Raw genomic sequence first — 72089 nt, forward strand, 5'->3', positions numbered from 1 at the left:
TGTACTGTGCATAGGTATATGGGCATGTGTTGGCTGCTACTAGTTATATATGGAGGTAGGTGTTGATCAAGATGGAATCTGTTCCTCTGAGTAAATAGAGATAAAATCCTATGTTCATTTAATTATTCTTGATGTTTCAAGTTCCTGGCCAGGACAGATAGATTTAATCAGAAAAGAGTTTCTGATAAGAAAATCCTTTTAATCAAGAACTGGAATTAAAAGAGAACATACTATTCATAGCAAATGGAGTTTGACATAAACCATGACTCCAGCTTGAGTTGGGATTTTGTAACAGAGAGATTCCAGTGCATGGTAACATATGATTATAGGTTCATTTAAGGTAAACCTTATTACTAATTGGGTGGCCATAGCATGCTATGCTAGGTGTTAACCATGATCTATGAGGTGCATAAAATGATTTAGAGAAATTATTTATGGTAAGAAAGAGTTCTGATTATATTAAGAGTTGATATCATATCTCATTGCCAATTAGTGATGAGCCTAGTAAGTCACACACTTACACAAGTTGTCACCTAATTAAATATGATTTAATTAATTAATTAAAGAGTTTAATTGATTAAATAAATAGGTTTGGTTTGCAATTAAATTGCAAAGTCCCTAGCATGACTTGAAACCAAATATAGATTATTAGATGTATAGTATAAGTTAAATTTATATTTAAAGTATTTAAATATGAACTTAATTAATGAGAAATTAATTTAATAAAGATTAATTAATTAATTTATATTTGATATAAATTGATTAGAAGAAGAAAAATAATTATTTTGGATTAAGAACTCAAAATTAAGACACAGGGGCATTTTGGTCTTTTCACAGGGTGACATGTGGCACCATGAGATGGTGACACATGGCATTACACATAAGCTTGCCAAATGTCTTTTAATCATGTAAGATGATTAAAATTAAGATTAAATATAGGTTTCACACTTGGCACAATGTGATTGGGTCAATTAAACCTAGAATCAATCAGAGGGTGACATGTGGCAAGGGTTTAATGTGTTAACCTAGCTATATAAGCATTGTTATGAAAAGAAAATAACACAACCAGCTGCTGCTCTCATTTGTGCCGCCACTTTGGAGCTCTCCCTCTCTTCTTCTTCATCTCTCACCAATTCCAAGAGATTAGCAAACAATCTCTTGAATTAAAAATACTAGAAATCCTTTCTAGTGTCCTGTTTCAATCTTTAATCTCCTAAAAGGCAGAACTTGATTTTCTAATTAATAAAAAAAGCTTTAAAAACTGTTCAAGGGCTACCATAGGTGTTCTTGGTGTGGACAAGCTAGAGGGACAACATCCGGTCTCCTGAAGACGCATCTCAAAGGCGCAAATACACTGTAGTGCATCAAGAGGTTAGTGTGTTTGTTCTTGATTTAATCTAGGGTTCTAAAATTAATCTAATTAATTTTAAAATCTTAAATGGCAAATACAGATCCAAAAACATATTAAAAGAGTTTTAATATGTTGTTTATCATTGAAATCAAATAGATAAAAATAAATCTTGCATGATGCACGTGACCCTAGGTGAAAATTTTTGAATTCAATGGTATAAACTTATGTTTTTCACGCTTTCGTTCCTTCAATTGGTATCGGAGCCACTTTATTTGCCATTTAGATTTTTGATTATATGATTTAATTGTGTGTTTTAATCATGAGATGATTTATCCATTGCTGGTTGCAATGGATGTGTGGCGGCATGCAAGAGAACACCTTCATGGTGTGCAAGGCTTGTGGCTTCCATGGATGGCTCAAGGTTTGGCTTTTTAATTTGCAATTTTTGTATGATCTAAAAGCTCATCCTATATCTAATTGAATTGTTTAATTAGAATTTCAATCACACAATTAAATTTTGATTCAAATCAGAATTTTAAAAATTGTTTGAATGTGATTCAAATCTGAATTTTTAAAGTTGTTTGAATCATATTTAAATCTGATTTTTTAAAGTTGTTTGAATAATATTCAGATCTGAATTTTTAAAAATTGTTTGAATGTGATTCAAATCTGATTTTTTAAAAATTATTTGAATGTGATTCAAATCTGAATTATTAAGGTTGGTTGAATGTGATTCAAATCTGAATTTTTAAATTTATTTGAATGAGATTCAAATATGAATTTTTAAATTTATTTGAATCATATTCAAATCTGGATTTTTAAGTTGAATATGAGATATTCAATTTAATTTAAATATGTATGTTTTATTTAATTGTTAAATTGTGATATGCATGATGGATGATCATGGACTATAAAAGACCAATGTGATTGGATTTATTTCTTTTATATTTCTTTGGGATTGTAAATTAATTAATTAATTTTAATTTATTTTGGGCATGTATTATTAAGTTTGTAATAATTTTTGGGTTGCAATTTCATTTATTTAAGTTCTTGTAAATTCGCCTTGGTATGCCAAGGATTACTATATAATATTGGATTGCAAGAAGTTCAAGAAGGTCAAGAGCATTGGTGGGACCAGTGGGAGGAATTCAAGATCAAGTGTTGATTATGTACTCCTTCAGCAACTCTTGTAAAATGAATGAATGAAATGCACCTAGGAATGCCCTGATTCAATTCTTGGTGGCTCAGAATTGAATCCCTTAGAAAGTCCATGATCATAGCATATTTACTGCTTATCCATGAATGCATGAGATATATGGGAATGTATGCAATTATATGATATATGCATGCTAAATAGATAATGTGCAAAGTGAGACCTTAATAGTAATTAGGATGACCATAAAATCTTCCAAACAAATAATTAAGTTGGAAATGCTATAATTAAAGTAATTATAACATGGGCCCTCTATTGGGGCAATTATTTTAAGAAATTTTAAATAGTTGCATAAGATGCAATTAATTTAAGAGATTTTCTTAAGAATAATTGTTAAGCATGAGATGTTGTAAATATGTAAATGGTTTGGTGGCCAATAGTGGATGCACCTGAGGACATTAAAATTATTTGCATAATTACTGGCTCAATGGGATCAACTTAACTAATGCAAGATAAGTCAATAATGGATGTACCTAAGATTTTGAGCATTAGGGGCTAAGTAAAGGATTGAACCTCACATGAGATGTGATGGGCAAGGAGTTGCTCACTTATAGTTTATTGTAATTCCAATAATGGATGTACCTGAGGATGATCAATAGAATTATAAGAATTCAATCACCCACTAGAAATCCATCCAACTAGGATTTCCGTTTTCTACTTTGGAAGTGTAGGATTTGCTAAGTTAGTGGGAGGACCAATTTGATTAAAAGACCATAATCATTTTGGTTAATTACATGATATATTTACTAATTAATCTAGTTATTTTTGCAGTTAATTTTCTGATAATAATGAGCACAGAACAACCACCACCATCCAATATTGTTGTAAGCATACTTGATCGTAATAGGTTGACTAGACCTAATCTTTCTGATTGGCTGAGAAATTTAAAACTTGTCCTGAACCTTGAACATATAAGATATGTTCTAGATTCAAATTGTTCCTAGTCCCTTACCTCCAGAGGCCACTCAAGAGGAACATGAAACTTTGGACAAGTGGAAGGAGCATGATATGAGAGCTAAGTGTTACATGCTTACTTCCATGAGTAATGAGTTACAGAAGCAGCATGAGAACATGCAGAGTGCGAGTGAGATCCTCCTTCACCTACAAGAGTTGTATGGTGACACAGTAGGAATACTAGGTATGAGATATCTAGGCATCTGTTCCGCATGAGGATGTCTGAGGGACAGAATATTGGGGATCATGCCAAAAAGATGATTCAGCTGATTGAGCAGTTGGAACATCTTGACTTCAACATGGATTTCCAACTACAGACGGATTTGATCCTTCAGTCCCTTCCTGAGTCTTTTGGGAATTTTGTGACAAATTGCCATATGACTAAACAGGAATGCACCTTAGCTGGTTTACTCAACATGCTGGTTATTGCCCAAAAGAATATACCGGGCAATAAAGGAAAAGAGGTAGCTTTGATTGCATCTTCTTCAGCTGGAAAGTCCAACAAGAAGAAGGGCAATAAGAAAAAGAAACCTCAGATCCTTGTTCCTTCCAAGAAAATAGCTAAACAAAAAGGGAAGACTAAAGCTGATGGAGGCAAAGGAAAGTGTTTCCACTGCCAGAAGGATGGGCACTGGAAAAGGAACTGCCCATAGTATCTTGCTTCTCTGAAGGACAAGAAGGATAAACCTTCGGAAGGTATGTCCATATCTTGTTATTTAGATTCTGATGATACTCATAGTTCATTTACAGCTTGGATTTTAGATACTGGTGCCAGTTCTCACATTTCTAATAATATGCAGGAACTAGCAAATAGTAGCAGCTTGCGTTCTCAAGATGTTAGAGTCCGGATTGTCAATGGTTCAACTGTTGAAGCTTTAGCCATAGGATCTAAATCTTTTTACATATTTGGACATGTTTTGTGTTTAGATAATATTTTATATGTACCTGATGCTTTTAAGAACATCATTTCTATATCTAGTTTGACTAGAAATGGCTATGAATTTCAATTCATAGATGATGTTTGCAATATTTATTTTGGAAATAAATATGTTGGTTCGTGTTATATGAATGAAGGTCTTTATTATTTAGAAAATAATGACAAACACAAAATGAATGCAAGTGATCTAAATGAATGCAATACCATGGTGAAAACCAACTCAAGTTCAAAACATATTTGGCAGTTAAGGTTATGTCATGCTGCAGAAGATAGGATTGCAAAACTGGAGAAAATGGGGATTCTATCCTCATTAGGCTCTGAGCCTACTCTAACTTGTGAATCTTGCCTTTAGGGTAAAATGACTAAATCAACCTTTGTTGGACAAGGGCTAAGGGCTGAAAATATTTTGGAGCTAACACATAGTGATGTATGTGGTCCATTTAAGGAAATGGCTAGAGGTGGTTTTCATTACTTTATTACCTTTACTGATGATAAATCAAGGTTTGGGTATTTGTATTTGATGAAATACAAACATGAATCTTTTGAAAAGTTCAAAGAATTTAAATCTGAAGTAGAAAATCAAACAGGAAAGAGTATTAAAACTCTTCGATCAGATCGTGGAGGTGAATATTTGAGTACTGAATTTGATGAATACTTGAGAGAGCATGGCATTGTTTCTAAGCTGACTCCTCCAGGAACGCCACAGCTGAATGGTGTATCTGAAAGGAGAAATCGTACCCTATTGGATATGGTACATAGTATGATGAGCTATACAGATATGCCAATCTCCTTTTGGGGATTTGCATTAGAATCAGCTTTGTATATTCTGAATAGGATTCCATCAAAATTAGTTTCTTCCACACCTTATGAGATATGGAATGGAAGAAAACTAAGTCTTAAGCATGTTAAGATTTGGGGTTGTCTAGCTTATATCAAAAAGCTGAACACTGATAAATTAAAAACCAGATCAGAAAAGGGTCAATTTGTTGGATATCCAAAAGATAGTTTTGGATATTATTTTTATTTGCCTACATCACAAAAGGTTGTGGTGAGTAGAGATGCCACATTTCTTAAACAACAGTTTGTTTAAGAAGGAGGCAAAGGAAGGTAAATAGAGTTGGAATTAGAGAATTTTGACCAACCAATAGATCAGATGGATATAGATCCATCTAGTCAACTTACACCCATTGATGAAACATCTACAACTGTTCCTCATAGAACAACCAGGGTATCTCACCCACCAGTGAGATATGGTTTCCTTCCTGAAGAAGAACAAGAGTTATCTACTCATGAAGAAGTAGATCATGGAGATGATCCACTTACCTATGAAGAAGCTATATCAGATATAGACTCTTCAAAATGGATTGATGCTATGAAATTTGAAATTGATTCCATGTATAAGAATCAAGTTTGGGATCTTGTTGACCCACCGGAAGGTATTGTACCTATAGGGAACAAATGGGTTTTCAAGAAGAAAATTGGTTCTGATGGAAAGTTAGAGACCTATAAGGCAAGCCTAGTAGCGAAAGGGTTTCGCCAAAGGCAAGGAATCGACTATGAGGAGACTTTCTCGCCTGTTGCCGTGCTTAAATCAATTAGGATTCTATTAGCAATAGCTGCATATTATGATTATGAGATTTGGCAGATGGATATCAAAACAGCTTTTCTCAATGGATACATTGAAGAAGACATTTTTATGGAACAACTTAGGGGTTTTGAATCCCAAGATGGTTCCAAGGTATGCAAGCTAAAGTGATCCATTTATGGGTTGAAGCAAGCTTCGAGGAGTTGGAACATCCGTTTTGATGAAGCCATTAAATCCTTTGGTTTCATAAAAAATGAGGATGAGCCATGTGTATATAAGAAGGTTAGTGACAGTGTTATCACTTTTCTTGTCTTATATGTGGATGACATACTGTTGATGGGTAATGACACAGGTATGTGGACAACTATAAAGGTATGATTGTCAAATACATTCTACATGAAAGACTTAGGGGAGGCAACCTATATTCTTGGGATTTGCATCTATAGAGATAGAGTGAAAAGAATAATTGGTTTATCCCAAAGTCTATACTTGGAAAAGGTGTTAAAGATGTTTAACATGATTGATTCCAAGAGAGGATTGTTACCAGTGAGACATGGTATCCATCTTTCTAAGAGATGTCTCCAAAGACACCTGAAGAAAGAGATAAGATGGCCAGGATTCCACATGCTTTGGCTATTGGAAGTTTGATGTATGTAATATTGTGTACTAGGCTGGATATCATATATGCTGTTAGTTTGACTAACAGGTATCAATCCAATCCAGGTTTGGAACACTGGATAGCTGTCAAGAATATCCTTAAGTACTTAAGAAGAACTAAGGATTTATTCTTGATCTATGGAGGTGGAGACTTACAATTGGATGGTTATACTGATTCTGATTTTCAATCAGATATCGATGATAGAAAGTCTACCTCTGGATATGTGTTCATTTGTAATGGAGATGCAATCAGTTGGAAGAGTTCCAAACAGAGCACGACTGCAGATTCCACTACCGAGGCTGAGTATATTGTTGCGTCAGAAGCTACAAAGGAAGCTGTTTGGATAAAAAAGTTCGTGACAGAACTTATAGTAGTTCCTTCCATTGAGTCAGCAGTTCCACTACACCATGATAACAATGGAGCAGTCATACAGGCTAAGGAACCAAGGTCTCACCAGAAAACCAAACATATAGAAAGGCGCTACCACATTATCAGAGAAATAGTTGGACGAGGCGATGTAGCCATGCAGAAAATAGCATCAGCTGAAAATCCAGCTGATCCATTCACTAAGCCTATTTCACAGACTCAGCTAGACCGACATCTTGAGAAGATGGGTCTAAGATATTATAATGAATGGCTCTAGTGCTAGTGGGCGATTGTTAGTAGTATGCCCTATAGCATATCATTTAGTATATATCTTGTACATATTTTATTAATAAAAGGCATTTTCACTTTTCCGTTTACATATTATATTTATGTGTAATAGAAAAGGTCCATTGATATTTTGTTAGAAATTCTATTCTTAAGTTGTTAAGAATATGAGTGACAGTATTTCTAGTACAAAGTATCATAAATAGGTTCACGATCGAGGATAATTCATAATAAGGACATGACTTATCCAGAAAGATTGTATTCATGTTTGTTCCCAAGTTATTTATATGAGATATAAATAAAATGGAATGATGTGTCTCATGCCATATAACAAACATGATAGGCATTTATAAATGATAAGTAGGCCGAACCAGTGACACTTATGACAAGCACATGGAGTTTACTCTTGTCAATGTTTTGTCATAAATTATATCAGTGCATATAATCTTTAGACCTGAGATAGCACAGTTATCTTGTATATAGGTAGTTTGAGTTTGATATTGCTTTTCATACTTGTATTGTGTATGGGTATATGGTCATGTGTTGGCTCCTACTAGTTATATATGGAGGTAGTGTTGATCAAGATGGAATTTATTCCTCTAAGTAAATAGAGATAAAATCCTATGTTCATTTAATTGTTCTTGATGTTTCAAGTTCCTGGCCAGGACAGATAGATTTAATCAGAAAAGAGTTTCTGATGAGAAAATCTTTTTAATCAAGAACTGGAATTAAAAGAGAACATAATATTCATAGCATATAGAGTTTGACATAAACTATGACTCCAACTTGAGTTGGGATTTTATAACAGAGAGATTCCAGTACATGGTAACATATGATTATAGGTTCATTTAAGGTAAACCTTATTACTAATTGGGTAGCCATGGCATGCTATGCTAGGTGTTAACCATGGTCTATGAGGTGCATAAAATAATTTAGAGAAATCATTTATGGTAAGAAAAAGTTCTGATGATATTAAGAGTTGATATCATATCTCATTTCCAATTAGTGATGAGCCTAGTAAGTCACACACATACACAAGTTATCACCTAATTAAATATGATTTAATTAATTAATTAAAGAGTTTAATTGATTAATTAAATAGGTTTGGTTTGCAATTAGATTGCAAAGTCCCTAGCATGACTTGAAACCAAATATAGATTATTGGATGTATAGTATAAGTTAAATTTATATTTAAAGCATTTAAATATGAATTTAATTAATGAGAAATTAATTAATAATGATTAATTAATTAATTTATATTTGATATAAATTGATTAGAAGAAGAGAAATAATTATTTTGGGTTAAAAACTCAAAATTAAGACACAAGGGCATTTTGGTCTTTTCACATGGTGACATGTGGCACCATGAGATGGTGACACATGACATTACACATAAGCTTGCCAAATGTCTTTTAATCATGTAAGATGATTAAAATTAAGATTAAATATAGGTTTGACACTTGGCACAATGTGATTGGGTCAACTAAACTTAGAACCAATTTGAAGGTGACATGTGGCAAGGGTTTAATGTATTAACCTAGCTATATAAGTGTTGTTATGAAAAGAAAATAACACAACCAGCTGCTGCTCTCATTTGTGCCACCACTTTGGAGCTCTCCCTCTCTTCTTCTTCATCTCTCACCAATTCCAAGGGATTAGCAAACAATCTCTTGAATTAAAAATACTATAAATCATTTCTAGTGTCCTGTTTACATCTTTAATCTGCTAAAAGGTAGAACTTGATTTTCTAATTAATATAAAAAGCTTTAGAAGTTGTTCAAGGGCTGCCATAGGTGTTCTTGGTGTGGACAAGCTAGAGGGACAACATCTGGTCTCCTAAAGACGCATCTCAAAGGCGCAAATACACTGCAGTGCATCAAGAGGTTAGTGTGTTTGTTCTTGATTTAATCTAGGATTCTAAAATTAATCTGATTAATTTTAAAATCCTAAATGGCAAATATAGATCCAAAAATATATTAAAAGAGTTTTAATATGTTGTTTATCATTGAAATCAAATAGATAAAAATAAATCTAGCATGATGCATGTGACCCTAGGTGAAAATTTTTGAATTCAATGGTATAAACTTGTATTTTTCACGCTTCCGTTCCTTCATGCTTGACTTGGTTATTACTCGTCTCTCTCATTTGTTGAGGAGACAATGGAGTTAGCTTTATTTTGATTACCATGGTAAGTGCATAGGCTTAGATTCTCCTCTTATTAGAGGTTAGATCTAAGTTTTTTTGTTATGGCCCTTTCGGAAGTTTCATTATTGTGGTGTGTACTATGCACGATGATTCGACCTCCCTGACCATAGGGAGTTAGAATCTGATTTGACCTCCCCGACCATAGGGAGTTAGAATCACTCTGGAGATGGCCCTTTCGGATTAGTCTTGCATAGTTAGTGAGATAAAGAATGATTTTTGAATAGTAAAGAATTTCAATTTTAAATGGGATATATGCATACTTGATTTTGTTGAAATTAATATTTATTTCAATAAATTGCTGGAATTACTTTAATTGTTCAATTGTGATTTGACAAATTGAAATTCTTGATCAATGTTATTTTAACAAATTATTATATTATTGGCAACAATTATTTTGACCTTTGGAATTTTTATAAAGTTCAAGATTTCCAAATTATTTGTTATAATTCTATCAACATATATATGGTATTAGATTTTAAATTATAGTTGTGCACCACTGAGTTCACCACTCAGCGATAGCTTTGTATACTGTCGCAGGTGAAAAGAGCATAGAGCAGTTGAGTAAGCTTCTTTAAAGACACATTCAGATAAGCTCCAGGTATATCATATGTTTACCCATGTAGATAGGTTTTGATGTGTGCATGTAATAATATGTATGTAAATTATTTGAGCAGTTGTATAAAAACTCTTGTAAAATATTTTGGTATTTAATTAAATATAAATTATTATAATGTAAATTTGAGATTTCATTTACCTGTATAATTTTGTAATATTAATTTTTGAGTCTTATAATCAATGAAATGTTTCTTTTATGATGAGGTTGGTTTGAAAATAAATTGATTTGATTATTGAGATTGAATTGTGAGATGAAATGAAGTTTATTAGAGTTGTATTTGAGAAATCATATTGGAAGTGTGTTTCTTTGTAGGTTTTGAAGAACTGTTTTCTCAAAATACAGCCGGCACTCTGCCGAATTTTTAAAAATTTTTATAACACCCGACTTTAATCAATGATTTAAATTTCATGAAAGTTAAGTTAAAATCCCCTTGCAGTATTTAATAGGTTATCGGTAGGCGAAGTACGATAATTCATAAGGTGTACTACGGGATCATGTTACATCTTATGGAGGAATAGGGTGTGACATGTTTAGTGGTATAAGAGCAATGGTTTTAAAGTAAATTTTGAAATGTGAATTTGAAATCTTTTGGTTGGTAAATACAACTGCTCAAATATTTGATACATATAGTAAATTTACATCATAAATATGAACTGCTAGAGAGAAATCTCTTTGTGTTGGTTGTACAGGAAATAGAAAATCTTGTGAAAAGATATGGAAGAGAAGAATGAGACAATAGAATAGTCAGTGATGGCAGAGTACAAGTTGAGGCCCCAGCTCCACAAAGTGTCGAAGGTCCGACTGTACCAGTTTCACCAGTGCAAATTAGTACACAAATGGCTCAGCAAATGGCCACTTTCTTTCAATAAATGGTTGATACACTGTCAGCTCAAGCTCAAGCTCAAGCACAAACCCAACCCCCACAAGGGCAGCATGAAATAGAGAAGAGAGAGAGACTTATGAGTCAGAGCTAAAATAGTAAATTAGGAAAAAGGAAAAACACTGGAGAGCCTAGTGGTTATGGATCTGATAGAGGTGGATCTTCAGGGCAGAGGACACCAAGGTCCAGTCGTCGAACAACTAGAAGTTCATATCCTCCTTGCATCTGCAACTCTTGTGGTAAACTACATGAGGGTATTTGTCATAAAGCCACTGGAGCCTGCTACAATTGCGGTGAACATGGATATTTCGCTAGAGATTGTACTAAAGTACCTCAATCTGCTCTCCGAAGTTTACAGATAGTCAGTAGAGGTCGAGATAGAAATAGAGTTGGTACTCCTCACAACCATAACATTGTGAATCAACACGAACATAGTAGTGAACTAGTCAGAGCGCCCACTATGCACTAAGGAGAAAGAGCAGAAACTTTAGATGTAGCTGCTGGTAAGTTCTTAATTTTGGAGGAAACAATTAGTTATTATTTGATCCCAGCACTACTTATTTGTATGTTAGTGTTAGAATTATATGTTTTGTTGCTATTCCTTTGCAGGGGAATAAATTTTAATGAATTAGTGACTAGTCCTTTAGGATAAAAACTATAATAACAAGTATGATTGACATTAATTTTGGAAAAATTGTTAGCTAAAAGTATTTTCTAACACACCATAAATTATAAAGCTAATTGGCGAGCTTACTGAATGTAAGGCAAGAGGACCTAAAAGTAAGTTGCCGTAATAAAATTGCTCTAGATGAGGGCAAAGATGTTATAGTTAGTAATTATCAATGGATATTGTAATCAGAATAAGTTTAGGATATTAGTGGACTCGAGAAAGATATGATATAGGAAAATTTGATCTATTGGAATGTATCGTAGTAACTATGCAATGTTCTTGATGTTTGTACTATAAGCTGCAGATTACAGTACTGACTTGAGATTATTATGTAGAGCTACGTACTACTCAATAGTACACCAAGATGAGAATAATTGCCAACGGCATCTGTTTTGGTGTAGTTAGGCTAGGACAAAATTTTATGATTAGAAATGAGTTTGGAAATCCTATTTAGAGATTTAAAACTCAAAAGTTAGAATATCGAAAGGTTATAGTTTAGTATGAAAGGAAGTAAGTTATAGAATATTGATAAATAAAAGAGTTGTGAAAGTAAAAATTTGAATAGCTGGTTCAAATGTAACAAAGAAATGTTACGAATATTAGTAAAAATGTTGACTAGAATGGTCAGAGGACCAAATCGAAGTAATATTGAAGTATAGCGAATTTATTAGGAATAATAAGAGGTGCTAAATTTTGACTCGACAGTCGAGTCAAGGAATTGAGTCAAGGAAGAAGATAAGACCGAGAAATGAACTAATTAAAGTTAAGTTATGGAATGGAAAGAGAAGTAAATAGGAAAGTAACTATGAGAATTGGTCAGAACAAAACCTGGAGGGTGTTGTGTCTCTACTCCAAGATGATGCATATCAATGGTGGGACACAGTATCCAGTGAGATGCAGTCAGAGTAGAGACAACTGAGATTTCACAGAAGGCTATTTCTGAGATGGTCGAAAGGCCCGAAGTCAGGGTGACACCACGGGTTTATGCCATGAAGGCTAGAGAGGAGCCGAACGTAGATATTGATGAAACAATACAAAGAAATGAAGAAGCAAAGAAGTAATAGATACATCAGGTAAATTTCAAGGATGAAATTTTTATTTAAAGGGGAAGAATTGTAACGCTCTCACTTTATGTAGTCCATACATTCTGCTGCTCTAATGACATAATGTCTGCTCGGACAAGTTAGGATGTCTAGGACTACACTTCAGTGATAGTGAGAAGGCATAAAGTGATGAAATAAATAATAAGAAAATACAAGAAAAATTAAGGAAAAATAAAAGAGATGGAAATGAAACTAGGTTAAACGAGCCAGCACCGTAGGGCAATTGCTGACCCCAGGATAGCAGGGAACCCTCGGAAATAAATTTTGAGACATAATTAAAGGTCTAATGAGGTGTAATTAACATTCAAAATGTCAAAGAAAAATTAGTAAGTCAGTACAAATAAAAATGAAAATTTAAGAAAATCGACGGGACAAGGATTAAATTGGCGTTACCGAAAAAGTTTGAATTTGACCCGAAGAGGGGTATTTTAGTCATTTGACACCTAAAGTCAACTTTTGACCTAAATGTCCATTAAAAATAAATGGAATTAAACTTTGAAAATCCCATGAAAAATGAAATTATAAATGAAATGCAATTAAAGGAAATATGGGGCTATAATTAGAATTATGAAAGTTTAATTATTTTAACTATTATTTAAATAGTTAGTGGGGTATAAAACCATAAGTGGATAGCATTTTCCACTAAATCATTTCATCTTCTTCACTCCTTCATCACCATTGCCGAATTTGATTTTCTCTCAAAGCCTCCATGGACGTCCCATGTGCAAGCTTCAATCCTCCCCCATTTTCAACCTAAAACTCAAGACTCCCTTCATTAAAAGTGATCCTCACACCATGGGCAGTAGATAGGCAGCAAAAAGAAAGGGATTTGGTGAAGTTTTATCAAGCTCAAAATAAGGTAATTGCTTATTTTCTTAACTTGCTTCATTAAAGTTTATGTTGAGGTTATGGGGAGTATTTTAGATGAAGAAATTTGAAGAAATGGTTGAGTTATGGGATGTTCCATTTTTGTCAGCCATGATTATTGAAGAAACTTGATGTATTTTCACTCGTATTTGATGGGTAATGAGGTTAATTAAAGTGCTTAAATGTATAAGAGCTTGATTACCATGTGTATGTGTGAATTGTACATTAAAAGTGAGGTTAGGAAATCAATATGGGAGATTGAAGTATACGTGTAAATTGGATAGCCTTATGATGTATGGTAGAGTGTTTAAATTCATGAAATAGTTTAGTGAATTATGGTACCAAGGATGGCAGAATATATATGTAATTATTAGTGGGAATTAGATGTGTTAATGAGAGGTATTCATGTGTAGGTATTGTTGAAATTGAATTTTAAAATTTTGAGTTGTAATGATGTATTGTGAATTGTTATATTCTGCCCAAGTTGACCTAAATGTGTTGTGTTGAGTGTTTATAGTTTAGTACCAATTCAGAATTTGGTAGAGAAGTGGACTTATAACAAGGTTAATGTGTATGTGGATTGGTGTTTGAGAGACATGTAAAAGGACAGTATGTGTTTTAGGATATAAATGGACTTCTGTGACTCCAATTGGTATGAGGCTAATTGAAAGTGAAACTAGGCACAAAATGTGCCAACTTTCATGAAGAAAGCCTACCAAAATTCTGTCTAGAAAGTGACATGAAAATTGACCAAATCTGGATTAGTGACTTTGCAAACCTGAAAATTAACTGTTTGAACAGTAGTCAGTATTTTGGCCATAACTCACTAAAAAGAGGTTCAAATGACTTGAAATTTATACCATGGAAAGCTTAGACATAGAGCTACAACTCTTATGAAGATACCAAAGCCCAAAAATGACCAGAACGAAGTCAAAATGCTTGCAAAAGTTGGGTTACAAAAACTGGCTGAATTGACTTTGACCTAAAAATGACCTAAACTTTGCAATATAAGTGCAACTTGACCAGTAATAGTAAAATGACCATAACTTGGTCCATATAACTCAAAATGCTCTGAAACTAGTGCCAAATTTTCACTAAGACATAGGCCTACAATAATGGTATTTTGACTAAAACCCAGAAACTTAGGGAACTAGGTCAATTAACTTAATTAATTTGGCATACCAAATCTGGAAATGGTTCAAATGACCATTAACTCCAGCAAAGTATTTTAAGTATAACTCCCACCAGAAGTCTTCAAACAAAATGAGCCATACCATTCTGGAAAGCTAAGAAATAGATCTTCAACTTTTTTTTAGATCTCTCCCTCACCTTATGAATGTAAGAAGCTCAAATATTGGGTCAAAGCTACTGCCCTAGTTGAACATCTTGTCACTACAAGACCATTGAGTCTAGTCCAATAACTTGACCATAAGTAACTCTACAAGACTTGAAAAATTACAATAAAAAAATTCTTAGTGACCATAAGATATAGGGTAACATATCCTATGAAAAGTAATAGACCTAGATATGGCAGCAACCTACTCAAATAAAATTGGCAAAGTATAATACTAAAACTGTCTAGTAAGGGAACCAAAATTTGGAATTGACCTAGTTATGGTCAATTGACCATAACTTGAGCTATACAACTCCAAATGGAGTGATTTAAAAAGGAAATTAAAGAAGACACAATGAAAAACAATTTAATGAAGAAAAATTTGTTAAATTTACACTATAGCTTGGTCCAATAGACAGTAAACATTGGCCATGAAATCTGAATAATTACAATAAAATGCAATAAGCTTTGAAATGAAATTGGCAACATATATCAACATGGAGGAATGAAAAATGGAACATATTAGGGACATTAAAACTAATTCACCTAGTATGCATTAAAGGTTAACATTATAGGTTGACTAATGAAAGGAATAATATTAATAAAATTTAATTATTGAACCTTTTTATTAGAAACAATTTAAATGAGTACTGAAACACTTTAAATTGTGTTTTTCAGTTAGAAAAGACACTGGGAAGGGAAAAGACCCACTGAGTCAAGGCCAAGAGGCGACTCATCAGAGATTTGTGCACAACTAGTTTTTAATTGATTTTGTTCTGAAAATTTCATATGACTAAATGACGTATTTTTCTTATGTATTATATTTATCAAGTATTGGATTTAATTCAATGATTATTGAAATTATCATAGTATGTATAAATTTAGCTTTGTGAAATGGTATTTCAACAAGTATTAATCATTGTTGTGGATTGAATAAATTATGTTTCGGAAAATTTTGATAGAATATGTTTTGAATTGTGATGGGTAATTTGCATGGAAAAATACAAATTTATGTTTTGAATTGTGATGAGCATAAAAATTATTGGATATTTGAATTAACTTTGAATTGAATTGTATTGTGATTTATGCTCACAAAAAGGACAAAGAGATTGATGATATTATTTTATATCTCAATATAGATACTTGACTCGTTTATTACCCATCTCTCTCATTTTTTGAGGAGACAATGGAGTTAGCTTTGTTTTGATTACCATGGTACATGCACAGGCTTAGATTCTCCTCTTATTAGAGGTTAGATCTGAGTTTTTTCGTTATGGCCCTTATGGAAGTTTCATTATTGTGGTGTGTACTGTACATAATGATTCGACCTCCTCGGCTATAGGGAGTTAGAATCTGATTCGACCTCCCCGACCATAGGGAGTTAGAATCTCTCAGGAGATGGCCCTTTCAGATTAGTCTTGTATAGTTAGTGAGATAAAGAATGATTTTTAAATAGTAAAGAATTTCGATTTCAAATGGGATATATGCATATTTGATTTTATTGAAATTAATATTTATTTTAATAAATTGCTGGAATTACTTTAATTGTTCAATTGTGATTTGACAAATTGAAATTCTTGATCAAGGTTATTTTAACAAATGATTATATTATTGGCAATGATTATTTTGACCTTTGGAATTTTTATGAAGTTCAAGATTTCCAAATTATTTGTTATAATTCTATCAGCATATATATGGTATTAGATTTTAAATTATAGTTGTGCACCACTGAGTTCACCACTTAGCGATAGCTTTGTATGCTGTCGCAGGTGAAAAAAGTATAGAGTAGTTGAGTAAGCTTCTTTGAAGACACATTCAGATAAGCTCCAGATATATCATAGGTATACCAATGTACATAGGTTTTGATGTATGCATGTAATAATATGTATGTAAATTATTTAAGCAGTTGTATAAAAACTCTTGTAAAATATTTTGGTATGTAATTAAATGTAAATTATTGTAATGTAAATTTGAGATTTCATTTACCTGTATAGTTTTATAATATTAGTTTTTTAGTCTTGTAATCAATAAAATGTTTCTTTTATGATGAGGTTGGTTTGAAAATAAATTGATTTGATTATTGAGATTGAATTGTGAGATGAAATGAAGTTTATTGGAGTTGTATATGAGAAATCATATTGGAAGTGTGTTTTTTTGCAGGTTTTGAAAAACTGTTTTCTCAAAATACAACCGGCACTCTGCTGAAATTTTAAAAAATTTTATAATGCTAGATTTTAATCAATGATTTAAATTTCACAAAAGTTAAGTTAAAATCCCTTGTAGTATATTTAATTAGTTATCGGTGGGCGAAGTACGGTAATTCATTAGGTGTACTACAGGATCATGTTACATCTTATGGAGGAATAGGGTGTGATAGTTTTTCTGTTTGGCTATCTTCTTGGAAGATCCTGGAACTTGAGGTTTCTTTTTCTAATTGCCCTTTTTCTTTTTGGACTTTCCAGCAGAAAAAGATGCAATCAAAGCTGCCTCTTTTCCTTTATTGCCCGACATATTCTTTTGGGCAATAACCAGCATGTTGAGTAGACTAGCCAAGGTGCATTCCTATTTAGTCATATGGAAATTTGTCACAAAATTCCCAGAAGACTCAGGAAGGGACTGAAGGATCAAATCCGTTTGTAGTTGGAAATCCATGTTAAAGTCAAGATATTCCAGCTGCTCAATCAGTTGAATCATCTTGTGGACATAATCCCCAACATTCTGTCCCTCAGACATCCTCATGCAGAACAGCTGTCTAGATATCTCATACCTAGCATTCCTGTTGTGCTCACCATACAACTCTTGTAGGTGAAGGAGGATCTTACTCGCACTCTGTATGTTCTCATACTGCTTCTGTAACTCATTACTCATAAAAGCAAGCATGTAACTCTTGGCTCTCATATCATGATCCTTCCACTTATCCAAAGTTTTATGTTCCTCTTGAGTGGCCTCTGAAGGTAAGGAACCAGGTACATTTGAGTCTAGAACATATCATATATGTTCAAGGTTCAGGACAAGTTTCAAATTTCTTAGCCAATCAGATAAATTAGGTCGTATCAATCTATTACGATCAAGTATGCTTGTAATGATATTGGATGGTGGTGGTTGTGGTGTGCTCATTATTATCAGAAAATTAACTGTAAAAAATAACCAGATTAATTAGTAAATGTATCATGTAATTAACCAAAATGATTATGGTTTTTTAATCAAATTGGTCCTCCGACTAACTTAGCAAATCCTACACTTCCAAAGTAGAAAACGGAAATCATAGTTGAATAGATTTCTAGTGGGTGATTGAATTCTCATAATTTTATTGATCATCCTCAGGTACATCCATTATTGGAATTACAATAAACTATAAGTGAGCAACTCCTTGCCCATTACATCTCATGTGAGGTTCAATCCATTACCTAGCCCCTAATGCTCAAAATCTCAGGTACATCCATTATTGACTTATCTTGCATTAGTTAAGTTGATCCCATTGATCCAGTAATTATGCAAATAATTTTAATGTCCTTAGGTACATCAATATTGGCCACCAAACCATTTATATAATTATACCATCTCATGCTTAGCAATTATTCTCAAGAAAATCTCTTAAATTAATTGCATCATGTGCAACTATTTAAAATTTCATAAAATAATTGCCCCAATGGAGGGCTCATGTTAGAATTATTTTAATTATAGTATATCCAACTTAATTATTTGTTTAGAAGATTTTATGGTCGTCCTAATTACTATTATGGTCTCACTTTGCACATTATCCATTTAGCATGCATATATCATATACTTGCATACATTCTCATACATCTCATGCATCCATGAATAAACAGTAAATATGATATGATCATGGACTTTCTAAGGGATTCAATTCTGAGCCACCAAGAATTGAATCAGGACATTCCTAGGTGCATTTCATTCATTTATTTTATAAGAGTTACTAAAGGAGTACATAATTAACACTTGATCTTGAATTCCTCCCACTAGTCCCACCAATGCTCTTGACCTCCTTGATCTTCTTGCAATCCACTATTACATAATAATTCTTGGCATACCAAGGCGAATTTACAAGAACTAAATAAATGAAATTACAACCCAAAATTATTACAACCTTAATAATACATGCCCAAAAATAAATTAAAATAAATTAATTTAAATTACAACCCAACGAAACATAAAAGAAATAAATCCAATCACATTGGTCTTTTATAGTCCATGATCATCCATCATGCATACCACTATTTAACAACTAAATAAAACATACATACTTAAATTAAATTGAATATCTCATATTTAACTTAAAAATCTAGATTTGAATATGATTCAAACAAATTTAGAAATTCAGATTTGAATCACATTCGAACAAATTTAAAAATTCAGATTTGAATCACATTCAAACAAATTCAAAAATTCATATTTGAATCACATTCAAACAATTTTAAAAATTCAGATTTGAATCACATTCAAACAACTTTTAAAATTCAGATTTGAATCACATTCAAACAACTTTAAAAATTCAATTGAATCACATTCAAACAACTTTAAAAATTCATATTTGAATCACATTCAAACAATTTTAAAAAATTCAAATTTGAATCAAAATTTAATTGTGTGATTAAAATTCCAATTAAACAATTTAATTAGACATAAAATGGACATAATTATGAGCATTAGATCATACAACAATTGCACAAATATTGCCCAAAACCATGCGCACCATAAGGGATGAACAAACCTTGCGCATATAATGGTGTTCATCACCAAGCCGCCACCTTTCTTTGCAACCAGCAATGGATCTATCATCTCATGATCATACCACACAATTAAATCATATAATCAACAATCTAAATGGCAAATATAGTGGCTCTGATACCAATTGAAGGAGCGGAAGCATGGAAAACATAAGTTTATATCATTGAATTCAAAAATTTTTCACCTAGGGTCACATGCATCATGCAAGATTTATTTTTATCTATTTGATTTCAATGATAAATAGCATATTAAAACACTTTTAATATATTTTTTTTTGTTCTTTCATCCTTACACTTATATAGCTAGGTCACCACTTAAAACCCTTGCCACATGTCACCCTTTGATTGGTTCTAGGTTTAATTGACCCAATCACATTGTGCCAAGTGTCAAACCTATATTTAATCTTGAAGGAGCGGAAGCGTGAAAAACACAAGTTTATACCATTGAATTCAAAAATTTTCACCTAGGGTCACATGCATCATGCAAGATTTATTTTTATCTATTTGATTTCAATGATAAACAACATACTAAAACTCTTTTAATATGTTTTTGGATCTGTATTTGCCATTTAAGATTTTAGAATTAATCAGATTAATTTTAGAACCCTAGATTAAATAAAAAACAAATACATTAACCTCTTGATGCACTGCAGTGTATTTGTGCCTTTGGGATGTGTCTTTAGGATACCAGATGTTGTCCCTCTAGCTTGTCCACACCAAGTTCACCTATGGCAACCCTTGAACATCTTCTAAAGCTTTTTCTATTAATTAGAAAATCAAGTTTTGCCTTTTAAGAGATTAAAGATGTAAACAGGACACTAGAAATAATTTCTAGTATTTTTAATTCAAGAGATTGTTTGCTAATCTCTTGGAATTGATGAGAGATGAAGAAAAAGAGAGAATGGGAGCTTCAAGAGAGGTGGCACAAAGAGGAGGCAGCAGCTTGTGTTATTTTTCTTTTTATTACAACAATTATATAGCTAGGTCACCACTTAAAACCCTTGCCACATGTCACCTTCTGATTGATTCTAGGTTTAATTGCCCAATCACAACGTGCCAAGTGTGAAACCTATATTTAATCTTAATTTTAATCATCTTACATGATTAAAAGACATTTGGCAAGCTTATGTGTAGTGCCACATGTCACCATCTCATGGTGCCACATGTCACCCTGTGAAATGACCAAAATGCTCCTGTGTCTTAATTTTGAGTTCTCAACCCAAAATAATTACTTCTCTTCTTCTAATCAATTTATACAAAATATAAATTAATTAATTAATCTCTATTAATTAATTTCTCATTAATTAAATTTATATTTAAACACTTTAAATATAAATTTAACTTATACTATACATCCGATAACCTAGATTTGGTTTCAAGCCATGCTAGGGACTTTGCAATCTAATTGCAAACTAAACCTATTTAATTAATCAATTAAACTCTTTAATTAATTAATTAAATCATATTTAATTTGGTGATTACTTGTGTATGTGTGTAACTTACTAGGCTCATCACTAATTGGCAATGAGATATGATATCAACTCTTAATATCATCACAACTCTTTCTTACAATAAATGATTTATCTAAACCATTTTATGCACCTCATAGACCATGGTTAACACCTAGCATAGCATGCCATGGCCACCCAATCAGTAATAAGGTTTACGTTAAATGAACCTATAATCATATATTACCATGCACTAGAATCTCTCTATTACAAAATCCCAATTCAAGCTGGAGTCATGGTTTATGTCAAATCCCATTTCCTATGAATATTATGTTCTCTTTTAATTTCAGTTCTTGATTAAAAAGATTTTCTCATTAGAAACTCTTTTCTAATTAAATCTATCTGTCCTGGCCAGGAACTTGAAACATCAAGAACAATTAAATGAACATAGGATTTTATCTCTATTTACTTAGAGGAACAGATTCCATCTTGATCAACACCTACCTCTACATATAATTAGTGGGAGCCAACACATGTCCATATACCCATACACAATACAAGTGTGAAAGCAGTATGAAACTCAAACCACCTATATACAAGATAACTGTGCTATCTCAGGTCTAAAGATTATATGCACTGATATGATTTATGACAATACATTGACTAGAGTAAACTCCATGTGCTTGTCATAAGTGTCACTGGTTCGGCCTACTTATCATGTATTAGTGCCTATCATGTTTGTTATATGGCATGAGACTCACCATTCCATCTTATTTATATCTCATATAAATAACTTGGAAATAAACATGAATACAATCTTTCTGGATAAGTCATGTCCTTATTATGAAGTATCCTCGATTGTGAACCCATTTACGATACTTTGTGCTAGAGATACTGTCACTCATATTCTTAACAACTTAAGAATAATATTTCTAACAAAATATCAATGGACCTTTTCTTTTACACATAAATATATTATGTAAACAGAAAAGTGAAAATGCTTTTTATTAATAAAATATATACAAGATACATACTAAATTATATGCTCTAGGGCATACTACTAACAAATCTTGACTTTGATCATCTTACATGATTAAAAGACATTTGGCAAGCTTATGTGTAGTGCCATGTGTCACCATCTCATGGTGCCACATGTCACCCTGTGAAATGACCAAAATACCCCTGCGTCTTAATTTTGAGTTCTCAACCCAAAATAATTATTTCTCTTCTTCTAATTAATTTATACAAAATATAAATTAATTAATTAATTTCTCATTAATTAAATTCATATTTAAACACTTTAAATATAAATTTAACTTATACTATACATCCAATAACCTAGATTTGGTTTCAAGCCATGCTAGGGACTTTGCAATCTAATTGCAAACCAAACCTATTTAATTAATCAATTAAACTCTTTAATTAATTAATTAATTAATTAAATCATATTTAATTTGGTGATTACTTGTATATATGTGTGACTTACTAGGCTCATCACTAATTAGCAATGAGACATGATATCAACTCTTAATATCATTAGAACTCTTCCTTACCATAAATGATTTCTCTAAATCATTTTATGCACCTCATAGACCATGGTTAACACATAGCATAGCGTGCCATGACCACCCAATTAGTAATATGGTTTACCTTAAATGAATCTATAATCATATGTTACCATGCACTAGAATATCTCTATTACAAAATCCCAATTTGAGCTGGAGTCATGGTTTATGTCAAATCCCATTTGCTATGAATATTATGTTCTCTTTTAATTCTAGTTCTTGATTAAAAATATTTTATTATCAGAAACTCTTTTCTGATTAAATCTATCTGTCCTGGCCAGGAACTTGAAACATCAAGAACAATTAAATGAACATAGGATTTTATCCCTATTTACTTAGAGGAACTGATTCCATCTTGATCAACACCTACCTCCATATATAACTAGTAGGAGCCAACACATGCCCATATACCCATACACAGTACAAGTATGAAAGCAGAATCAAACTCAAACCACCTATATACAAGATAACTGTGCTATCTCAGGTCTAAAGATTTTGTGCACTGATATAATTTATGACAATGCATTGACAAGAGTAAACTCTATGTGCTTGTCATAAGTGTCACTGGTTGGACCTACTTATCATATATAAGTGCCTATCATGTTTGTTATATGGTATGAGACTCACCATTCCATCTTGTTTACATCTCATATAAAAAACTTAGGAACAAACGTTATTACAATCTTTCTGGATAAGTCATGTTCTTATTGTGTAGTATCCTCTATTGTGAACCAATTTATGATACTTTGTACTAGAAATAATGTTACTCATATTCTTAACAACTTAAGAATAGAATTTCTAACAAACTATCAATGGACCTTTTCTATTACATATAAATATATTATGTAAATGGAAAAGTGAAAATGCCTTTTATTAATAAAACATGTACAAGATACATACTAAATGATATGCTCGAGGGCATATTAATAACAAGTTCCTTATGAGCTTCTATCATAAGTTAAATTTGAATTCATTTCAATTCTATAGGTAAGCAAATCTGTGTGCTAATGATCCATTCTTTCTCAAACCTCATATAATCCTAAGAAGTGAGAACTCAATTTTTTTTTCTCTTATTATCTTTTTTTCTTTCAGTCTATGTAAGACTTTTAAATATCTACTACAACATTTTATTTTTGTGTATAACACTAATCTTTTCTTATTATTATTCTATTTAATATTTTGATTCATGTTTTCTTATTGAATGACTATAGTGGTTGTATTAGAATTACTTATCTAGCCATCGACCATAGATTCATAATTGTTATCTTGCCAACCTTATTTCGAATCTCGGTCTATGTGCCATTTTACACTATCTTGTTTGCTGTTGTTTAAATCATTTCTTACTATTCTATTTGTTTCTTTTTTCATTCCACAACTTAACTTTAATTATTTTGTTCCTCAATCTTATCTTCTTCCTTAACTTGACTGTCAAGTCATGATTTAACACCTCTTACCATCCCTAATAAATCTACTATACTTGAATATTACTTTGATTTGGTCCTCTGACCACTTTAGTCAACACTTTTACTAATATTCGTAACATTTCTTTGTTACATTTGAGCTAATTATTCCAATTTTCATTTACACATTTCTTTTATCTATCAATATTCTATAGCTTATTTTTCACTAGACTTTAGGTGAAAAAGCCATAACAATGCCAAAATAATTATAACCCCATATACGAGATCGGATGACCTTGCCCTATCAATGTTATCTTTAATTTATGACTATACCGAAATCTTTAGTCTTATAACAATTCCTAACGTGTCATAGTTCGGGTTAGATAACTGAGTCAATGACTCTAGCTATCTTATAACTATAACCTTTCGATATTCTAACTTTAGTATTTTAAATCCCTATGTAGGAATTTCAAACTCATTTCTGATAATAAAATTCTATCCTGGAAGAACTCTACCAAAATAGATGCCGTTTGCAATTATTCTAATCTTGATGTACTATCGAGTAGTACGTAGATCTATACAATAATTTCAAGTCAGTACTGTAATCTGCAGCTTACAATACAAACACCAAGAACATTGCATAGTTATTATGATACATCCCAATAGACCAAACTTTCCTATAAACTTTTCCCTTTTCGAATTCACTAATATCCGAAACTTATTCTGATTATAATATCTATTAACAATTATTAGTAGTAATATTTTTGCCCTCATTTAGAGCAATTATACTATTGTAGCTTACTTTAAGGTCCTCTTGTCTTATATTAGGTAGGCTCACTAATTAGCTTTATAATATCTTGTATGCTGGTAAATACTCTTCGCTGACAAACTCTTCCAAAACTAACGTCAATCATACTTATTATCGTAGTTTATATCCTAAAGGACTAGTCACTAATACATCAAAATTTATTCCCATGCAAAGAAATAGCAACATAATATATAATTCTAACACTAACATACAAATAAGATGTGCTAGGATCAAATAATAACTAATTGTTTCTTCCAAAAATTAAGAACTTACCAGCAGCAACATCCAGAGTTTCTACTCTTTTCCTTGGCGCATAGTGGATGCTTTGACTGGTGTGCTACTATATTCGTGTTGATTCACTGTGTTATGGTTGTGAGGAGTACCAACTCTATTTTTATCTCGGCCCTGACCAACTGTTTGTGAACTTCAAAGAGCAGGTCGATGTGTTCTAATACAATCTCTAGCAAAATGTCCAAGCTTTCCACAATTGTAGCAGGCTCTAATGGCCTTGTGATAAATACCCCCGTTTAACTTGCCACATACCTGACAGACACGGATGGGGTAGAAATTTCTGATTCTTTGCAGACTAGTTTTCGATTGCTTCTGCCCTGAAGATCTGCCTCTATCATATCTATGAGTTCGAGGTTCCTCAAATACTTTTCTCTTTCCTACACCACTACTCAGACTCTGACCCATAGGTTTCTCCTTCTTCTCTATTTCATGTTGCCCTTGTGGGGGTTGGGTTTGTACTTGGGCTTGAGCTGATAGACTATGAGCCATTTGTTAAAAGAAGGTGGCCAGTTGTTGGGCCATTTACGCAGTAATTTGTACCGGTGGAACTAGTACAGTCAGGCCTTCGACACTCTGAGGAGCTGAGGCCTCCCCTTGTGCCTCAATTGTAACTAGTTATTCTACTATTTTATCTCCCTCTTCCATTTCTATTCACAAAATCTTCTTTTCCCGGGACAACCTACACAAGGAGATTTCTCTCCATTAATTCATATTTATGATGTAAATGTACTATATGTATCAAACATTTGAGCAGCTCTATTTACTGACAAAATATTTCTAGTTCATAGTTCAAAATTTACTTTAAAACCATTGCTCTGATACCACTAAACATGTCACACCCTACTCCTCCATAAGGCATAATATGATCCCATAGTATACCTAATGGATTACCGGTAGGAAAAGTACAGTAATTTATTAGGTGTACGACGGGATCATGTTATGCCTTATGGAGGAGTAGGGTGTGACATAATTGATATATTACATACAATAGAAGTAGAATTGCATGGACATGATTGAAAATTGGACTTTGAGTTAGGGTTTGGCCTAACTATTAGGGTTTTTGTGGAATTGTTTGGAATTGATCAAATTGAGACTGATTGTTGCTTAATTGAAGTGCTATGAATGATAAATTGTAGTTTGGGAGTAAGGAGGAATGAATATTGGGAGTGCATGTTCTTTGCAGGAAATTTAGACCTATGAGTCCCTTGTACTCTTTGAGTCATAACTGAAGTGGTGTGACTCCAATTGGTATGAGGGCAATTAGAGGTGAAACTAGACCCAAAATATCCCATTTTTTATGGTTAAACCATGCCCAAATTCTGTCCATAAGTTGACCAATTTGCTGGTCCAATCCGGCTTACCAAATTCTGAATCCAGAAAAATGACCAAATGAATAATGCATGTTCATTTGACCATAGCTCCCTCTAGACAGGTCCAAATGACCTAAATTTTATATCATTGGAAAGCTTAGACATAGGAATACAACTTTTATTCAGAACACCAAGCCCAGAAATGGCTCTAACCAAATGAAATTACTGACCCAAGTTAGATGACCAAACTCACCAGAATCAATTCTGCCCAGAATTTCCTGGACATAAGCCTACCCGACCAGTTTTGAAAAAATGGCCATAACATGGTCTATAAAAATTCAAATGCAATGAAACCAATGGAAAAAGTTTTATAAGACATAGGCCTACAATATTGGTCTTTTGACCAAAACCCAGAACCCAAAGGAACTAGGTCAAATGGTTAGAAGAATTAACATATCAAAACTTGGAGTTTGACCAAATCGCAATTGACCCCAGAATAGTTTTTATAGCATATCTTCCACTAGGAAACTCTAATTAGGTTAAGCCATACTGATCTGGAACCCTAAGAAACCGGGTTCCAACTTTGTTTCAGACAGTATCCTCAAATTATGAACATAAGAATCCTGAAATGGAGGTCAAATCTACTGACCTGAACTTGGACCCTGAAGGCACAGGGTACTGAAGTCCAGGCCAATTAAATTGGTATAATTAATTCTATAAATCTTAGAAAATTGTAAGTAAAATTTCTAAATGACCCTAAGACATAGGGCAACAAATTATATGAAGAATGATAGGCGTAAAAGTAACTATAACAGGTCCAATTAAACTGGTAAAAAGTAATGCCAAAATCTACCTAATTAAAGAGACAGAATTAGAAAAAGAACCAGTTATGGTATTTGATCATAACTTGGGCTGCAAAACTCCAAATGAAGTGATTCAAAAAGGGAATTAAATTAGATACATAAGGGAACAACTTTCATGAAGAAAGTTTAGCTAAATTCTCACTTTAGCATAGACCAATGGAACAGTAAACCTAGGACATAAAAACTGAATTTTTGAAAACATTTTTAGGAGGCTTTGGATTGCAATTGGCAATCAATGCCAACAAATTTAGAACCCAAAATGTGGGATCTTAGAGCAATTGGAATTAACACACCTATTATATAGAAAAAATTCAATATTTTGAGTAAATAATAATGTGAATAGTGACCCCAATGATTTAGGAAATAGTAAAATAAATTAGAGAAGCAAATATGATCATTAATATATAATGTGATTAATGAATTTTAATTTTTGAATTTGAGTGGCTCTAACATTTAAAGAAAATTTAAGCTAAATTTAAAATCCATGAAATGTTCATGGATTACTTGAAATATGAATGATAATGATAATTATATAAATAGTATAATGAATAAATGAGTGTATGAATGAGACATTAGTTCTCATTATTGGAGAAGAGAAAATGCTTTGAGTACAATTGTACATGAGAATAATTGTTATGAATTGTGATCAATATGGATAATATAATGAATATATAAATTATGATGAATGCATAATTTATGTAAAATTATTTTTTAGGAAATTTATACTTCTGCTAGTAATAAAAATTGAAACGTTATAAATTATAATTGAAACATAAAATGAAATAATGATACTTATGAACTCTTAATTGTACTATGTGTCCATGTATTACCTAGACACGTGTGTCAGATTAGATAGATTGGCATGCCAATAGGGTATTATTTTAGCAGTATTACATAAGGCTTTATGCCTGTATTCATGGCTTTATGCCCGCACTCATGGCTTTATGTCTGCACTCATGGCTTTTATGCCCGATTATATGTTATCATGGCTTTTTAGCCATAATGACTGCATGTGTGGTTAACGTTCCGCGTCTCATGGTATGACGGCCTGAGGCACCGCGGCGTCCAGTGCCAACGACCCGTTATCCAGTTTAATCAGCCTGTCATAGGTTACCTGGGTAGTGTAAATTATTGAAATTATTTAAAAATATTTGTAATTAAAAACCTTAGAAAGTATTGAATGAAATGAGAAAAAAAAAATTTAGCAATGGAAACATAACTGAATCAAGTAGTATAAATGAAATTTTCAGAATTGTAGAAGCCGAAAATATAATACTTCTAGAATTAATCTGTATATCGAATATTATTACTGAATAAACTCAACACTTCCAAAGAAGGACAAAATTGATTATAAGATAGTTGATATTAGATATATCATACCAAATTTAATTGATACCCGAGGATCTAAATTATACTTTAGAATCATACTTCAGTCTTTCTTATACAAATATATTATTTTCTTGTTATATTATTGCACCACTAAGCAGAAATGCTTAGCGCGATGGATTTGTTTCCTTCGCACAGGTACTGAAGCTAAAACTAAGTGGACATTTGACTGGGATTTTTGGAGTCCAGATCTGCAGAAGTATCAGAAGTGTTCAAGCTGTCACCTCCTCAACAATGCATATAGATAGGGCTTACAAAAGTTATTTTATGTGTTTATAATTAGTTATTAATTGTAATGTAAATTATGATATTGTAATTAATTTGTACATCAAGTAAATTGTGAATTTATGAAATTAGCTTGTAAATCATGTAAATTATGAAGTTTGAGAATTTTGACACATAAATTGAGTATGAATGGATATGTATGCAAATGAGTTACAAAAATTGAATGTGTGATGAGAAGATTATGAAGATAACTGATGAGATTTTATTGTGAAAATATTGTTGAAATTTTAAGTAGGTGAATAGTAAAATATGCCAAATGATAATAGAAAAAGAGGAAACTCCGCTGGTTTTCCATAGAAAAATAACTGATATTAAAATATAACGAGAAAAAATTTTTAAAAGAATAAAATAAGATAAAATAGGGTGCTTCGACACCAAATGTAGAGCACCTTACTCGGCTACACTGCAGACAGGTGAGAGGTGTTACATTTATTGGTATCAGAGCATGGTTTAGGCGTTCCTATGCATCGATAGATTGTGTGCATAACATGCATTGCATTCATATGAGTCAAGATGATTCTAATGCAGATCTATTTTCTTGGGTTATTTTAGGTTAAGGTATGGACTCAGAATCGCAAAGGACAGTAGAGAAAGAAGTAGTAAGCCATATCTCGATTGGGAGTGATGTAGGAAATCAGGGAGATCCTAATCCACCAGTGCAAGAGGTGCCTTTACAACCCCAACAGGCCTTATTTGAGCAAATGACTGAATTCTTTCGATAGATGACTGGGGTTATTCCACCACTGCCTCAGCGAAAACCACCTTTAGGAAAAATTAGGAAGTATGGAGCTATAGATTTTAATGGTACAAAGGAAGATGATTCTTTAGCGGCTGAGTATTGGTTAGAAAGGACTGAAGGAGTCCTACAGCAGCTCCATTGCACACCAGAACAGAGTTTGGAGTATTTAGTTTCATTGCTATAAGAAGTTGCATATCAGTGGTAGGATGTCCTAACCAAGGTAGTGCCACCAGCCGATGTAACTTGGGAATTCTTTCTGATAGAGTTCAGAAAGAAATATATTAGTTGTGTTCATAAAGAGGAATAGAAGAGGAGTGGTGATCAGCAAAAGAGGAAATTTGGACAATCTAGTAATAAGAGGCTAAGAGAACAGTTAAGTCAGACATCTGATCAAAGTAGGAGACCTAGACCCAGGCCTATACCCAGAAGAGGTCAACTAGAAACACTAGTAGTGAGTGCATTAGGACTAGCAAGAAAATGTGGCCATTATAACAAGTGGCATAAAGGTGAATGTAGGGGATTAACTAGAGCCTATTATAGATGTGGGGCCATGGACCATCGTTTAAAAGATTGTCCTAAGAGGAATTTACTTTGGACCCAGACAGAGGTCGTGGAAGGACCAGGTGCAGTAGTAACACCACTTGCAAATGCCGGAGAGGAGCATGGTGCTCTAGATGTGAATTTGAGATAAAGTATCCTTCCTTTATGATATGCCTAAATGTATAATGATAGATTCGAAAAGACAAAATAATATCATATATATAAAAGGAGTAGACAGAGGGAGCAATAGAAAGGTAAAGGAATTATCTCAGATACCTGCACCCGGTAAATTTCGAGGATGAAATTTTTGTTAGAAGGGAAGAATTGTAACACCCTCACTTTAGCTTGTCCGTGCATTCGACTGTTTCGGTAACCAATGTCTGTCCGGACAACTAGAATGACTAGAACTATATGTAAACTAGAGTGAGAAGTCATAAATAATTGAAATAATGGTAAGAAAAAAATTTAGAAAAATTTAAGCAATGAAATACAACAAAGTTAAATGAGCCGGTACCCTAGCGATGGGTGACCTTGACGGGAACTTGCTGTTTTCATAGCTAGAAGCCCTAAACCTGGGAGAAAATTCATAAAATAATTTTTGGGACTCCAGAAAAGAGTCATTGAGGTTTCGATGGCCTTAGAATACCAAGAAAATGCTCAAAGAATTTATTCAATCGGTACAGACAATTTTAGTCTGTTAAGCTAAACGAAGGACATCTAGTCATTTTGCCTTCAGAGATGATTTTTGACTGACTTGTCCATTTAAGTAAGTAAGGTATATAACATAAAATATGAATAAATATTGAAGAAAAATTTATTAAAAATGAGTAATAAAAGAAGAAAGGAAAAGAAAAACAAAAATGAAAGTAAATAGGACTTATGACATATGCATGATGCAATTAAAAAGCCGCAACCAATCACCATTCAATAAGCACTCATAAAACACTTAAAAATAGATAAAATCAAAGAAAATTTCAGACCCTCTACATATGGCCGAACCTCCTTTTCCCAAAGATTCCACCATTTTTAAATGTTCAAGCTTAATTTCCCTTCAATTCATACCATATTTTCCTACACCCCAAACACAAAAATTTGTCAATAGACCTTGAAGAAGAGATTAAAAACAAAAAGAAGTAGAAAAATTGAAGAATTAGAGTTATTGGAATTGGCTACAAGAGGTTAGTGCATTAACCAATCTTCTCTTCTTCTTTAATTTGTAGAAGCATGATAATCTAAGTGTAGATTTTATGAAATTTGAAGAAAACCTTGAATATATGGGAACTTTAAGTTTTTGGCAGCCTAGGGAGGTTTAAGTGTTGGATAATTTTGGTTCATCTAAACTTTATTAGTGAGGATAATTGATATATTACATACAATAGAAGTGGAATTGCATGGACATGATTGAAAATTGGACTTTGAGTTAGGGTTTGACCTATCTATTAGGGTTTTTGTGGAATTGTTTGGAATTGAACAAATTGAGACTGATTGTTGCTTAATTGAAGTGCTATGAATGACAAATTGTAGTTTGGGAGTAAGGAGGAATGAATATTGGGAGTGCATGTTCTTTGCAGGAAATTTGGACCTAAGAGTCCCTTATACTCTTTGAGTCATGACTAAAGTTGTGTGACTCCAATTGGTATGATGCCAATTGGAGGTGAAACTAGACCCAAAATACCCCATTTTTCATGGCAAAACCATGCCCAAATTCTATCCATAAGTTGACCAATTTGCTGGTCTAATCCGGCTTACCGAATTCTGAATATAGAAAAATGACCAAATGAATAGTACATGTTCATTTGGCCATAACTCCCTCTAGACAGGTCCAAATGACCTGAATTTTATATCGTTGGAAAGCTTAGACATAGGAATACAACTTTTATTCACAACACCAGGCCTAGAAATGGCTCTAACGAAATGAAATTACTGACCCAAGTTAGATCACCAAACTCACCAGAATCAATTCTGCCCAGAATTTCCTGGACATAAGCCTACCCGACCAATTTTGGAAAAATGGCCATAACTTGGTCTATAAAAATTCAAATGCAATGAAACCAATGGAAAACATTTTATAAGACATAGGTCTACAATATTGGTCTTTCAACCAAAACCCAAAACCCAAAGGAACTAGGTCAAATGGTTAGAAGAATTTAACACATCAAAACTTAGAGTTTGACCAAATCACAATTGACCCTAGAATAGTTTTTATAGCATATCTTCCACTAGGAAACTCTAATTAGGTTGAGCCATACTGATCTGGAACCCTAAGAAACAGGGCTCCAACTTTATTTTAGACATTATCCTCAAATTATTAACATAAGAACCCTAAAATGGAGGTCAAAGCTACTGACCTGAACTTGGACCCTGAAGGCACAGGGTACTGGAGTCTAGGCTAATTAAATTGGTATAATTAATTCTATAAAACTTGGAAAATTGTAATTAAAATTTTTGAATGACCATAAGACATAGGGTAACAAATTATGTGAAGAATGCTAAGCCTAAAAGTAACTATAACATGTCCAATTAAATTAGTCAACTATAATGCCAAAATCTGCCTAATTAAAGAGACAGAATTAGGAAAAGAACCAGTTATGGTTATTTGATTATAACTTGGGCTATAAAACTCCAAATGGAGTGATTCAAAAAGGGAATTAAATTAGATACATAAGGGAACAATTTTCATGAAAAAGGTTTAGCCAAATTCTCACTTTAGCATTGACCAATGGAACAGTAAACCTAGAACATAAAAACTGAATTTTTGAAAATGTTTTAAGGAGGCTTTGAATTGCAATTGGAAATCAATGCCAACAAATTAGAACCCAAAATGTGGGATCTTAGTGCAATTGGAATTAACACACCTATTATATAGAAAAAAAAGTCAATATTTTGAGTAAATAATAATGTGAATAGTGACCCAATGATTTAGGAAATAGTAAAATAAATTAGAGAAGCTAATATGATCATTAATATATAATGTGATTAATGAATTTTGATTTTTAAATTTGAGTGGCTCTAGGATATATAGAAAATTTAAGCTAAATTTAAAATCCATGAAATAATCATGGATTACTTGAAATATGAATGATAATGATAATTATGTAAATAGTATAATGAATAAATGAGTATATGAATGAGACATTAGTTCTCATTATTGGAGAAGAGAAAATGCTTTGAGTACAATTGTATATGAGAATAATTGTTATGAATTGTGATCAATATGGATAATATAATGAATATATAAATTATGATGAATGCATAATTTATGTAAAATTGTATTTTAGGAAATTTATACTTCTGCTAGTAATAAAAATTGAAACGTTATAAATTATAATTGAAACATATAATGAAATAATGATACTTATAAACTCTTAATGGTACTATGTGCCCATGTATTGCCTAGACACGTGTGTTAGATGAGATAGATTGGCATGCCAATAGGGTATTGTTTTAGCAGTACTGTGTAAGGTTTTATGCCTATATTCATGGCTTTATACCCATACTCATGGCTTTATTCCCGTACTCATGGCTTTATGCCCGCACTCATGGCTTTTATGCCCGATTATATGTTATCATGGCTTTTTATCCATACTGACTGCATACGTGGTTGATGTTCCGCGTCCATGGTTTGACAGCCTGAGGCACCATGGTGTCCAGTGCCAATGACCCGTTATCTAGTTTAGTCAGCCTGTCATAGGTTACCTGGGCAGTGTAAATTATTGAAATTATTTAAGAACATTTGTAATTAAAAACCTTAGAAAGTATTGAATGAAATGAGAAAAAAAAAATAGCAATAGAAACATAACTGAATCAAGTAGTACAAATGAAATTTTCATAATTGTAGGAGCCGGAAATACAAAACTCCTAGAATTAATCTATATATCGAATATTATTACTATATAAACTCAACACTTCCAAAGAGGGACAAAATAGAATATAAGATAGTTGATATTAGAAATATCATACCAAATTTAATTGATACTTGAGGATCTAAATTATACTTTAGAATCATACTTCAGTCTTTCTTATTTGTATATATTATTTTCTTATTATATTCTGCTGTTTCAGTGACCAGTGTCGGTTTGGACAGCTAGAACATCTGGAAAAATATTTAGACTAGAGTGAGGAGTCATAAATAACTCAAATAATAATAATAAAAATTTAGGAAAAATTTTAGAAATAAAATACAACGAAGTTAAACGAGTCGGTGCCCTAGAGATGGGTAACCCAGTGGGAAGTTGCGGTTTTCGCAGCTAGAAGCCCTAAACCTAGGAGGAATAAAATAACTTTTGGGACTCTAGGGAAGAGTCATTGAGGTTTCAATGGCATTAGAATGCCAACAAAATATTTAGAAAAATTTTTCGATCGGTACAGATGATTTTGGCTCAATAAGCCAAACGAAGGGCATTTTGGTCATTTCATCTTCAGAGATGATTTTTGGCCAACTTGTCCAGTTAAGTAAATAATTATTATAACATAAAATATGAATAAAAATTGCTAAAAATTTAATTAAAAATGATTAGAAAAGAAAGAAAAAGAAAAATGAAATATAAGTAGATTAATGACATCATGCATGAGGTAATTAAAATTGCTAACCAATGGGAAACGGACAAGTCTCTTAAACGGGATAAAAAAATAAATAAAAATGAGACAAAATATGAAAAAGAAATCTGCTTCATCTTCCCCAATCAGCTGAATCAAGAGAGAGAGAAAGAGAAAAGGAAAAGAAAAAAAGGAAGGAAGAAGGAGAAGGAGATGAACAGTAGCAGAAACAAGGGTTCAGCAGGGGCAGCATGTTTCTCTTCCGTCCAGTGAGTTTGGCTCAACTTGTACCATTGATTTCTGGATATGTTTGAGGTATGTATGTGTAGAAGTTATGGTTAAAATTTGGTGATTGTTCAATAGTTGGATTTGGAGAGATATATTGTTGAACACAGGCTATCTGCAAGTTGAATTCTGAATTTTGGCTACTAAAATTTGAGAAAAATAAATAGTTAGGATGCTTATAAAATTATCAAATTTGGTACAAATGATATTTGGGATGTTAAGGATGTTGTGTTAAAATTTGGTGAATTTTAGACTTGTGGTTTATGAGATATAAATTATTTTGCATGAGTTATGTGAGTATGACTGATTTTTGCAAAAATTCAGATTTTGAAGGGTTAAATGAATATTTTGATATCTCATGATATATATATGATTTGATGCTAAAATGTTTACTGATATTGTATAGGGATGTCTTGAATATATGGTTAAAATTTGGGATTTATCTGATAGTTAGATCATTATATATAAATTTGAATGCATAAGCTGCCAGATTGGGTATTAATGGTTTGTGGATTTGAGATTTATGATAGGAGTTTAGTCCAATTTAAGGGGAAATGCTGTTGAATTTTTATTGGATATTTATTTTGGGAAAGTGAAGTTATAATTGATTATGATAATTATGGTTCTAGGAGAAATCTTGAAGAATAACAAGCTCAAGTTTTGTTTCAAAAAGGTTAGTGCTAATTCATCCTTAAAACTTTGTATATATATATATATATATATATATATATATATATATATATATATATATATATATATCATGTGGAGTATGAAATAAGGGTAAAATTAAGAGAATTGAAACAAGTTTTGCAAGAATAAATTCTACCAATTTCGGCAGCCATGGTTATCTTAGGGTTGTGATGAATTTCTTTGATTTAAATGAGTGAATAGGCTGCCCTTGATATGAATGTATCACATAAAACATTGATTTATGAGTTTAGTGCAAGAATTTGAAACTTTGGAATTTTAGGGCTAGGGTTTGAAACTCAAATATGAGGGTAGATGCAATTGAACACAAAATGATGTTGTAATGGTCATTTAGTGACCATTTGGTGTCGTTTGAATTGAAAATGGAGTGATTGGTGACATTAACTAATGTAAAGAATTAGACTGCCTTAAGTGTGCATTCTAGACCCTTTGAGTCCAGTGTGCTCTTGGGGTTATAACTCAAGTTATGTAATTTTAATTGGTGTAAGTCTAACTGAAAGTTAAACTAGACATAAAATGCAACAAATTTGGTGAAGGAACCTGTCCCAGAAAACCAAACTAAGTGGCCCTAAAAAAATGACCAAATCCGAGTAGCACCAATTCTACCTGGGCAAAATGACCAAGTGAACAATGTTCATTCATTTGGTCATAACTCAGTGTAGAATGGTTCAATTGACCTGAAATTTATGTCAATAAAAAGCTTAGACAATTTAGAACAACTTTTATGTTGAACACAAACTCTAGTTCTGGACTTAACCAAATGAAATTATTGCCCAAAATTGAACTACCAAATCTGGCAGAATGGTATTCTGCCTAGAATTTCTGGGTAGATACCAATCCGGCCAGCCTTGCTCAAAGTAGCATATCTTGAGCTAGAAAACTCCAAATAGAGTGATTCAAAAAGGGAATTAAAAAAGACACAACAAAGAACAACTTTGATCAAGAACACTTGGCCAAATTCTCACTGTAGAATGGCCTAATGGAACAGTGAACTCTAGCACCCAAAACAGAGATTTTGGAGTTCTAATCTATAGAAGTGTCTGAAGTATTCAAGGTTGTCACCTCCTCAGCAATGCATGTAGATAGGGCCCATATAGGTCATAATTTGTCTGTTGTATAAAATGCTTAGTTATAGTATTGTAATGTAGATTATGAAAATGTAATTAATAGGTATGTAATGTAATTTATGAATTGTATGTTGAAACATAGATTATGGAATTGTAATTAATGTGTAAATCATGTAAATTAATGAAACTTGAGAATTTCTATATATAAATTGTGCATGAATGAAAATGCATGGAAATGGATACGGAATTAAAATATATAAATGATGCATGAAATGATGAGATTTTTATTTTAAAATATTATTGAAAATTTCGAACAGGTGAATAGTGAAACACGTCAAATATTAATAAAATAGGGGATACTCCATTAGTTTCTTCATCAAAAAATAAGTGATATTAAAAGATAATAACATGAAAATAATTAAAGGAATAAAGTAAGATAAGATAGGGTGCTCCGACACTGAGTGTGACATGCCTTGCTCGGCTACACTGTAGTGGTGTGTAACATCCTCACTTTAGCTAGTCCATATGTTCTACTATTCCGGTGATCAATATCAGTCCGGGAAGCTGGAATATCTGGAAATATAATTAGACTAGAGTGAGGAGTTATAAATAAACCAAATAATGATCAGAAAAATTAAGGAAAATTTAATCAATCGGTACACACAATTTTAGCTCGTTAAGCCAAACGGAGGGCATTTTGATCATTTTGTCTTCAAAGATGATTTTTGTCTAACTTGTCCAATTAAGTATATAAATTATATGATATCAAATATGAATAAAAATTGCTAAAAATGAAATTAAAATTGAGTAGTAAAGAGAAGAAAAGAAATAAAAATAATATTGCTTTATTAGGTAAGCATGAGGTCATTTAAAATTTTTGGGCCAATCAAAATGCAATAAAATTTTGTATAATACATTAAAAAGAAAGAAAAGAGGTCAAAACTCTAGAAAAAGCTAGCAGCCACCTTCTACCTCTTCATGCCGAAACCAACACCTCATCTCTCTCCTCCATTACTAAGTCTTCCAAAGCTTAGTTCTTTAGTTTTCTTTAACCAAACCCTATGTTCCCAACACAAAACCTTAATATTTCCTCTTAGTGAAGCTTTTGGTAGCAAAAAGAAGTAATAAAGAAGAGCTTTTACAAGCTTGGGATTGACTCCATTAAAGGTTAGTGTCTAATCTCCTCCCTCTCTTACTCAATTCATGTTTAAGGCCATGAGATAAGTGGAAAATGTAAGAAAAACAGAACAAAATTTATGTGTTTTCATCCCTAAAATTTGGCAGATTAGGGATGGTTAGGGTTTCATGAATTTCCTTAAACCAAAGTGGTATATGAGCTGCCCTTGACATGAGTTGAGTGATTGAACAATTAAATGCAAGTATAATGCATGAATGGAACTTGAAAACTTGGAGACTTGAACAAAATTAGGGTTTGCTCATGTAATGGTATATGAACATTGTAATGGTCAATTAGTGACTATTTGACTATATGTGAGGAGGAATTGAAATGATTTAGGACAATGGAATTAAGGTTAGGCATACTGCCCTTGGTGACCTGCAAGACTGGGTGTGAGTCCAACAGGTTTGGGCATATATAACTGGAGTTGTGTAGGTTCAATTAGTGCAAGGCTAATTGGACATGAAACTAAACAGATAATAGCACAATTTTGGTGAAGAAACCCTACCCAGAAAACCAAACTAAGTTGACCTAAAAACTACCCTAATCCGGGTGACCAATATGCTATCCCTAGAAAATGACCAAATAAATAGTGTTTATTCAAATGGTCATAACTCAGTGTAGAAAAGTTCAATTGACCTGAATTTTTACTAGTAAAAAGCTGAGACATAGCCCTACAACTTTCATGGAGAAAATAAACTCAAATTTTGACCATAACATATCCAAAAACTGACCTGCAATCAGTGTACAAAAATTTCAGAATTGATTCTGCTCAAAAATTCTAGAAAAATTGCAATCCGGCCAGTTATGGTGTTTATCCTATAACTTGAGTTACAAAACTCCAAATGGAGTGATTCAAAAAAAGAAATGTAACTAGACACAATAAGGAACAATTTTGATGGAGAACATTTGGCCAAATTTTCAACCAGAGAGTGGCCTAATGGAAAAGTGAACTCTAGCACTCAAAACTGAAATTTCTGAATTATTCTTCATTGGTTTTAAGCATTGTTTGGCAACTAATGCCAACACTTTTGTAAACCAAAATGTGGTATCTTGGTGAACTTAGGTTCAACAAACTTATTATAAATTAAAAAGTCAACCTTTGAGTGAAATTAGTCAATTGAATAGTGACCTCCACATTATAAAAATAAATAATTGAACCATTAACTGTGTAAAATGCCCTAGTATGCCTAGAATGATTGGTTTGGATAGGTTGGCATGCCAATAGGGTTCCGCTTTAGTAAGCACATGGCACTATGCCATTCTGGGATTTTTTGGCTTTTAGCCATTCTGATATCAGTGTGATACTTGGCCTTGTGCCCAATGTTTACAACAATTTATTAGTTACATTGCACATCGGAGACACAATGTAACCATTGGTGTGATGGCGAGGTACTTGATACCCAAAGTGCGGTTTACCCATTTATCGATCCAATGACTAGTATAGGTTACTCGGCAATCAAAATAAATCTTGCTAAATTTTAATCACATAATACTACAATAATTGCTAGGAACTTAGTCTACATAAAATGTCGATTACACGTGCATATCTATTTTATTCTAGCTATTTTATTTTATATTGGCACCACTAAGCGAAATGCTAGCGCGTCGCCATGTGCAAGCACTAGAGACATAGTGGGGAGTCCGGACCGGTGTGATCGTGATTAGTCGATGCAGATGCAGTCTAGAGTCACTTCATATATGTGCACTTGGTAGGATATTAGGTTTTTGGGTTGTATTTTGTACTTTGCATTTTGTACTAGTTTTTTTATTGTAATTACAAACTCATGAAATCATATGATAATGTAAATATATGAAAATTCATGTTATTGTAATTATCATTATATTTTGTTAAAATGACCAATATGCTATCCCTAGAAAATGACCAAATAAATAGTGTTTATTCAAATGGTCATAACTCAGTGTAGAAAAGTTCAATTGACCTGAATTTTTACTAGTAAAAAGCTGAGACATAGCCCTACAACTTTCATGGAGAAAATAAACTCAAATTTTGACCATAACATATCCAAAAACTGACCTGCAATCAGTGTACAAAAATTTGACTGATTCTGCTCAAAAATTCTAGAAAAATTTCAATACGGAAAGTTATGGTGTTTATCCTATAACTTGAGTTACAAAACTCCAAATGGAGTGATTCAAAAAAAGAAATGTAACTAGACACAATAAGGAACAATTTTGATGGAGAACATTTGGCCAAATTTTCACTGTAGAGTGGCCTAATGGAAAAGTGAACTCTAGCACTCAAAACTGAAATTTCTGAATTATTCTTCATTGGTTTTAAGCATTGTTTGGCAACTAATGCCAACACTTTTGTAAACCAAAATGTGGTATCTTGGTGAACTTAGGTTCAACAAACTTATTATAAATTAAAAAGTCAACCTTTGAGTGAAATTAGTCAATTGAATAGTGACCTCCACATTATAAAAATAAATAATTGAACCATTAACTGTGTAAAATGCCCTAGTATGCCTAGAATGATTGGTTTGGATAGGTTGGCATGCCAATAGGGTTCCGTTTGTAGTACTGCACATGGCACTATGCCATTCTGGGATTTTTTGGCTTTTAGCCATTCTGATATCAGTGTGATACTTGGCCTTGTGCCCAATGTTTACAACAATTTATTAGCTGTTCTGTTGCACATCGGGAGACACAATGTAACCATTGGTGTGATGGCCCGAGGTACTTGATACCCAGTGCCAGTTTACCCATTTATCCAGTCCAGTCGACTAGTATAGGTTACTCGGGCAATCAAAATAAATCTTGCTAAATTTTAATCACATAATACTACAATAATTGCTAGGAACTTAGTCTACATAAAATGTCAGTACACATTCTGCATATCTATTTTATTCTAGCTATTTTATTTTATATTGGCACCACTAAGCAGAATTGCTAGCGCGTCGCTTTCGCCATGTGCAAGCACTAGAGACATAGCTGGGGAGTCCAGCAGACCTCAGACTGTGTGATTAGTCGATCTGCACAGAGTCTAGAGTCACTTCATATATGCAGTGCACTTGGTAGGATATTAGGATTTTGGGTCGTATTTTGTACTTTGCATTTTGTACTAGTTTTTTTATTGTAATTACAAACTCATGAAATCATATGATAATGTAAATATATGAAAATTCATGTTAGTGTAATTATCAGTATATTTTGTTAAAAAATAAAATGTTGAGGAGTTATTCAAGAAATTAATTCAAATCGTGATGTGAACAAAATTTTGAAAATTGTAATGAGAATTGGAGATTGAGTTGATATGTATGTATATTGGAGTTCTGGATTTGAAAACCATATTGGAAGTGTTTTTAACAGGTTCAGAAGAACTGTTTTTCCAATTTACAGTCGGCACTCTGCCAGATTTTTTATAGAAATTTATGAAAAATTCAGATAAATCAAAGTTGTAAATAAATGATAAAATTAGTAAAATTTAGCACTTGGTAAATAATAAATAAATTAAGAAGGATAACTTTTTATGAAATAAAATATGGTGTTCCGATACACTGTGTGGCATACCTTGCTCGACTACACTGTAGACGGGTAAGGGGTGTCACATTTAGTGGTATCAGAGCATTGATTTAAGCGTTTCTGGGCCTAGATAGAGTGCATACCATTGCATTGCATTTGTAAGTGTTGAGGTAACACTGATGCAGATCTATTTGTTTTCTTATTTTGATTAGGATATCGATCCTGCTTCTCAAAGAGCAATTGATGAAGAGGTGGAGAGTCGTGTTTCACCAAGGGCTGAATCAGGAGGTAGGGGAGAAACTGCTCCACCAACAGCTGAGGCACCTGCACCAAGGGCTGAATTTTACTGGCAAATGATGGGGGCAATTCCACCACCACAACCACAACCACAACCTCCACCACCACCACGGAAGTCCCATATGGGAAAACTATGAAAATATGGGGCCGTAGATTTCTTTGGGAAGAAGGAGGATTACCCCATGACAGCTGAAAATTGGCTGCATAGAATTGTGAGAGTGTTGAAACAGCTTCATTGCACCCCCGAGCAGAACCTAGAGAGTGTTGTGTCCCTACTTCAAGATGATGCATACCAATGGTGGGACACAGTATCCAGTGAGGTGCAACCGGATTAGATTACCTGGGATTTCTTCCTCACAGAGTTCAGGAAGAAGTATGTCAGTAAAGTGTATCTAGAAGAGAGAAGAACATAATTTATCAGTCTGAGACAGAGGTAGCTATCGGTGGTAGAATATGAGCGTGAATTTATCAAACTAAGCCGGTATGGGAGGGAGATAGTCCCTACAAAGGCTGAGAGGTGCAGAAGATTTGAAGAAGTGCTAAATGAAAATATCAAAGTCATGATAATAGCATTGGAGATTACGAATTTTACCAAATTTGTTGATGCTGCATTGAATGTCACACCCTACTCCTCCGTAAGATGTAACATGATCCAGTAGTACACCTAATGAATTACCGTACACCGGTAACCCATTAAATATATTACAAGGGATTTTAAATCAATTTTTGTGAAATTTAAATCATTGATTAAAATCTAGTGTTATAAAAATTTTTTAAAATTTCGGCAGAGTGCCGGCTGTATTTTGAGAAAATAGTTCTTCAAACCTGAAAAAGAAGACACTCCCAATATGTTTTCTCAAATACAACTCCAATAAACTTCATTTCATCTCACAATTCAATCTCAATAATCAAATCATTTCATTTTCAAACCAACCTCATCATAAAAGAAACATTTCATTGATTACAAGACTCAAAAATTAATATTACAAAACGATTCAGGTAAATAAAATCTCAAATTTACATTTAATTACATACTAAAATATTTTACAAGAGTTTTTATACAACTGCTCAAATAATTTACATAAATATATTTACATGCATACATCAAAACCTATGTACATGGGTATACCTATGATATATCTGAGCTGATCTGAATGTGTCTTCAAAGAAGTTTACTCAACTGCTCTATGCTCTTTTCACCTACGACAGCATACAAAGCTATCATTGAGGGGGGAACTCAGTGGTGCACAACTATAATTTAAAACATAGTATAATATACATTAACAAAATTATAACAATTAATTTGAAAGTCTCAAAATTCAATAAAATTCCAAAAGTCAAAATCTTCATTGCCAATAATATAAATCATTAGTTAAAATAACTTTGAGCAAGAAATTCAATTTATCAAATCACAACTGGACATTTAAAGTAATTCCAGCAATCATAGAAATAAAGATTAATTCCAACAAAATCAATTATGCATAAATCCCATTTGAAATCAAAATTCTTTACTATTCAAAAATCATTCTTTATCTCACTAACTATATAAGACTAATCTGCAAGGGCCATATTCAGGGTGATTCTAACTCCCTATGGTCAAGGAGGTAGAATCGAATTCTAACTCCCTATGGTCGAGAAGGTCGAATCATCGTGCACAGTACACATCACAATAATGAAACTTCTGAAAGGGCCATAACATAAAAACTTAGATCTAACCTCTAATAAGAGGAGAATCTAAGCCTGTGCATGTACCATGGTAATCAAAACAAAGCTAACTCCATTGTCTCCTCAACAAATGAGAGAGACGGGTAATAACCTAGTCAAGCATCTATAGTGAGATACAAAACAATATCATCAATCTCTTTGTCCTTTTTGTGAGCATAAATCATAACACAATTCGATTCAAAGTCAATTCCAATATTCAACAATTTTTTATGCTCATCATAATTCAAAACATAAATTTGTATTTTTCCATGCAAAGTGCCCATCACAATTCCAAACATATTCTATCACAATTTTCCAAAACATAATTTATTCAATCCACAACAATGCTTAATACTTATTGAAATATCATTTCACAAAGCTAAATTCATATATACTGTAACAATTTCAATAATCATTGAATTAAATCCAATACTTGATAAACATAATACATAAGGAAAATAATGTCATTTAATCATAGAATCGGATTCTAACTCCCTATGGTCGAGAATGTCGAATCATCGTGCACAGTACACATCATAATAATGAAACTTCTGAAAGGGCCATAACATAAAAACTTAGATCTAACCTCTAATAAGAGGAGAATCTAAGCCTGTGCATGTACCATAGTAATCAAAACAAAGCTAACTCCATTGTCTCCTCAACGAATGAGAGAGACGGGTAATAACCTAGTCAAGCATCTATAGTGAGATACAAAACAATATCACCAATCTCTTTGTCCTTTTTGTGAGCATAAATCACAACACAATTTGATTCAAAGTCAATTCTAATATTCAACAATTTTTTATGCTCATCACAATTCAAAACATAAATTTGTATTTTTCCATGCAAAGTGCCCATCACAATTCCAAACATATTCTATCACAATTTTTCAAAACATAATTTATTCAATCCACAACAATGCTTAATACTTGTTGAAATATCATTTCACAAAGCTAAATTCATATATACTATAACAATTTCAATAATCATTGAATTAAATCCAATACTTGATATACATAATACATAAGGAAAATAATGTTATTTAATCATATGAAATATTCAAAATAAAATCAATTAAAAACTAGTTGTGCACAAACCTCTGATGAGTTACCTCTTGGCCTTGACTCAATGTTCCTTATGTTTTTCAATATCTTTTTCAACTGAAACACACAATTTAAAGTGTTTCAGTACTCAGTTAAATAGTTTCTAACAATAAAATCCAATATCTAAATTTTCTTGGTACTGTTCCCTTCAATTCATTTCATTAGTCAACCTATAATATTGACCTTTAATGCAGTCTAAGTGAGTCAATTTTAATGTTCCCAATTTGTCACATTTTATAGTCTCTAAGTGTTGGTATATATTACCAATTTCATTTTAAAGCTTATTACGTTTTATTGTAATTATTCAGATTTCATGGCCAATGTTTACTGTCTATTAAACTAAGCTACAGTGTAAATTTAAGTGATTTCTCTTCATTAAATTGTTTCTCATTGTGTCTTCTTTAATTTCCTTTTTGAATCATGTCATTTGGATTTGTATAACTCAAGTTATGGTCAATTGACCATAACTAGGTCAATTCTGAATTTTGGTTCCCTTACTAGGCAGTTTTAGTATTACACTTTGCCAATTTTATTTGAGTAGGTTGTTGCCATATTTAAGTCTATTACTCTTCATAGGATATGTTATTCTATGTCTTATGGTCACTAAGAATTTTTTATTGTAATTTTTCAAGTCTTGTAGAATTACTTATGGTCATGTTATTGGACTAGATTCAATGGTCTTATAATGACTGGATGTTCAACTAGGGTAGTAGCTTTTACCCAACATTTGAGCTTCTTACATTCATAAGGTGAGGGAGAGATCTAAAACAAAGTTGAAGGTCTATTTCTTAGCTTTCCAGAATGGTATGGCTCATTTTGTTTGAAGACTTCTAGTGGGAGTTATACTTAAAACACTTTGCTGGAGTTAATGGTCATTTGAACCATTTCCAGATTTGGTATGCCAAATTAATCAAGTTAATTGACCTAGTTCCCTAAGTTTCTGGGTTTTGGTCAAAATAGCATTATTGTAGGTCTATGTCTTAGTGAAAATTTGGCACTAGTTTCAGGGAATTTGGGGTTTTATGGACCAAGTTATGGTCATTTCACTATTGCTGGTCAAGTTGTACTTATATTGCAAAGTTTAGGTCATTTTTAGGTCAAAGTCAATTCGGCCAGTTTTTGTAACCCAAATTGTTCAAGCATTTTGACTTGGTTCTGGTCATTTATGGGCTTTGGTGTCTTCATAAGAGTTATAGCTCTATGTCTAAGCTTTCCATCGTATAAAGTTTAGGTCATTTGGACCTGTTTTGAGTGAGTTATGGCTAAAATACTAACTACTGTTCACATGATCAAAATTCTGGGTTTTCATGTCATGCAATTCTGGATTTGGTCATTCTTTTAGGTCATTTCTAGGCAGAATTTGGACAACACTTCTACATGAAAGTTCACCTATTTTATGTCTAGTTTCACCTCCAATTGGCCTCATACCAATTGGAGTCACAGCTTTACACTTATAACTTAATTTATATATTGCCAACAATCACAACCTGCATAAGTGAATTTACACTCCTAATTTAGCAATCTTCCTCCTCCCAATACTTCAATATTCATTCTTGGCACTTCTATATTTATTCAACACAATTCTAGAAAAGTAAATTGGGCAGAATACTCAGATAATATAGGCTCCCATGGCTGCCTAAAATTGGGCAGTCCAATAACTCAATAATTCCATCAATTTTCATCACCAATCAACTCATCTTAAGCTACTCATCTCAAGCTAAACATAAACTTTACTTAAGAAAGGAAGTGAATTGGATCCTTACTTCTTTTTGGAGCTTGGTCAAACCTTAACAAAACTCCTTCTTTTTGCTCCTAATATGCTGCCCAAGGTATGAGGATAAAGTTTAATGAAAGAACCTTGAAGATTTCATGGCTTGATCTTGGTGGATGAGAGCTTGAAGCTTTGGCCATCCATAGAGTTTTTGGGAGGATTGGATTCTACTTGAAGATGAAATGAAGAAGAAGAAGTGGCTGAAGTGGGATATGCTGTCCACTTAATCAATATAAAAATCTATAGTGCTCCACGAAGGTGGATTAAATGTTTAATAATCCAAATTTTACCTTAATTGTAATTATGCCCTGAATTTCCATTATTTATTTTATGTACCAAATTTTTAATTTCTATGACATTTTCAAAGTGTGCTATCACTCATTTTTAATGGACATTGAGGTCAAAAGGCAACTGTAGGTGTTAATTGACCAAAATGCCCCTATTCGGTTTGTGTTCCCGATTTTTTAGTAACACTAATTTTTATTTGTTTCTTGATTTTTCATTTTTCTTTGTACTAATTTATTAATTTTTCTTTGACATTTATAATGTCATTTATACCTCAATAGATGTTTAATTAGGTCCAAAAAATATTTTCCAGGGTTTTCAGTGGTCCAGGGCTAGTCAACAGTCCTCGCTACAACATCCCGGTGCGGTCATCCATCGCTACGATTTTTAGCTCGTTTAACTTAATCACATTTCATTGCTCTTATTTTTCCTTTGTTTTTCTTGTATTTTTCTCTATTTTATTTCATTATTTTATGTCTCCTCACTAACATTTAAGTACAATTCTAAGCATCCTAGCTGTCCAGATAGACACTGATCATCAGAACAGTAGAATGCGCTACCGAATATAAGGGTGTCACATTGAAAGTAGATGAGTCAGAATAAATGAACAAACTAGAAGGGAAATATAACAGAAGAGGGGTCCAGGTCAGTCCAATGTAGTCTCTGCTCCCAGTAAAAAGTTTAAGGGTCCTCCTACTTCGAGCTCGGGTCAGCCTTAAGGTCAGGGTCAGTCCCAGGGGCCCAGACCACAGTTCACACCTAGGAGAGGCCAATCCACACCATCAGTGAGCAGCTCTCTAGGGACGGTGTTCAGGGGACCAACCCCAGTATCTTCTGCCTGTCCATACTGCCAGAAGTGGCATAAGGGGGATTGTTAGCGAGTGACTGGTGCTTGCTTACATTATGAGTCTACAGAACATCAGATCAAAAATTGTCTGAAGAGGACTACTACAGTTGCCCCAACACAAGCAAATAGGCCTACCCCTGTACCTCAAAGGGGTAGGAAGTCCGGTAAATTTGAGGCAGCTAGTCCATCACTGAGGCCTGCATCTGAGTCAGCCAAGAGGCAAGAGGCCAGAGTACTTGCCAGAGCTTATGCCATGAGAGCCCAGGAGGAGCAAGATTCCTTAGATGTTATCAAGGGTACGTTCTTCCTCTACACTTTACCTGTGCATGCATTGGTGGATCTAGGATCTACCCATTCATATATCTGCATCAAGCTACCCGTAGAGAATGGAGTTTCAGTAGAGGAGAGTGACCAAGACATTCTGGTCACAAATTCGCTAAGCCACAGTGTGGTAGTGAATAAGGTGTATAAAGGTTGCCCGTTGAGGATTTAGGGGTATGAATTCTCAATAGACCTAATTGAATTACCTTTCCACGAGTTTGACGTGATTTTGGGAATAAACTGGTTATCACGTCATCAGGCAATATTTGATTGTAAATTGAAGAGGATTTCTCTGAAAACTCCTGAGGGTAATGAGATTTCAGTTGTGGGTGAAAGGACAAATTTCCTGTCCAATGTTATCTCAACCACAGTTGCAAGAAGATTGATGAGAAAAGGCTATGAAGCCTACCTAGCACACGTTGTTGATACTAGGCAGGCTAAGCCAAACCTGTGTGATATACCCACAGTAAGAGACTTCCCAGATGTGTTTCCTGAAGAATTGCCAGGTTTACCACCAGAAAGGGAAGTCAAATTTACTATTGAGGTAATGCCGGGTACAACACCAATTTTTATTGCTCCTTACAGGATGGCACCCACTATATTGAAGGAGCTGAAAATCCAGTTGCAGGAGTTATTAGATAAGGGGTTCATATGCCCCAATGTGTCACCATGGGGAGCTCCGGTGCTGTTTGTGAAGAAGAAGGATGGAACCTTAAGATTGTGTATTTATTATCGGCAGTTGAATAAAGTAACTATGAAGAATAAATATTCGTTGCCAAAAATGGACGATTTGTTTGATCAATTGAAGGGAGCCGATGTATTTTCAAAATTTGATCTCAGATCAGCATATCATCAGCTGAGGATAAAGGATGCAGATGTGTCAAAAACTGCATTCAGAACCCGGTATGGGCATTATGAATTCCTAGTGATGCCATTTGGGTTAACAAATGCACCAGCAGCATTCATGGACCTTATGAACCATATCTTTCATCCATATTTAGATCGGTTTGTAGTGGTCTTTATTGATGATACTCTGGTGTATTCCAAGACCAGGGAAGAACATGATGAATATTTGAGGATTATTCTGCAAACCTTATGAGAGAAGAAGTTGTATGCTAAGCTATCCAAGTGTGACTTCTGGATGAGTGAGATCTCCTTCCTTGGACATATAGTATCAGCTGAGGGGATTAGAGTGGATCTCAAGAAGATAGAAGCAGTGATGGAATGGAAGCCTCCCAAAAATACAACTGAGGTCAGAAGTTTCTTGGGGCTAGCTAGGTATTACAGAAGATTCGTGAAGGGGTTCTCTCTCATAGCTGCTCCAATGACCAAGTTGTTACACAAGAATGTGAAATTTGGCTGGAATGACAAATGCCAAGCCAGTTTTGAGAGGCTGAAGGCTATGTTGACAGAGGCACCAGTGTTAACACAGCCAGTGACGGGAAAGGACTTTGTGGTCTACAGTGATGCCTCACATAATGGGTTAGGGTGTGTATTGATGCAAGAAGGGAAAGTGTTAGCCTATGCTTCCAGGAAGTTAAAGCCACATGAACAGAACTACCCTACTCATAATTTAGAGCCAGCAGTAATTATCTTTGCATTGAAGATATGGAGGCATTATTTGTATGGTGAAAAGTGCTACATCTATACAGACCACAAAAGTTTAAAATATTTGCCAACCTAAAAGGAGCTCAACCTTAGACAGAGGCAATGGATTGAGTTCCTAAAGGATTATGATTCTGTGATAGATTACCACCCTGGGAAGGCAAATGTAGTTGCTGATGCCTTGAGCAGAAAGTCCATCACAGCTTTAAGATCACTAAATGCCCATCTGTCTTTAGCTTAAGATGGAGCTATTTTGGCCGAGTTACAAGTGAGGCCAAACCTGCTACAGTAGATACAAGATGGGTAGAAGACAGATGAAAAATTAATGGCTATTATGGGAAAAATCTCAGAGGGGAAAGAAACTGATTATGAGGTGAAAGCAGATGGGTGTTTATACTACAAAGGGAGAGTGTGTATACCAGATGATGGGGAATTGAAGACTAATATTCAAAAAGAAGCACACACCATTATTTATGCTACGCACCCAGGAAGTAAAAAAATGTATAATGATCTGAAGCCTCATTATTGGTAGCCTAGTATGAAGAAGGATATAGCTGACTATGTTACTAAGTGCTTGATATGTCAGCAAGTTAACGCAGAACATCAAGTTCCATCAGGATTGCTACAGCCTATAAGCATACCTGAATGGAAATGGGACCGAGTCACTATGGATTTTGTCAGCGGTCTACCTTTCATCCAGAAGAAGCATGATGTAGTATGGGTGATAGTGGATAGATTGATGAAGTCAGCACATTTTCTGCCAGTTAGGACTGACTACTCATTGGAGAAGTTAGCAGAGTTGTATATCAGTGAGATAGTTAGACTGCATGGAATCTCACTTTCCATCATATCTGATCGAGACCTAAGGTTTACATCAAGATTTTGGAAAAAAGTTATGGGAAGCCTTGGGCACACAACTCCATTTTAGCACAGCTTTTCATCCTCAGATAGATCGACAGTCGGAACAAGTAATTCAGGTAAACTTAAAAGTTAATTAAATTTTTACAAATAAAAAATTGAAATGATAGTAATAATGTGAATTATGTGATAGATCCTTAAAGATATGCTAAGGAGTTATGTCATTGAGTTTGAGGGGAGTTGGGATAGATATCTCCCACTGGCAGAATTCACATATAACAATAGCTACCAAGCTAGCATTCAAATGGCCCCGTATGAAGCACTATATGGGAGGAAGTGTAGAACCCCAGTATGTTGGACTGAATTGGGCGAAGATAAGCTGGTAGGACCAAACCTGGTGAAACGGACTAAGGAACAAGTAAAGTTAATCAAAGCTAATTTGAAGATTGCCTCAGATAGACAAAAATCTTATGCTGATTTGAAAAGAAAAAAAAATAGAGTATGCAGTTGGTATAACGATTGGGCTCTAACCATTAAAGGAATTGTGCGCTTTGACCATAAGCTTCACAGTTTTGTCCCATAAGTGGAATGGAGAACTTCCCAGAAGGTCACCCATCCCAGGATTTCTCTTAAGTGAGCATGCTTAACCCTGGAGTTTGTCCAACTCTCCAGGCCATTTCACCAAAAGACGCCTCTAGTGATTAGTTCCCCCATCGTATATATCATCACTTTTTGAACCCAAGACCATCTCCGTGCTTTACCGATGTGGGATTTACCTAAGGGACCTTTCTCCCCCCTTTTGGGACTCAGCATCCTCGCTGAGGTTCGTCCCACCATCGCTCAAGAGGACATGCGAGCCGCTCTGATACCAATTGTAATGATCAGGCTCCAACCACTAGAGGAATTGTCCGCTTTGGCCATAATGAAGCGCAAAGACAGTTTCATTTAGTTCTTCGCAATAACAAGGATACTACTTTTGAGTATCAGATCCTTAGGTCAAAAGTACCATCTCCATGACCTTCAGGAAGACACTTCAGCTCTTAAGCAAGAGCAGCAAACCCTAACCTATCGATTGAATAACATCAAGTGTAGCCTACTCCACGAAGCCTCTCTCGACCCTACCGGCCTCTTCGCATCTCGCCTTCGCATTCTATTTGGCGAGGAAGATTGAAATGAAAGCTGGGGTTAATTTTCCATGTGAGTTCTTTTCTACCTCTTTTAATGATTTGATAAAAAAAATATCATGTCTATGAGGCCAGCTAAGTGCTTTGTTAAATGATTTTGAATAATTCATACTTTTAGTATGTTTTACAAGTGCTTATAATGTTGTTTTCTGCTTATTTTCCATTAGTGTGGACGAAAATGAATCAATATCAATTGAGATTATTGTTTTAGCTACTCATATATTGTGGTATCAAAGCTGGACTCCCTCTAGTACAGTGTGTGGTGAGAGGATGCACCAGGAGAAAGCTGGTGGGCTTGTCATGACCCAGGGATGGGGTTGGAACGTGCTTGTTCAACCAGCTATGCACTGGGGTGGATTCGTGTCCCACATCAGAAACAGGAAGGAAAGATTTAGGCCATCTATGTGGGAGCCTTCCTTACCTGGTCAGCGCGCTTTTGGGAATGAAACCTCCCAAGGGACAAATTCGTGAGGCCCATAGGCTAAAGCGGACAATACTGACTGGAGATGGATTGGGCTGTTACAGTTGGTGACAAAGTATTTCTCAAAGTCTCACCATGGAAGAAGGTACAGGTTTGGAAGAAAGGGTAAGTTAAGCCCTAGGTTCATTGGCCCATATGAAATCATTGAACGTGTGGGACTAGTGGCCTATCGGCTAGCTTTACCACCAGAACTGGATAAGATCCATAATGTATTCCATGTTTCTATGCTAAGAAGATGCCGCTCAGACCCTTCACATGTCATCTCCATGCAAGAGAATGAAATTAAACCGGACTTGACATATGCAGAAGAACCCATACGGATCCTAGCTCGGGAAGTGAAGGAACTGAGAAAAAAACAAATTCCAGGTGAAAGTACTTTGGAGGCACCATAATATCGAGGAGGCAACTTGGGAAAGTGAAGAAACAATGAGGTAGTAGTTCCCATAACTGTTTGCATCAGGTAAATTTTGAGGACGAAATTTTTATTAAAGGGGAAGAGCTGTAACATCCTCACTTTAGCTAGTCCGTATGTTCTACTGTTCCGATGACCAATGTTGGTTCGGGAAGCTAGAATATTTGGAATTATAATTAGACTAGAGTGAGGAGTCATAAATAAACCAAATAATGATCATAAAAATTAAGGAAAATTTAATTAATCGGTACACACAATTTTAGCTCGTTAAGCCAAATAGAGGGCATTTTGATCATTTCGTCTTTAGAGATGATTGTTGGCCAACTTGTCCAATTAAGTATATAAATTATATGATATCAAATATGAATAAACATTGCTAAAAATGAAATTAAAAGAGCGTAGTAAAGAGAAGAAAAGAAATAAAAATAATATTGCTTTATTAGGTAAGCATGAGGTCATTTAAAATTTTTGGGACAATCAAAATGCAATAAAATTTCTTATAATACATTAAAAAGAAAGAAAAGAGGTTAAAACTCTAGAAAAAGCTAGCAACCACCTTCTTCCTCTTCATGCCGAAACCAACACATCATCTCTCTCCTCCATTACCAAGTCTTCCAAAGCTTAGTTCTTTAGTTTTTCTTCAACCAAATCCTATGTTCCTAACACAAAACTTTAATATTTCCTCTTAGTGAAGCTTTTGGGAGAAAAAAGAAGTAATAAAGAAGAGCTTTTACAAGCTTGGGATTGACTCCATTAAAGGTTAGTGTCCAATCTCCTCCCTCTCTTACTCAATTCATGTTTAAGACCATGAGATAAGTGGAAATTGTAAGAAAAACAGAACAAAATTTATGTGTATTCATCCCTAAAATTCGACAGCTTAGGGATGGTTAGGGTTTCATGAATTTCAGGTCAATTGGACCTTTCTACACTGAGTTATGGCCAAATGACCAAACACTATTCATTTGGTCATTTTGCCCAGGCAGAATGCAGGTCACCTGGATTAGGGCAATTTTTAAGCCAACTTGGTTTGGTGTTCTAGGCATGGTTTCTTCACCAAAGTTGTGCCATTATGTGTCTAGTTTTATGTCCAATTGGCCTTTCACCAATTGAACCTCTACAATTCAAGTTATTGCTGTCCAAACCTGCCGGACTCATGCCCAGCCCTACAGGTCACCAAGGGCAGCCACACCAACTTCATTTCCCACTACATAAACCACTTCATTTCTCATTCACACATAACCAAATGGTTACTAATTGACCATTAAAACTTACTTTCACCATTACATGAACATCTCAATTTTGGGTCCAAACCCTAGCTCTACCATTTCAATTTTTCAAACACATACAATCAATGGATCAATTCATACTCCTAATGATGCATATACAAGTTTAAAGAATTAATTGACACTAACCATTGTTGGAGAGTTTCCCTAGCTTAGAAAACTTCTTGATTTTTCTTTATTTTTACTGTCCATAGCTTCCTCAAGATGCTAGGTTAATTTTTTGTGAAGAAGGCTAGGGTTTTGGAGTGAGATTTGGTTGGAGCTTGGGTGAGCTTTAATGGAGTTTTCCTTCCTCTCTCTCTCTCTCCACGTTTTTTGCTGCCTCAAAGGTTGAAGAAGCAACTGATTTTTCTTTCTTTTTTTTCTGCCCATTAAGTCATTTTAAATAAGTTAATGCCATGTGTCAAAGTTTGACTGGGTGGGAGGATTTTTAATGACATCATAATGATGTCATAATTCCAATTCTTTAATTTTCCTTTCTTTTCTTGTCTACTAAATTTCAATTTAATTTTTAGCAATATTTATTCACATTTTATGTTATAATAATTATTTACTTAACTGGACAAGTCGGCAAAAAATCATCTCTGAAGACGAAATGACCAAAATGCCCTCCGTTTGGCTTAACAGACTAAAATTGTCTGTACCGATTGAAAAAATTTTCTAAGTATTTTCTTGGCATTATAATGTCATAGAAACCTCAATGACCCTTCTCTAGAGTCCCAAAAATTATTTTATAAATTTTCTCTTGAGTCTAGGGCTCCTAGTTGCGAGAACCGCAACTTCCCACTAGGTTACCCATCGCTAGGGCACCAGCTCATTTAACTTGGTTGTGTTTTATTTCTAAAATTTGTCCTAAATTTTTCTTGTTAATATTTGAGTTAATTATGGTTCCTCACTTCAGTTTAAATATTTTTCCGGAAGTTCTAGCTATCCGGACTGACACTGATCACCGGAACAGTAGAATGTATGGAGTTGCTATAGAGAGGGTGTTACATGTCCAGTTAAGTAAATAATTATTATGACACAAAATGTGAATAAATATTGCTAAAAATTAAATTGAAATTAAGTAGACAAGAAAAGGAAAGAAAATGAAATAAATTTGAATTATGACATCATTATGATGTCATTAAACATCCTCCCACCCAATCAAATTTTGACACATCATTATAAGCTACTTAAAATTAAATAAAAGGAGATAAAAATTAAAGAACTAAATAGCTATCTTCAACCTTTGAGGCAGCCAAAAATGTGGAGAGAGAGAGAGAGAGGAAGGAAAACTCCATTAAAGCTTCACCAAGCTTGAGTTCACCACCCAAATCACCCCAAAACCCTAGCTTCCCTTCACAAATATTTACCCTTACACCTAGAGCAAGTCTTGGGCAGTAAAAAGAAAGAGAAAAAGAGGAGTTCTCAAGCTCTGGGAATTAGCTAAATCAAGGTTAGTGTCTAAACTTTTGCTATTTTGATTAAATTCATGTTTAATGGCATGAAGTAAGTAGGAAATGTAAGAAAACATGATAAAAATGTGTGTGTGTGCACTCTAAAAATTTTGGCAGCTAGGGTTAGCTAGGGTTTACTCATGTAATGGTTTATTAACCTTGTAATGGTCAATTAGTGACCATTTGAATGTGTGTGAGAAGGAATTGAAGTGAGTAAGGATGTTGGATTTGAGTTTAGGTGAGCTGCCTTGGCTGACCTGCAGGATTGAGTATGAGTCCAGTAGGTTTGGGCAGCAATAACTGGAGTTGTAGAGGTTCAATTTGTGCAAGGCCAATTGGACATAAAACTAGACACATAATGGCACAATTTTGGTGAGGAAACCTTGCCCAGAAAACCAAACCAAGTTGACCTAAAAATTGCCCTAATCCGGGTGACTTGCATTCTGCCTGGGCAAAATGACCAAATGAATAGTGCTTATTCATTTGGTCATAACTCAGTATAGAAAGTCCAATTGAACTGAAATTTTACCAGAAGAAAGCTGAGAATAGACCTACAACTTTCATGAAGAAAACAAATCCAAATTCTGAACATAACCTAGTTAAATTGCCAACCAAACTTAGGTTACCAAATCTGGCAGAACCAGTTTTGCCCAGAATTTTGGATTCTGTCCAATCCGGCCAGTTATGGTTTTTAGGCCATAACTTGAGCTACAAAAATCCAAATGGAGTGATTCAAAAAAGGAAATGTAACTAGACAAAATAAGGAACAACTTTCATGATGACAACTTTGCCAAATTCCTACTGTAAAAATGACCAATGGAAAAGTAAACACAAGGCTTAAAATCTGAAAATTTTGAACAACTAACATTAAGCTTAGAAATGGTATTGGCAACTAATACCAACAACTTTAGAATGCAAAATGTGGTATGTTGGGAGTACTAGAACAAATGTACCTATTGTCTATGCAAAAGTCAACATTTTAGTTGACTAATGAAATGAATAGTAACACCTAAACTTAAATTTCAAAAATTGTAAAGTTTAAAAGTGTAACATGCCCTAGTACACCTAGCAAGATTGGTTTGGATAGGTTGGCATGCCAACAGAGTTCAGTTAGCAGTACTGCACATGGCATTATGCCATTCTGTGATTTCATGGCTTTTAGCCATTCTGACATTGTGTTGAGATGTGGCCTTGTGCCTAATGTTATTATAGCTTATTAGCTATTCTGTTGCACACCGGGAGACACACATGTGACCGATGATGTGATGGCCCGAGGTACTTGATACCTAGTGCCAGTTTACCCGTTTATCCAATCTAGTCATCCAGTATAGGTTACTTGGGTAACCAAAAATGAAAGTTGATAAATTTAATGAAATAATGAATATAACAAGTACCAAATAAATAAGATTACCAATAATTATTAAAAATTTGTCTGCATGAGACTGTATACACTCACTGCATATTTATTTTTTTTTCTATTAGTTCTTTTTATTTTATTATTGGCTCCACTAAGCATTATTGCTTAGCGCGTTGCTTTTTGCCACGCATAGGTTCTGGAGAGATAAACAGAGAGCCCAGCAGACCACAAACTGGGTGAGGTCACAGATCTGCCTAACGTCAAAGTCACCTCTCATCTACAGTGCATCAGTGGTAGGACCTTTAGGTCCCTATTGAAATTATGTTTTTGCATTTTGTATTAGGTAGTAGTTTGTGATTTGTAAATTATGAACTCATGTAAATAGTAAATTTATGTAATCATATATTGATGTACATATTTTGAAGAATTTTGTTAATTAATATAATTTGAGAATATCTTCATGAAATTTTAGTTCATTTTGAATTTGAATTTGAATGAAATTGTGGATTAATGTTGAGAACTTGAAATGATTGCTAATGTTGAGACCATGTTGATGGTTATTGGAGTTTGAGAATGATTGGAAATGATTATTGGAAGTATTTTTCATAGGTTCCGAAGAACTGTTTTCTCCATTTTTAGCCGGTACTTTGCCGGATTTTCTATAAAATTTTCGGAACCTCAAATAAATTATAATTTCAATAAATGACTTAAATAAATTATATTTCATAAATTGTCCTTCATAACTATGAAAAAAATAAATTAGGAAGAATAAAAAAATGATTGAATTAAAATAGGGTGTTTCGATACACTGCATGGCATATCTTGCTCGGTTACACTATAGACGGGTAAGGGGTGTGACACTTGGAGACTTGAACAAAATTAAGGTTTGCTCATGTAATGGTATATGAACTTTGTAATGGTCAATTAGTGACCATTTGACTATATGTGAGGAGAAATTGAAGTCATTTAGGACAATGGAATTATGGTTAGGCATACTGCTCTTGGTGACCTATAGGACTAGGTGTGAGTCCAACAGGTTTGGGCAGCTATAGCTGGAGTTGTGTAGGTTCAATTAGTGCAAAGCCAATTGGACATGAAACTAAACACATAATGGCACAACTTTGGTGAAGAAACCCTGCCCAGAAAACCAAACCAAGTTGACTTAAAAACTACCCTAATCTAGGTGACCAACATGTTGTCTGTGGAAAATGACTAAATGAACAGTGTTTGTTCAAATGGTCATAACTCAGTGTAGAAAAGATTAATTGACCTGAATTTTTATCTGTAAAAAGCTGAGACATAGCCCTACAACTTTCATGGAGAAAACAAATCCAAATTTTGACCATAACATACCCAAAAACTGACCTGTATTCAGTGTACAAAAATTTCAAAATTGATTCTGTCCATAAATTCTGGAAAAATTGTAATCCAACCAGCTATGGTTTTTAGCCCATAACTTGAGTTACAAAACTCCAAATAGAGTGACTCAAAAAAATAAATGTAACTAAATACAATAAGGAACAATTTTAATGAAGAACATTTGCTCAAATTCTCACTGTAGAATGGCCTAATGGAACAGTGAACTTTAGCACTCAAAACTGAAATTTCTGAATTATTATTCATTGGTTTTAAGGATTGTTTGGCAATTAATGCCAACACTTTTATAAACCAAAATGTGGTATCTTGGTGAACTTAGGTTCAATAAACTTATTATAAATTAAAAATTCAACCTTTGAGTGAAATTAGTTAATTGAATAGTGAATTCTTCATTATAAAAATAAATAATTGAATCATTAACTATGTAAAATGCCCTAGTATGCCTAGAATGATTAGTTTGGATAGGTTGGCATGCCAATAGGGTTCAGTTAGCAGTACTACATATGGCATTATGCCATTCTGGGATTTTATGGCTTTTAGCCATTCTGATATCAGTGTGATACTTGGCCTTGTGCTCAATGTTTACTACAGTTTATTAGTTGTTCTGTTGCACATCGGGAGACACAATGTGACTGATGGTGTGATGGCTCGAGGTACTTGGTAACCAGTGCTAGTTTACTCGTTTATCCAGTCCAGTCGACTAGTATAGGTTACTCAGACAATCAAAATAAATCTTGCTAAATTTTAATCACATAATACTATAATAATTGCCAGGAACTTAGTCTACATAAAATGTCAGTATACATTCTGCATATCTATATTATTCTAGCTATTTTATTTTATATTGGCACCACTACGCATAATTGTTTAGCGCGTCGCTTTTGCCACGTGCAGGTACTAGAGACATAGCTGGGGAGTCCAGCAGACCTCAGACAAAGTGATTAGTCAGATCTGCACAGAGTCCAGAGTCACCTCATATCTGCAGTGCACTTGGTAGGATATTAGGATTTTGGGTTGTATTTTGTACTTTGTATTTTGTACTAGTTTTTTATTGTAATTACAAACTCATGAAATCATAAGATAATGTAAATATATGAAAATTTATGTTATTGTAATTATCAGTATATTTTGTTGAAAAATAAAATGTTGAGGAGTTATTCAGGAAATTAATTCAAATTGTGATGTGAACAAAATTTTGAAAATTGTGATGAGAATTGGAGATTGAGTTGATATGTATGTATATTGGAGTTCTAGATCTGAAAACTATATTGGAAGTGTTTTTAACAGGTTCAGAAGAACTGTTTTTCCAATTTATAGCCGGCACTCTGCCGGATTTTCTATAGAAATTTATGGAAAATTCAGATAAATCAAAGTTGTAAATAAATGATAAAAATGGTAAAATTTAGCACTTGGTGAATAATAAATAAATTAAGAAGGATAACTTGTTATGAAATAAGATATGGTTTTTCGGCATACTATGTGGCATATATTGCTTGGCTACACTGTAGACGGGTAAGGGGTATCATATCGAGTGGGGTTGTTACATTTATTGGTATCAGAGCACGGTTTAGGCGTTCCTAGGCATAGATAGATAGAAAGAAATAGTGTTCATAACATGTATTGCATTCATATGAGTTGAGGTGACACTAATGCAGATTTTTTTTCTCTAGTAAGGTGAAGAAATAAGGAAGTAGTAGCTCCTCGACTATTTACACCAGGTAAATTTTGAGGATGAAAATTAAATTGGAGGGGAAGAGTTATAACACTCTCACTGTAGTAATTCCGTACACTCTACTTGTTTCGATGACCGGTGTCTGTCCGGATAGCTAAAACGTCTGGAAAAATATTTAGACTAGAGTGAGGAGTCATAAATAACTCAAATAATAATAATAAAAATTTAGAAAAAATTTTAGAAATAAAATACAACCAAGTTAAACGAGCCGATGCCCTAGAGATGGGTAACCTAGTGGGAAGTTGCGATTTTCTTAGCTAGAAGCCCTAAACCCGAGAGGAAATTCATAAAATAATTTTTGGGACTTTAGGAAAGAGTCATTGAGGTTTTGATGGCATTAGAATACTAAGAAAATATTTAGAAAAAATTTTCGATCAGTACAGACGATTTTGGCTCAATAAGCCAAACGGAGGGCATTTTGGTCATTTTGTCTTCAGAGATGATTTTTGGCTAACTTGTCCAGTTAAGTAAATAATTATTATGACATAAAATATTAATAAAAATTGCTAAAAATTTAATTAAAAATGATTAGAAAAGAAAGAAAAAGAAAATGTAACACCCCTATGTTCGGTAGTGCGTTCTCTTATTAGGTGACCGGTCTATCCATCAGGACGACTAGAATGCCTAGAACTACACTTAGATATGGGTGAGGAGACATAAAATAATGAAATACAAGAAAAGAAAATACAAGAAAAACAAAGGAAAAATAATAGCAATGAAATGTAACCAAGTTAAACGAGCCGAGAACCATAGCGATGGGTGACCACACCGAGAAGTTGCGGCGTAGACCGTTGACTAGCCCTGGACCGCAAGGAACCCTGGAAAATATTTTTAGGACTTAAATAAACATCTATTGAAGTATAAATGTCATTAGAAATATCAAAGAAAAATTAAATAATTGGTACAAAGAAAAACAAAAAATCGAGAAATAGACAAAAATCGGTGGTACTGAAAAATCGAAAATATAACCCGAAGTGGGGCATTTTGGTTATTTGACACCTAGGTTGCCTTTTGACCTCAATGTCCATTAAAAATAAATGATATTACACTTAGAAATGCCATGAAAAAAATTAAACGGTGATACATTATGTAAATAGTGAAAGAATTGAGCTAAATGTTAATATTGTGGTACAAACCAGAATTGGCATGGAAGAGTGAACTTGGTAAATATAGGATGTGTAATTGGTAAAGGATGAACAATGTGCAATATGTAACACCCCTAAGCTCGGTAGTGCGTTCTACTGTTCCAGTGACCAGTGTTGTCCGGAAAGCTAGGATGCCTAGAACTACACTTCGATATGAGTGAGGAGACATAAAATAATAAAATACAAGAAAAGAAAATACAAGAAAAACAAAGGAAAAATAATAGCAAAGAAATGTAGCCAAGTTAAGCGAGCCGAGAACCCTAGCGATGAGTGACCGCACCGGGAAGTCGCGGCGTGGACTGTTGACTAGCCCTGGACCACGGGGAACCCTGGAAAATATTTTTAGGACTTAAATAAATGTCTATTGAAGTATAAATGCCATTAGAAATATCAAAGAAAAATTAATTAATTAGTACAAAGAAAAGTGAGAAATCGAAAAACGGACAAAACCCGGTGTTACCGAAAAATCGGGAATGCAACCCGAACAAGGGCATTGTGGTCATTTGACACCCCGAGTTGTCTTTTGACCTAAATTTCCATTAAAAATAAATGATATTACACTTGGAAAATGTCATGAAAAATTAAATTAGTGGTACCTAATGTAAATAGCAAAAATGGGAAGCTTAATGTTGGAAAATGAAATCTTATATTAAACTAATATTTAATTTAAGCTTAGTGCTCCACTCACCCATCAAAGTGGACCACTAACTCATCATCTTGGGCAGAATACACATCTTCATCTTCAACCTTAGAACCAGCAGAAATTTGCTCCCAAAAAACTCCATTGACTCATCGTTTGAAGCTCCATGCATGTGAGATTCAAGCTCCTTTCTTGGCACTTTCCTTCATTAAAGATTGTCCGTACACCTTAGGCAATAGATATGCAACAAGAAGACCAAGTTTTAGAGAGATTTTGAAGAGTTTCCAAAGTGGTAAGTTTGTGTTTTTGGGTTATGGCTTCATTAAAGTTAGTAAGAATGTTATGGGTACTTGAATTATGGAGAGATTTTTGAGGTTTGATGTTTAAAGGGAGAGGTGCATTTTTGGCAGCCATGGAAACTCCTTGAGGGCAGTTTATTCTTGCTTGTAAATGGTAGATTAAAGGGTTGATTAAATGTTTATGTATGTAGGAATTAATTTGGGTGATGTATACTTAGTATATGTGAATGTGTACTTGAATTTGGAAGCTTGGAAATTAATGGACTGTAATGTATGAATCGCAGCCTGGTTTGGTGAACCATAAAGATTTTATTTCATGTTTGGTTTATGGAATATTAATGTTGAATTGTGATAGTTTTTATGGTAGCTTGGGTATATGTATGATGGTGTGAGGTTGGACATGTAAATGAGCTAGGTTAGGTGATTGAATTGTTGTAATTTGAGTTTGAAAAATTCTGTACTAAATGGTGCATGTTGAGTGTGATTATAAGCTGCCAAAATGACCAATAATATGTTGTGAAATGTATTTAGGTTAGGGTACAAACCAGAATTGGCATGAATATATAGTTTGGTAAGTGTTGAAAGTATCCTTTGATGAGTAATGAACAAATGCAATAGGGCAGTTTATGTTATGGGCCTAGAACCTTAAGTGTGTGGCTCCAATTGGTATGAGACCAATTGGAGGTGAAACTAGGCACAAAATGTGCCAACTTTCATGAAGGAAGCTTACCAAAATTCTACTTGTAAGGTAACATAAAAAGTGACCAAATCCGGATTAGTGCATTTAAGGCCTGAAAATTGACCATTTGGGCAGCAGTTAGTATTTTGGCCATAACTCACTCAAAACAGGTCCAATTGACCTGAAATTTTGACCATAAATAGTTAAGACCTATATCTACAAGTCTTATGAAGACACCAAAGCCCAGAAATGACCATAAGCAAGTCAAAAAGCTTGCACAAGTTCGGGTCCAAAAACTGGCCAAACCAAAATTGACCTAAAATAACCTAAAGTGACCAATTTTGGCACATTCTGACCAGCAATAGTAAAATGACCATAACTTGGTCTTGTAACACCCCTAAGTTCGGTAGTGCGTTCTACTGTTCTAGTGACCAGTGTTGTCCGGACAGCTAGGATGCCTAGAACTACACTTAGATATGAGTGAGGAGACATAAAATAATGAAATACAAGAAAAGAAAATATAAGAAAAACAAAGAAAAAATAATAGCAAATAAATGTAACCAAGTTAAACGAGCCGAGAACCCTAGCGATGGGTGACCGTACCAGGAAGTCGTGGCGTGGACCGTTGACTAGCCCTGGACCGCGGGAAACCCTGAAAAATATTTCTTAGGACTTAAGTAGACACCTATTGAAGTATAAATACCATTAGAAATATCAAAGAAAAATTAATTAATTAGTACAAAGAAAAGTGAGAAATCGAAAAATAGACAAAACCCTGTGTTACCGAAAAATCAGGAATGCAACCCGAACAGGGGCATTGTGGTCATTTGACACCTAGAGTTGTCTTTTGACCTTAATGTCCATTAAAAATACATGATATTATACTTGAAAAATGTCATGAAAAATTAAATTTGTGGTACATTAATTACATAGCAAAAGTAAGGGGTTAAATGTGGGAATTTGGGAATTTAAGATTAAATAAATATTAAACTTCACTTAGTGGTCCACTAACTCCCTTAAGTGGACCATTAACCTTCATTTTGGACAGAAATAATCCATCTTCTTCAACCTCCCAAAGTCCAGCCGAAATGCTCTTGAAAGAATCCTCCATGGCCAAAGCTTCCAAGCTCCATGGAAGCTCCATTCTCTCATCTCCAAGCCATTTTTCCACTTGATTCCTCCTCTAAAGTTGTTCTACACCACTTGGGCAGTAGATAGGCAGCAAGAAGATCAAGTTTTGGTGAAGTTTTAAAGAGTTTCAAAAGTGGTAAGTAGGTATTTTTGATGCTTGCTTCATTAAAGTTTGTGATGAGGTTTTGGGTACTTGAATTGTGGAAAGAATTTTGGAGTTTGATGTTCTAAGGGAGATGTTTATTTTTGGTAGCCATGGAAACTCCTTGAGGATAGTTTATTCTTGCTTGTAAATGGTAGATTAAAGGGTTGATTAAATGTTTATGTGTATAGGAATTAATTTGGTGATGTGTACTTAGTATATGTGAATGTGTACTTGAATTTGGAAGCTTGGAAATTAATGGACTGTAATGTATGAATCGACAGCTTGGTTTGGTAACCATAAAGATGTTATTTCATGTTTGGTTTATGGAATATTAATGTTGAATTGTGGTACTTGTTTGGCAGCTTATGTATATGTATGATGGTGTGAGATTGGACATGTAAATGCGCTAGGTTAGGTGATTGAATTGTTGTAATTTGAGCTTGAAAAATTCTATACTATATGGTGCATATTGTGTGTGATTATAAGCTGCCAAAATGACCAGTAATATGTTGTGAATTGTGTTTAGGTTATGGTATAAACCAGAATTGGCATGAATGTTTAGTTTGGTAAATGTTAAAAGTGTCCTTTGATGAGTAATAAATAAAATGCAATAGGGCAGTTTATGTTATGGGCCTAGAACCTTAAATGTGTGGCTCCAATTGGTATGAGACCAATTGGAGGTGAAACTAGGCACAAAATGTGCCAACTTTCATGAAGGAAGCTTACCAAAATTTTGCTTGTAAGGTAACTTGAAAAGTGACCAAATCCGGATTAGTGCATTTAAGGCCTGAAAATTAACCATTTGGGCAGCAGTTAGTATTTTGGCTATAACTCACTCAAAACAGTCCAATTGACCTGAAATTTTGACCATGAATAGCTAAGACATATATCTACAAGTCTTATGAAGACACCAAAGCCCATAAATGACCATAAGCAAGTCAAAAAGCTTGCACAAGTTCGGGTCCAAAAACTGGCCGAACCTAAAATGACCTAAAATGACCTAAAGTGACCAATTTTGATACATTCTGACCAGCAATAGTAAAATGACCATAACTTGGTCTAGTAAACTCAGAATGACCTGAAATTTTGCCCCGCGTGCAATAAGACATAGATCTATAAGTTTGTAGTTTTGACCGAAACCCGAAAGCCGAGGGAACTAGGTTATCCGGCTAGGTCAAATTAGTATACCGGGATCTGACAAATTGCAATAAAACGCAATATAAATGGAAATGAATTCGGTAACATGTACCAATACTAAAAGGCTACAAATGTGACATATTGGTAACATTAAAACTTAATTCACCTAGACTGCATCGAGGGTTGACATCTTAGGCTGACTAAGAAAATAATAGAATTCGATAAATTGATTATTGAACCTTATTCTTAGAGACTGTTTAAATGAGTACTAAAACACTTCAAAATTGTGTTTCTCAGTCAGCAAAGACTCAGGGAAGGGGAAGGAAACACTGAGTCAGAGCCAAGAGACAATTATCAGAGGTTTGTGCACAACTAGTTTTTAACTGATTTTGTTTTGAATATTTCATATGATTAAATGACATATTTTTCTTATGTATTATGTTTAACAAGCATTGGATTTAATTCAATAATTATTGAAATTGTTATAGTATGTATGAATATAGCTTTGTGAAATGGTATTTCCACAAGTATTAAGCATTGTTATGGATTGAATAAATTATGTTTTGGAAAATTGTGATAGAACATGTTTTGAATTGTGTTGATAATTTTCATGGAAAAATGAAAATTTATGATTTGAATTGTGATGAGCATAAAAATTATTGGATATTGGAATTGAATTTGAATCGAATTATATTGTGATTTATGCTCACTAAAAGGATTGTGATATTGTTTTATATCTCACTATAGATGCTTGACTAGGTTATTACCCGTCTCTCTCATTTGTTGAGAAGACAATGGAGTTAGTTGTGTTTTGATTACCATGGTATGTGCACAGGCTTAGATTTTCCTCTGAGTTGAGGTTAGATCTAAGTTTTTTTTTATCGTTATGGCCCTTGCGGAAGATTCATTATTGTGATGTGTACTGTGCACGATGATTCGATCTCCCCAACCATAGGGAGTTAGAATCACTTTGAATATGGCCCTTTCGGATTAGTCTTGCATAGTTAGTGAGATAAAGAATGATTTTTGAGATACAGCATGATTTTTGAGATAAAGAATGATTTTTGAGATACAGCATGATTTTTGAGATACAGCATGATTTTTGGAGATACAGCATGATTTTTGAGATACAGTATGGTTTTTGAGATATAACATTATTTTTGAGATACAACATGGTTTTTGAGATACAGAATGTTTTTTAATAGTAAAGAATTGTGATTTCAGTTATGATTTATGTATAATTGATTTTGTTGGAACTACCTTAAATGGTTAGTCATGATTTGATAAATTGAATTTCGTGATCAAAGTCATTTCATACAAATGATTTGCATTATTGGCAATGAATATTTTGAGTTTTGGAATTTGACGAGTATTAAGATTTCCAAATTATTTTCTGTAAATTTTGTCAATGTATATTGTACTATGTTTTAAATTATAGTTGTGCAGCACTGAGTTCACCACTCAGCGATAGCTTTGTATGCTGTCGCAGGTAAGAAGAGCATAGAGCAGTGAGTAAGTTTCTTTGAAAACACATTCAGATCAGCTCCAGGTATATCATAGGTATACCCATGTACATAGGTTTTGATGTATGCATGTAATAATATGTATATAAATTATTTGAGCAGTTGTAAAAAAACACTTGTAAAATATTTTGGTATGTAATTAAATGTAAATTATTGTAAAGGTAAATCTGGGATTTCATTTATCTGAATAGTTTTGTAATACTAATTTTGAGTCTTGAAATCAATGAAATGTTTCTTTTATGAGAAGATTGATTTAATTGTTGAGATTTAAATTATGGGTTCAAATGAAGTTATTGAAGTTGTATTTGAGAAAACATATTGGGAGTGTGTTCTTTGCAGGTTTTGAAGAACTGTTTTCTCAAAATACAACCGATAATTTGCCAAAATTTTGAAAAAAATTTTATAACACCAGATTTTAATCGATGATTTAAATTTCATGAAAATTGTTTTAAAATCCCTTGTAGTATATTTAATGGATTATCTATAGGGAAGTACGGTAATTCATTAGGTGTACCACGGGATCATGTTACATCTTACAGGGGAGTAGGGTGTGACATGTTTAATGGTATCAGAGCAATGGTTTTAAAGTAAATTTCGAACTATGAATTTGAAATCTTTTTGTCGGTAACTATAACTGCTCAAATGTTTGATACATATAGTACATTTACATCATAAATATGAACTAATAGAGAGGGATCTCCTTATGTTTGTTGTACAGGAATAAAAAATCTTGTGAAAAGATATGGAAGAGAAGAATGAGACAATAGAACAGTCCGTGATGGCAGAAGTACAAGTTGAGGCCCCAACTCCACAAAGTGTCGAAGGCCTGACTGTACCAGTTTTACCAGTACAAATTACTGCACAAATGGCCTAGCAAATGGCCACTTTCTTCCAACAAATGGCAGATAATCTGTTAGCCCAAGCTCAAGTACAGACCCAACCCCCATAAGGGCAGTGTGAAATAGAGAAGAGGGAGAAATCTACAGGTCAGAACTCGAGCAGTAATTTGGGGAAGAGAAAAGAATTTGAGGAACCCCAAGCTCAGAGATATGATAGAGGCGGATCATTAGGGCAGAGAACACCAAGATCTAGTCGTTGAACAACCAGAAGTTCATATTCTGCCCATTTCTGCCATGTTTGTGGTAAGCTACATGGAGGTATTTGTCGAAGGGCCTCTGGAGCCTGCTACAATTGTGGAAAGCTTGTACACTTTTTTAGAAATTGTACTAGACCAACTCGATTTGCTCTCCGGAGTTCACAGACCGTCAGTCAGAGTCGAGATAGAAATAGAGTTGGTACTCTTCACCACTATAACACAGTGAATCAACCTGAATATAGTAGCGCACCAGTCAGAGCATCCACTAAGCGCCAAGGAGAAAGAGCAGAAACTTCGGATGTAGCTGCTGGTAAGTTCTTAATTTTTGAAAGAAATAATGAGTTATTATTTGATCCCAGCACTACTTATTTATATGTTAGTGTTAGAATTCTATGTTTTATTGCTATTCCTTTACAGGGGAATAAATTTTGATGCGTCAGTGACTAGTCTTTTAGGATCATAACTACAATAACAAGTATGATTGACATTAATTTGGAAGAATTGTTAGCTAAAAGTATTTTCTAACATACCATAAATTATAAAGCTAATTGGCGAGCCTACTTAATGTAAGGCAAGAGGACCTAAAAGTAAGTTACAGTAATAGAATTGCTCTTTATGAGGGCAAAGATGTTACTGTTAGTAATTATTAATGGATATTGTAATCAGAATCGGTTTAGGATATTAGTGGATTCGAGAAAGATAAGATGTTAGAAAACCTAGTCCATGAGGTTATAATGTAGTGACTATGCAATGTTCTCGATGTTTGTATTGTAAGCTCCAGATTATAGTACCGACACGGGATTATTGTGTAGAGCTACGTGCTTCCTCGTGATACAATAAATTAAGAATATTTGTAAGTAATCTATAAATTGATACAGTTGCGCCCGAATAGAGCACTATTACGGGAAATAAATGTGAAAATTCTAGTAAGAAATTTAAAACTTTAGAACTAGCCTATCAAACGACTACAATTGTAAGGTAGCTAGAGTCAGTGACTCGGTTACATTAATGTGAATTACCTGTACCACAGTAATTGTTATAAGCTTAGAGATATCACTACGACTTGTCATCCTCAGAAGGATGGATAGTCGAAACAAGTGATTCAAGTAAATTTTGAAACTCATTGAGTTTCTATTAATAATGAAATGAAATGATAATAATAACCCGTAATATGCGATAAGCCCTCAAGAATATACTGAGAACTTGTGTTGTTGAATCCGAGGGGAGATGGGACAAATACATCCCACTAACAGAATTTGTATAGATTAATAAGTGTCAAGCTAGCATACAAGTGGCACCCTATGAAACATTGTAAGGGAACAGATAACTATGGATTTTTTTATGAGACTTCCGAGGACACAGAATAGTCATGATGCAGTTTGAGTTATAGTTGATAGACTAACTAAGTCTGCTCACTTTTTGCCGGTCCGGATGGACTATAGCCTGGGAAGATTGGCCAGATTGTACATAAATGAGATTATAAAACTGCATGGAGTGCCAGTATTGATTGTATCAGACAGAGATCCTAGGTTCACTTCTAGATTCTGGGTAGTCTTCAGAGAGCCCTAGGAACTAGATTGACTTCAGCACAACATTCCACCCACAGATAGATGGCCAGTCTGAGAGGGTAATTCAGATATTGGAGAATATGCTACGGGCTTGTGTGATTGAGTTTGAAGGTAGTTGGGATACACACTTGCCTTTGATTGAGTTTGCTTATAACAACAGCTACCAATCAAGCATTGGGATGCTTCCATATGAAGCTTTGTATGGCAGGAAGTACAGAACTCCCCTATGTTGGGATGAAGTAGGTGAAATGAAGATGATTGGGCCAGAAATTGTTCAGCAGACAGAGGAAAAGATCAGATTGATCAGAGATAGACTCAAGGCTACATCAGACCATCAAAAGTCCTATGTTGGTCTGAAGAGAAGAGATATTGAATATGTAGTGGGTGATAAGGTATTCCTCAAAGTTTCTCCTTGGAAGAGAATTATGAGATTTGGCAGAAAGGGGAAACTAAGTCCTCGTTTCATCGGACCATATGAGATTCTGGAAAGAGTGGGTCATTTGGCATATCAGTTGGCATTAACTCCGGAGTTAGCAAGGATACACAGTGTCTTTCATGTGTCCATGTTAAGGAGGTACAGATCTGACCCATCTCATGTACTATCAGTTGAAGAGATTGAGGTAAATCCAGACCTCTCATATGAGGAAGAACCCATAGAAATTCTGGCTTATGAGGTGAAGCAGCTAAGGAACAAACATATACACCTGGTTAAAGTGCTGTGGAACCATCATTCAGGCTAGGAAGCTACTTGGGAACGTGAAAAGGATATGAGGAGATAGCACCCACAGCTGTTCAGAGACTAATGCCAGGTAAAATTTCGAGACGAAATTTTTTTTAAGGGGGGGAGAATTGTAACACCCCTAAGTTCGGTAGTGCGTTCTACTGTTCCAGTGACCAGTGTTGTCCGGACAGCTAGGATGCCTAGAACTACACTTAGATATGAGTGAGGAGACATAAAATAATGAAATACAGGAAAAGAAAATATAAGAAAAACAAAGAAAAAATAATAGCAAATAAATGTAACCAAGTTAAACGAGCTGAGAACCCAAGCGATGGGTGATCGCGCCGGGAAGTCGCGGAGTGGACTGTTGACTAGCCTTGGACCGTGGGGAACCCTGAAAAATATTTTTTAGGACTTAAGTAAACACCTATTGAAGTATAAATACTATTAGAAATATCAAAGAAAAATTAATTAATTAGTACAAAGAAAAGTGAGAAATCGAAAAATGGACAAAACCCAGTGTTACCGAAAAATCGGGAACGCAACCCGAACAGGGGCATTGTGGTCATTTGACACCTAGAGTTATCTTTTGACCTTAATGTCCATTAAAATACATGATATTACACTTAGAAAATGTCATGAAAAATTAAATTGGTGGTACATTAATTAAATAGCAAAAGTAAGGGGTTAAATGTGGGAATTTTAGAATTTAAGATTAAATAAATATTAAACTTCACTTAGTGGTCCACTAACTCCCTTAAGTGGACCATTAACCTTCATTTTGGACAGAAATAATCCATCTTCTTCAACCTCCCAAAGTCCAGCCGAAATGCTCTTGAAAGAATCCTCCATGGCCAAAGCTTCCAAGCTCCATGCAAGCTCCATTCTCTCATCTCCAAGCCATTTTTCCACTTGATTCCTTCAATAAAGTTGTTCTACACCACTTGGGCAGTAGATAGGCAGCAAGAAGATCAAGTTTTGGTGAAGTTTTAAAGAGTTTCAAAAGTGGTAAGTAGGTATTTTTTTTTATCCTTGCTTCATTAAATTTTGTGAGGAGGTTTTGGGTACTTGAATTGTGGAAAGAATTTTGGAGTTTGATGTTCTAAGGGAGATGTTTATTTTTAGCAGCCATGGAAACTCCTTGAGGACAGTTTATTCTTGCTTGTAAATGGTAGATTAAAGGGTTGATTAAATGTTTATGTGTGTAGGAATTAATTTGGGTGATGTATACTTAGTATATGTGAATGTGTACTTGAATTTGGAAGCTTGGAAATTAATGGACTGTAATGTATGAATCGGCAGCTTGGTTTGGTGAACCATAAAGATGTTATTTCATGTTTGGTTTATGGAATATTAATGTTGAATTGTGGTACTTATTGTGGCAGCTTGTGTATATGTATGATGGTGTGAGGTTGGACATGTAAATGAGCTAGGTTAGGTGATTGAATTATTGTAATTTGAGCTTGAAAAATTTTGTACTATATGGTGCATATTGAGTGTGATTAAAAGCTGCCAAAATGACCAAAAATATGTTGTGAATTGTGTTTAGGTTATGGCACAAACCAGAATTGGCATGAATGTTTAGTTTGGTAAATGTTAAAAGTGTCCTTTGATGAGTAATGAATAAAATGCAATAGGGCAGTTTATGTTATGGGCCTAGAACCTTAAGTGTGTGGCTCCAATTTGTATGAGACCAATTGGAGGTGAAACTAGGCACAAAATTTGCCAACTTTCATGAAGGAAGCTTATCAAAATTCTGCTTGTAAGGTAACTTGAAAAGTGACCAAATCCAGATTAGTGCATTTAACGCCTGAAAATTGACCATTTGGGCAGCAGTTAGTATTTTGGCCATAACTCACTCAAAACAGTTCCAATTGACCTAAAATTTTGACCATGAATAGTTAAGACATATATCTACAAGTCTTATGAAGACACCAAAGCCCAGAAATGACCATAAGCAAGTCAAAAAGCTTGCACAAATTGGGGTCCAAAAACTGGCCGAACCTAAAATGACCTAAAGTGACCAATTTTGGTACATTCTGACTAGCAATAGTAAAATGACCATAACTTGGTCTAGTAAACTCAGAATGACCTGAAATTTTGCCCCACATACATAAAAGACATAGATCTACAAGTTTGTATGTAACAACCTCCCGGTAGCAACTCCGTACATTCTCTGCTCCTGATCGGTCGGTGTCCTGGACAATAGAACGTCCGAAAAAATATTTAAACTAAAGTCAGGAACCATAATTAACTCAAATATTAATAAAAAAAATTTAGGAAA

Source organism: Hevea brasiliensis, chromosome 8, assembly GCF_030052815.1.
Source record: "Hevea brasiliensis isolate MT/VB/25A 57/8 chromosome 8, ASM3005281v1, whole genome shotgun sequence".
Lineage (NCBI taxonomy): Eukaryota > Viridiplantae > Streptophyta > Magnoliopsida > Malpighiales > Euphorbiaceae > Hevea > Hevea brasiliensis.